Source organism: Lepidochelys kempii, chromosome 19, assembly GCF_965140285.1.
Source record: "Lepidochelys kempii isolate rLepKem1 chromosome 19, rLepKem1.hap1, whole genome shotgun sequence".
Lineage (NCBI taxonomy): Eukaryota > Metazoa > Chordata > Testudines > Cheloniidae > Lepidochelys > Lepidochelys kempii.
Genome location: NC_136398.1, coordinates 7,938,149 through 8,006,555, shown reverse-complemented (window position 1 = coordinate 8,006,555; position 68,407 = coordinate 7,938,149). Strand labels below are relative to the sequence as shown.

General features: G+C 49.5%; 5 protein-coding genes across 12 annotated transcripts in view; 2 read left to right on the top strand and 3 right to left on the bottom strand.

Annotated features, from left to right (window-relative positions):
• Positions 1-1,454: 1,454 nt before the first annotated feature.
• LOC140900324 (elongation factor 1-alpha, somatic form) lies at positions 1,455-4,958 on the top strand. Its single transcript, XM_073317454.1, has 7 exons — positions 1,455-1,598; positions 2,060-2,239; positions 2,602-2,898; positions 3,377-3,527; positions 3,899-4,155; positions 4,267-4,501; positions 4,837-4,958. The coding sequence occupies exons 1-7, from the start codon at positions 1,455-1,457 to the stop codon at positions 4,956-4,958; spliced, it is 1,386 nt and encodes a 461-aa protein (XP_073173555.1).
• Positions 4,959-9,142: 4,184 nt separating this feature from the next.
• Positions 9,143-24,379, bottom strand: LOC140900532 (sialin). Of its 3 annotated transcripts, none has more exons than XM_073317965.2 (12): positions 23,503-24,379; positions 21,888-21,966; positions 17,061-17,272; positions 15,742-15,975; positions 15,384-15,471; positions 13,867-13,953; positions 12,870-12,988; positions 11,542-11,703; positions 11,032-11,164; positions 10,797-10,944; positions 10,333-10,423; positions 9,143-9,724 (listed from the first exon to the last, which is right to left on the bottom strand). In XM_073317965.2, exons 3-12 carry the CDS (start codon positions 17,100-17,102, stop codon positions 9,593-9,595), a joined length of 1,236 nt encoding a protein of 411 aa, XP_073174066.2. In that variant the 5' UTR covers positions 17,103-17,272; positions 21,888-21,966; positions 23,503-24,379; the 3' UTR covers positions 9,143-9,592. The 3 variants fall into 3 exon arrangements, with proteins under 3 accessions (XP_073174066.2, XP_073174068.2, XP_073174070.2); XM_073317967.2 differs by lacking the exon at positions 23,503-24,379 and adding an exon at positions 23,102-23,252; XM_073317969.2 differs by lacking the exons at positions 9,143-9,724; positions 10,333-10,423; positions 10,797-10,944; ... (5 more) ...; positions 15,742-15,975; positions 17,061-17,272 and adding exons at positions 19,687-20,224; positions 20,805-21,222; positions 21,319-21,416.
• On the top strand, positions 23,091-33,118 carry PPT1 (palmitoyl-protein thioesterase 1). Its single transcript, XM_073317970.1, has 9 exons — positions 23,091-23,237; positions 24,761-24,870; positions 26,398-26,525; positions 26,994-27,064; positions 27,572-27,674; positions 27,779-27,869; positions 28,277-28,375; positions 29,290-29,361; positions 31,529-33,118. The coding sequence occupies exons 1-9, from the start codon at positions 23,123-23,125 to the stop codon at positions 31,649-31,651; spliced, it is 912 nt and encodes a 303-aa protein (XP_073174071.1). The 5' UTR covers positions 23,091-23,122; the 3' UTR covers positions 31,652-33,118.
• Positions 33,119-33,404: 286 nt separating this feature from the next.
• CAP1 (cyclase associated actin cytoskeleton regulatory protein 1) lies at positions 33,405-50,837 on the bottom strand. Of its 3 annotated transcripts, none has more exons than XM_073317961.2 (13): positions 50,752-50,837; positions 43,940-44,052; positions 42,379-42,479; positions 41,557-41,634; positions 39,370-39,513; positions 39,201-39,286; positions 37,962-38,067; positions 37,663-37,840; positions 36,763-36,953; positions 36,402-36,525; positions 36,220-36,302; positions 35,549-35,692; positions 33,405-34,792 (listed from the first exon to the last, which is right to left on the bottom strand). In XM_073317961.2, exons 2-13 carry the CDS (start codon positions 44,040-44,042, stop codon positions 34,709-34,711), a joined length of 1,422 nt encoding a protein of 473 aa, XP_073174062.1. In that variant the 5' UTR covers positions 44,043-44,052; positions 50,752-50,837; the 3' UTR covers positions 33,405-34,708. The 3 variants fall into 3 exon arrangements, with proteins under 3 accessions (XP_073174062.1, XP_073174063.1, XP_073174064.1); XM_073317962.2 differs by having other exon boundaries at positions 43,940-44,065; positions 50,752-50,821; XM_073317963.2 differs by lacking the exon at positions 50,752-50,837 and adding an exon at positions 50,595-50,693.
• Positions 50,838-63,557: 12,720 nt separating this feature from the next.
• MFSD2A (MFSD2 lysolipid transporter A, lysophospholipid) overlaps positions 63,558-68,407 on the bottom strand; it is a 23,230-nt gene continuing 18,380 nt past the window's right edge. For 3 of the 4 annotated variants that reach the window (XM_073317657.1, XM_073317658.1, XM_073317660.2), the window contains 5 exons: positions 67,485-67,568; positions 66,849-66,961; positions 66,276-66,419; positions 65,232-65,408; positions 63,558-64,273 (listed from right to left, as the gene is read on the bottom strand). In XM_073317657.1, the coding sequence (XP_073173758.1) occupies positions 64,219-64,273; positions 65,232-65,408; positions 66,276-66,419; positions 66,849-66,961; positions 67,485-67,568 (573 nt within the window). In that variant the 3' untranslated portion in view covers positions 63,558-64,218. Of the gene's footprint in view, positions 64,274-65,231; positions 65,409-65,489; positions 65,824-66,275; positions 66,420-66,848; positions 66,962-67,484; positions 67,569-68,407 lie in introns of those variants that run through there. The other variant, XR_012155618.1, reaches the window with a different exon arrangement.

The window sequence follows — 68,407 nt, the reverse complement described above, 5'->3', positions numbered from 1 at the left end:
TGATTTCCTATCACTCAATTGTCCAAGTAAATGTTTCCCATTGACAGAGAGGTATTTTTTCTTGGGTTTCTTTCTACTAATGTGATTAGTGTTTTAATAACTCTGGCCCAGATCTTTCAAGGCATTTAAATTCCTATCTCCCCTTGAGCTCAATGGAGGCCCTGGGCCTCTGTCTTCCCATGAGAGCAGGGAGTACAGGTACAGAGATCTGTGTCTCTCTGAAGGATGGGGTTCAAATATTAATTTGATCATAAGTTACTTATGGTCTGAACACAGCTCCATGGCCAGGAGAGGGAAAGACGCTAACCCCAAACCACACAGTATAGCTAGGACTGGCTGTTGTGTTCAGCATTTGAATCCAGGCTTAGCACAGAGGGGAGTTGGGGGTGAGGAGGGGCACAGCTGTGCCTGGGGAAGCCCAAGGCTAAAAAAAAGCTGGGTCCAGGCCAGGTCTGGTCTGTGGAACTGGGGAGGCCTCGGCAAAGCCCAGAAGTGACCAGCAAGGGCCGGGGGCCTGCAGGTGGAGAGGAGCGTGCGTGGCAGAGCAGAGCGATGGGGAGCGGGAACTGGACGTGCAGTTGCTGGTGGGGGTCATCACTGGGGGAGCATTAGCTGTGACTGGGGGGTCCCCAAGAGCTGGACTAGCCAGAGATGGTTTAGGGCAGCAGAGGAAGGGCAGGGCTGACTCCGAAGCAGGGCTAGAGGGGCATTGCCAAGGCCAGACGGATGGGGGTGAAGTTTTCACACCGGCCAACCCTCCCCGTGTTTGGCTCTGCAGACGGGGGGGCGGGGGAAGGCCTGCAGCTCCCAGAGCCCGACTCCCCCAAAGCCTAGGAAGGGGGGTGCTGGGAAGGGGTCGGGTTCTGGCCCAAGCTCCAGGGCTAGCCTAGTGCGGGGAGGGGGGAACCCCTGCCTGTGTTGCCCCCCGTCATAGGGGGCCGGCCAGGTACTGGGGTCTAATTGAATTAACCCCTTTCAATGGGCGGGGCGGGGCCGCCTCAATGGGGCCGCTTGGCTCCTCCCCCGCGGGCTCTTTAAAAACCCCGGGCCGGGCGGTGGCTGCTGTTTGGAGACCGATTAGGGGAACGTGACTCGTGGTGAGCGGGGTTTTTTGGGGGCTCTCGGAGCTGGGGAGGGGGCGCACAGTCCGTACTGCTCGGAGGCAGCTCGCTGGAGGGTGGGCTGGGAGCGATCGCTCGATCCGAATTGGCTCGTGTGAATGTAGCGGGAGGGCTGGGCTCCGGTTCTAGCCCGGTTGCGGGGGATCGGAGTCCCTAACAGTGTGTCTGGCTGCAGGGCTTGCTCTGCTGTGTCCCGCCCTGTGTGACGCTGGCTTTTCACTCCGGAGTCACACCGGAGCGGCTCAGCGTCAACCGCTCCGCTCCCAGGGGCTCTGCTGTAACTCTGCCCCGGGGGTCTTCCCTGCAGGTCCCGCTCGCGCTCCCTCCGGCACCATGGGCAAGGAGAAAACCCACATCAACATCGTGGTCATCGGCCACGTAGACTCGGGGAAATCCACCACCACCGGGCACCTCATCTACAAGTGCGGGGGCATCGACAAGCGAACCATCGAGAAGTTCGAGAAGGAGGCAGCCGAGGTGGGGGCATTTCCGACTCACCTGCACCCCCCCTAACGGGCCCAGCGGCCTCTAAGGCCCCCCTCTGGCTCCTTAACCTCCCACAAGGTGTTGAGCCCTGTGGGGATTGGGGAATCGGGCCCTTTCCTGGCCTGCAGTGTAACCCTTTAATGCTATGGTGTTACAATGGGGTGGGGGTAAACACTGCCCCATGCCTGCCCCCCACCTCCCCTAGAGCAGGGACCATTCACCTACCTCTGGGTTCCCTGTACTTGCACCCTAGTATATGGCTCTGCAGTGACTAGGCACCGCTGGGGCAGGTGTCCCCTTCCAGGCAGGGGGAATCTGCTTAAAATATTGCACACGCACCCCCGCCCCGGCATTTAATGCCCCTTGTGGGGAGGGATTGTCCCTGGCTTGTGCCTGTTTCTCTGGTAGCATGCCTGCCCCGCTGTAACTGGTGTCTGTCTCCTTCCACACAGATGGGGAAGGGCTCCTTCAAATACGCCTGGGTGCTGGATAAGCTGAAGGCGGAGCGGGAGCGTGGGATCACCATTGACATCTCCCTGTGGAAGTTCGAGACCACCAAGTACTACATCACCATCATTGATGCCCCTGGCCACAGAGACTTCATCAAGAACATGATCACCGGCACCTCTCAGGTACAGGCTGGGGCAGCCGAATGCCTGTAAAGAGTTTGAGTATGTTGGGTTTGCGGCTATGTCTTGTGGCATCCCAATAAGGCCATAATTTAACTGCAAACTAGTCTTGTGACCTTAGCATTGCAAGGAATAACATTGCCACTAGATGCATTGGGCTCTAGGTGTGGGGTTGTGGTGCAGCTTTTAGGCCTTTACCAGGAAGGGCTGCCAGTCCCTCCTGAGAGAGACTGATTTTTTGTGGGGGGAGTGGAAGTGGGGGAAGAGGATCTCCTTTATCTGTAGGGTACCTAGGTCTGTCACATCCCTAATCGTCCCCTAGTTCCCAGTATGAACTTGTTCTCATGGCCTGTTTCCCTCCCCAGGCTGACTGTGCGGTGCTGATTGTGGCAGCCGGGGTGGGAGAGTTTGAAGCTGGCATCTCTAAGAACGGGCAGACCCGGGAGCATGCCCTGCTGGCCTACACGCTGGGGGTGAAGCAACTCATCATTGGGGTGAACAAGATGGACTCCACGGAGCCCCCTTACAGCGGCAAGCGCTACCAGGAGATCACCAAGGAAGTGAGCACCTACATCAAGAAGATTGGCTACAACCCAGCCTCTGTGGCATTCGTGCCCATCTCTGGCTGGCATGGGGACAACATGCTGGAGGCCAGTGCCAATGTGAGTAGCCTGCCTGTTTCTACATGGCCCCTCTAGTAGAGAGGTTTGGAGACATCTGGGGGGGTTGGGGCAGGCATTGGCTTACACATGGAGAGAGTGGGTGGTTTGTAAACTGATATGAGTTCAGCTTAAAGTTACTACTGCTGGGCTCCGTGTTGCAATAAGACACTGGCCCTCTGAGAGTCTCTAAATTGGACTGTCATTAGCTCACTGCCTTGAGCTAGGATTTCACTTAAAAGCACAGGCCTTCTCCATGGCTTGATGGAGGCTGAGCTTAAAGATATGTTTCTTGTTCATTCCCACAAATCTCAAGGAATGCACCTCTGCTTAGTTTAAACTTTTTTGGGGGGAGGAAAGGGAATCTTTTGGAGGTGGAATACTTGGGACCTGCTGACAAGTTCACCTGAGCTCTGCAGGTGACTCATGAGATGTCAATTACAATAATCTCCTCCTCTCCCCCTGCATACATACATTGCAGATGCCTTGGTTCAAAGGCTGGAGCATTACGAGGAAGGAAGGAAACGTTTCTGGTACAACACTGCTGGAAGCCCTGGATTCCATTATCCCTCCTTCCCGCCCCATCAACAAACCCCTCCGCCTGCCCCTGCAGGATGTCTACAAGATCGGCGGTGAGTGTGGGAGAAGCGTTTCCCAGCAGGGCTGGGACAGAAGAACTCTACCCTAAAAGGAACATGTAAAATGGTGGCTGCCATTTTAAGGTGGTGTAATTCCACCTAAACTGTAGCTCATGTTTACTGGGGACACTTCCCTATGGAGTGTCTGGGATGAAGACTCCGTCACACCCACCTCTTGGCAATGCTGGGCTGACAAGATTGCTGTATTTCCCCTTAATGCCCAAAAGACTGAATAGGGCCTCTGGACAGAGGATGCTGAAGCAAAGAGCTGGTGGTCTCTGCTTGTTGCATCTCCTATTCCTTCCTCTCCAAATAACCTTGTTTTAGCTCATGAACACCAAACTAACCAGTACGTGTCTCCCCAGGTATCGGAACAGTCCCTGTGGGCCGCGTGGAGACTGGCTTCATGAAGGCTGGCATGGTGGTGACTTTTGCCCCTGCCAATGTCACCACGGAGGTGAAGTCGGTGGAAATGCACCACGAGGCTCTGGCAGAGGCGCTGCCGGGTGACAATGTTGGGTTCAACGTGAAGAACGTGTCTGTGAAAGACATCCGGCGTGGGAACGTGACTGGAGACAGCAAGAACGACCCTCCCATGGAGGCTGGTAGCTTCACCTCCCAGGTTAGTGACTAGGGATCTGTAAAGTCCAATCCCCATTGCCGCCCACCAGTCTCCTTGAAATGTGACCAGTTGCTTGATTTTTAATTTTTTCCCCCTCTTCTTTCTCTGCAGGTCATCATCCTGAACCACCCTGGCCAGATTGCTGCTGGCTACTCCCCAGTGCTGGATTGCCACACAGCTCACATCGCCTGCAAGTTTGCAGAGCTGAAGGAGAAGATCGACCGCAGGTCTGGCAAGAAGCTGGAGGACAATCCCAAGGCCCTGAAGTCTGGAGATGCTGCCATTGTGCAGATGATTCCTGGCAAACCCATGTGTGTGGAGAGCTTCTCAGAGTACCCACCTCTTGGTAAGATTTCCTATTCCTTGTATTGGTCCACGTCTGGCTCTTGATGAGGGTCTGTTTGAACAGGTCTTAACATGGCAACTCTGGTTTAAGATGACTACTGCTAGGATCCAGCTTTTAGAAAGTCTCCTGCTCTCCATAGCAATGGGAGGTAAACGTAGACCTACCCCTTCACTAGCTTGAGTAATAAAATGCTTCTGCAAGGCATTAATCCACAAATTGCAGCTCTCCCATCCATAAACCAAACTCCAGGCATTAGCATAGAAACCCCTCCCAATATCCAGGAAGTCTCCTACTCGGTCCTTGTCTTCATCTAACGGGTGTTCCTTCTCCGGCAGGGCGCTTTGCTGTGCGTGACATGAGGCAGACGGTGGCTGTGGGGGTGATCAAGGCTGTTGAGAAGAAGGCTGGTGGATCTGCCAAGGTCACCAAGTCGGCAGTGAAGGCCAGTAAGAAGTGAATTCTCCTCCTCTGTCTCCGCATGCCAGTGTGCTCAGAGGCACCAACGGTGGATGCCCAGCCCCCTACAATCACAGATCCGTGTCTAGACTCGCTTATCCAGGACTGGCTCCTGAGCGGTAAAACACACTGGAAGAGCTTCTGAAGGAAAGGAAGATGATAGGACTCTTTTTTCCTAATTTTTTCTTTTGTATATTGGGCTGCACTTGTGGGGTTTTTTCCCCTCGACTTGCTCACTGGTGGTATGAATAAAAGATGATGATGATGATGATTTTGGTTTCAATGGTTTGGTCTAATTCAGCTGGGAGTTGCTCTCTGAATGTAGCATGTAATGTAAAGAGTAAGCACTGCACTTGTCTTCAAAGCAGCCTACCAAGCTGGTTCTGGTTGTCAGCCATGTGGCTGACACAACTGCTAGGGCTGCTTTGCAGTCTGATCTGTTCTAGTCCATTTTAAAGATTCAACACAATTAACAACCTGTTAAACAGGGAGACTGCAACTTGGACTGTAAACACTCTGGGACAGGGGCTGTCTACTCTGTTTGATCACTAACTGGCACAGGAGGGCCCCATTCTTGATTAGCCCTTAGCCACTAATCTAATAAACATTAAAGATGTGTGGCTAAACTGACAGATAGTGGGTGGCAGATGTCAAAACTCTTCAGTGAGATGCTAAGCGTGCCTGTTATTTCTCTTAGAACTAAGCTGTTTCTCCAACTCATACCTATTCCAAAGCCTCTCAAACATTATAAAAGCTCCTCTAACATCTTTCCTTTGAAGTTGTAAGCAGGTAAACTCTACCTCCCTCTTTTTCAGAGAGGGTTAGTCTTGGTCACTACTGTAGACTAACTGCCACAACTTAACTGTGATTCATTTCTCTGGGGAAGCTAGTCCATTATGAAGGAAAGAGTAAAGTTTTAGTGACTTACTCAGGAAATCTAAGCTACCACAATCCTTGTAAGTGAGCTCTACTAAGAGGTATAGTAAAATAGCTATAAAAAATACTCCAGCTTCAACTATACCTACTGGTGTCATGCCTAACATGGTGAATGGCAAATGCAGTGCTGTCTGTTATGTAAGTTTTTAGAGGTGGTAGTGGGCTGGGATACATACTCTTAGCTTCCCTCTTGGAAGGCCAGTCAGTTTGTTGGTATGGCAATGCATTGGCAGCAGCTTCTCCAACAGTGCTTCAGGTCAGTGGGGTGTGCTCTTTGAAGGTTAACTTTTGGGCTAAGATCCACAGAAGTGGTTGTGGGTGCCTCTGTCTTCTGAGTGCTTAAGTCCGCTCAAGTCAAAGGGGATGGACTTTCAGACTCCTTCCCTGTGTCTCGAGTAGGATACACAGCCTCTGGAGTCACTCTAACATCTTGGCCCTTGGCTTTATGCTATTTCCAGCTAAAAGTCCACATATGAGAGAGGATATTCCTCATGGGAGGGTTAACTGGCCAGCTGACTATTTCTGGTTTCAGAGTAGCAGCCGTGTTAATCTGTATCCATAAAAAGAAAAGGAGGACTTGTCACCTTAGACTAACAAATTTATTCGAGCATAAGCTTTCATGAGCTACAGCTCACTTCATGGGATGCATCCAGGGGAAAATATAGGGGGGAGATTTTATATACACCGAGAACATGAAGCAATGGGTGTTACCATACAGACTAACAAGAGTGACCAGGAAAGGTGAGCTATTACCAGCAGGGGTGGAGGGGACCTTTTGTAGTGATGATCAAGGTGGGCCATTTCCAGCACTTTACAAGAGCAGGAGGAGGGGAAATAGTTTGTTTATGTAATGACCCATCCACTCCCAGTCTTTATTCAAGCCTAAGTTAATTGTATCCAGTTTGCAAATTAATTCCAATTCAGCAGTCTCTCCTTGGAGTCTGTTTTGAAGTTCTTTTTCTGAAGAATTGCCACTTTTAGGTCTGCAATCGAGTGACGAGAGAGACTGAAGTGTTCTCTGACTGGTTTTTGAATGTTATAATTCTTGACATCTGATTTTTGAAGCAATCCCTTCATGCAGCAGCATGGTTGGTGGGGGAGGGATAGTGTCCCTCTGCACAGTACCTGATCTAGGAGTTGTAGATACCTAGACTCCCAGGCCTGAAGGGACGGTTGCTATCACCTAGTCTGACCTCCTGTGTACACAGGCCGGAGAATTCCACACAATTTTTTGCCTCAAGCCCATCATTTCTGAACAGGATTAACGGGGATTGTCTCACACCGCAACCTCTCTCCACAGCTGCCGTCTCTGTCTCCCATACCAGCAGGGCCTCTGTTGGCTTTTACAAATGCTTCCTGAAAACACAGGTGTTGCACAAAGTGCAGGGAGGTTGACCCCAGTGGCCCTGCCTGCAGTTTTTCTCTTCCAGCTGCTCTTAGAGGTCTGACTTGCCGGCTCTCCTGCCAAAGCCACGGACACGGAACTAGGATTGAGATAGCAGTAGGTGCTATAGGGTGGGATTGGAGGTGCAGGGGCAGAACACAGGAGGGGTCAGACTGCAATAGTAAAAGATGGTACAGATCAGGATAGGGGGGTATTGGAAAAGCTGGGAGGGCCAGAAATGAGTTGCCTAGCTGGCTGTGGGGCAGGAGTCTTTAGGTCAGGACTGGAGGGGTGTTGGCAGAACCAACTGAAAGAGGGGCTGGGGAGAAATTTGCACACCTACTCGTTTCCATTGTGCATAGAGATGGGCCAAGCCATGGAGTTCAGAGACTGCTCTGATCTCCTGCAGGGGGGAGAGCTGGGGGGTGGGAACTGGCCAGGCAGCCAGCTAGTAATATTACAAGAGGGACAAATATTTTTATACTGGCTGGGAATCAGGGCACTTACTCTATCAGGAATGGTTCAGTTCCATGTGACAGCCAGTCACCCTGGAGTGGGGGGGACTTCTGTACTGTTGTCCCCCCAACGTCACACCACAGCCATGGATTTACACATTTAACCCTTGCAGCCCTGTATGTGGAGCAAGCCCCTGCACTGGAGAAACACATTAGCTGGCTGTTTCAGGTGATCAGCCGAAAGAGTTAACTGTCAAAAGGGGGCTCTTTGCAGTCATGCCCCATTGAGGTGAATGGGGCAGTTCACTTCAATGGGGCGTGAACTCAAACCTCAACAGTGAAACGGTCTCTGCTGCCAGCAAACTCAGTTACAGGCTGAGGAGACCTTCACAGACCCAAGGGGGAGAAAATCCTTCTTTCCTCAATTAAACTTCAATTCTGCAAGCGACAAGGGGACCATAGAGCCCCACAGGGAGACCCCAAAACCTTAGACACTTCTATGCACAATGTCAATCTCCATTCCCAATTTATCCCATGATCCTAGGTCTGTTGTTGGTTTTATGGAGGCATCTAGAGGCCCTATCCAAGATCAGGGTCCCATCTCGCAAGGGGAAAGGGATTTAAAACAAACAAGGTGATCTTGATTTTTACTACTTGTTTACTTTGATTTATTTAAACATAAATGTGGTCCTCCCACACTGTGGGCCATGTACCCAATACATCCTACAACAACAACTAGATCCACTGTCCAAGCACCATCCTGATCGCATGAAGCCAATGGACTATTTGCACGAATAAAGATATGGAGCAGGTTCAGGTCCTCTCAAGGCAGGAGAGCAGGGAGGGCTGCATGCAGCCACTTCCCCATCTGGAGGATAGCACTGAAATATGAATTTAACCACAACTCGCTTGTGATGTGACTATAACTCCAAGTCTGGAGATGCTGCCATCGTTCCGATGATCCCTGGCAAACCCACGTGTGTGGAGAGTTTCTCAGAGTACCCACCTTTTGGTAAAATCTCTTGATTACTTTCTCTTTTTAAAAACTTTAATACTAGTATTTGGCTTTAGGAATGAAAAGATTTCCTGTTTATAGTGCAGGGGGAAGGTAACCAGTAAGGGATCATTTCTCCATCTACTTCTGCAAATAACTTTTCAGACAGCCCCCTCAAGCCTCAAAGTTTCCAGAGCATGGGTAGCAAAACACTTATTTCAAGCTTCAGAGTAGCAGCCGTGTTAGTCTGTATTCGCAAAAAGAAAAGGAGTACTTAGAGACCAACAAATTTATCTGAGCCTAAGCTTTCGTGAGCTACAGTTCACTTCATCAAACGCATTATCCACTGAATGCATCTGATGAAGTGAGCTGTAGCTCACGAAAGCTTAGGCTCAAATAAATTTGTTAGTCTCTAAGGTGCCACAAGTCCTCCTTTTCTTTTTACTGTAACAAGAGTGATCACTTAAAGTGAGCTATTACTAGCAGGATAGCGGGGCGGGGGGGGGCGAGGGGGAACCTTTTGTAGTGATAATCAAGGTTGGCCATTTCCAGCAGTTGACAAGAATGTCTGAGGAACAGTGGGCAGGAGAGGGGAATAAACATGGGGAAATAGTTTTACTTTGTGTAATGACCCATCCACTCCCAGTCTTTATTCAAGCCTAAGTTAATTGTATCCAGTTTGCAAATTAATTCCAATTCAACAGTCTCCCCTTGGAGTCTGTTTTTGAAGTTTTTTTATTGAAGAATTGCAACTTTTAGGTCTGTAATCGAGAGACCAAAGAGAGTGAAGTGTTCTCCAACTGTTTTTTGAATGTTATAATTCTTGACGTCTGATTTGTGTCCATTTATTCTTTTACGTAGAGCAGTTACTGGAGAGCAGTGTCCTCTCTAGCCCAGTCCTGGATAGTTCCACTGCCAAAGGTTACATAGAACAGACGGCCAAAGAGATTTAGGGCCGCTGACACACAGAAGACATTCCTCCAGCCAGTCAGGAGGTCCTGGGGATACCAAACAAAGGGTAATTAGTATCTCCATTCTCTCTTATGGCCACAGGAGAGCACCTGGGGCTTGAACCACAGGCTTTCATTCACCTAAAGACTTGCAATGCCAGTTCCCTGTCTAGCTGTAGATTTAACTCCTCAGATTCCGCTTTCCTGGGCTCCGATATCGTTGCACTGCAGCGTGCTTGGGAATTATTTGCTTGCTAGGCTGAATTCAAGCAGCTCTGTCATCACTGCTACCAAGCTTTCCCTATTGTCCTGTTTGACAGCAGTCTCCCCGCCCCCCATCTGTAAGTAGATCCAGGTTGGAAGCCCATGTTGGGAGGAGTCCCTACTTCTTGGATCATAAAAGCTTCTTCTCCATGACTTAGGTACTTGCTGGACACATTTGACAATGTTGCTGCCTAGCACATGTGGATTGTTAGTCCCCCCCTGAAGCCAGTCTCCTGGGGTTTCAAGAGCTTAGCCAGGGCTATGTTTTGATTCAGTGGACAGAGACTATTCTTTGGCTATTCTGCTCTATTCAACTCCACTTTTTTTTCTGAATATTTTTGCTTTAGGAGAAAAAGCCTCCAATAGGGCCATCCAGAGAAGCCCTGAATTACCTGGCTGGTGAGGAATCCAACTGCGGTGGGAGCAATTATTCCTGAGACTGTTCCGAGGGTGTTTGTGACTCCCAGCACAAACCCAGCGTATCTGGGGAGAAGGGAAGGGAAAATTTCCTGAGCAAGGCAAAGAGGGACTGGCAAGAAGAGAGAAAATTAGGTTTCAATTCCCTCTCTCCCAACCTCCTGGAGAGCTTCAAAGAGAACAAATGCCTCCTTAGCTTGCTCACTGCCTGCCCTGTTGACAGACAGTAAGAGCCTTTACCCACTGCTATAATTGGCTCTGAGCCTGCGCTTCTGTGCCTTGGTTTTGCCTGTCCGGCTTCAGATGCCACCAGCTGCAGAAGATCAGGGAGAGGAGAAGCAAAAGGCAGCTGAAGTAGCTGAGGGCTGAGATGATGGAGATGACATGGGCCAACGAACCAATTGGACCAGGAGATAGGAGGAAGGTCTGGTGGTCTCACCTGGGAGCAATGTCCATGTGCTTAGTGTAGAAACCGGCCCCGCACATGCTGATTACAGTCATGGACAATGTCAGAAAGACCACAGCTGCTGTGTAATCACAGCCGACGTAGGACACGGCCACCAGGGAGATGGCTGGGAGCATCATCCCTAGGGAGAGAAGGGGACGTGGGTTATGTGGCTGACCGGGTGAAGGTTTGTTGAAAGAACCTGGAGGCAGGAGTCACCTGTCCTTACCCAGCACCGAGAAGAGCTTCCGAACTGTTGCTATGCTGAACACTTGCTTGGACAGGAGGAAGTCTGCCAGCACCCCCGACACGATGGTACACAGCCAGTTCCCAATGTAAGGAAGTGCAGCGAGGAGACCATTCTGTAGCGAGAAGGGTGAGAGACTTGCGATTGTGCACAGAGCAGCGAGAGGGACCCCACCATCACCAGATCTGGCTGGATGTGCTCAGAGGGGCTGGAAATCTCAGGACCGTAGGGACTGCCAGACTGGATTGGACCTGAGGTTCATCTAGCCCCATATCCTGTCTCTGACAGCAGCTAGCACCAACCGGCTGCTTTGGAGGAAGGTGAAAGTAACCTCCCAACCCCTAGTAGTCAGAAACTGACCTAAGCCCTGAAGCATGAGGTTTAACAGCCCTTCCAGAATTGGTTAGCATCAACTTTTATCCCTCTGGATGTCCCCATTCAGGAGATAGACCGGCCTGGCTGTGAGCGATGGAGCCCCACGGCAGAGCTCACCTCTCTGATGTCAAAGCGGAGCACCTCATGCATGTACGTTGGCATTGACGCCAGCAGCTTGTAGATCAGCCACTCGCTGCAGAAACAGGGGACTGCAATGGCCCAAAGAGGCAGCGATTTAATCATGGCCAGGAGTGGAAGGGACCGTCCGTGAGAGATGCCCTTGAAGGAAACGCACCAGTTAGTGCCCCTTTCGCGGGCTCCTTTTCCTCCTGGCTCTGTCAATGTCCCATAGGCAGGTGTTCTATTCTTTCCCTGGCCTCGCCACCTCCTCCCAGAGTTTTAGCTGCCTGCTCTGTGTTGATTCCTGGATCCCCCTGTAACCCCTCAACTCTCCCAGTTGTGCAGTCTCATATCTGACATTTCCCTGACCTGCCAGACACCTCCAATCCAACAGGCCGAGCGCCAGGCTCACATAAGAGCGCTGGGCTCCTGGTGCAGTGTGTAGAGTTGTACAGGCTAAAGTCAGGGCTGAATTTGACTCAATCTGTCAAAAGTTCTCGTCCTTCCTCTTAGACCCATTCCCCTCCTATGACGGTCCATGATCCAACTCATCCCTTCACCTCCGGCTCCCTTGACCTGGTCTGCTCCCTTCTCCCCTCACATCCAGCCCCCTGATAAATCCTTGTGCCTTTCCCTCAAGAATGCAACCTTCCCTCTTCATCCCTGCAGCTGACACTCTATCCATGCCTTGGGCATCTCTCAGCTCACCTGTGCAGTCTCCCACTCTGGGGCACACTCTGACACTCAGTCCAAAACACCACGGCTTAGGGCACCTTTCTCTCCTACAGTTCTTACCATCACCCTCCTCAGACCCCTCTGCCACAAGTTCAAGCTCCTTGACCTCACTTCAGACTTCCCGCACAACCCAGTCCCGGCCTACATCTCCCGTTGTCTCTGACTCCTCCCACTGCTCCCTCTGTTTCTCCCAAGCTTCATCTCCTCCCACACGGCTTCCAGTCTCCCACCACATGGAGCTGCCTCCCCCAGTTCATATGCCAAGAGACCTCCTTTGGCTTCGACAAATTCCTCCTTAAATACACGTTTCATGAACCACAGGCAGACCGATCTCCTCTCTGGCCCTGACTTTGGCCCCTTCCCATTGATTTCCTCTCTGATGTATCTCTATACCTATATTTGAACTAATCTGTAAGCTCCTTGGGGCAGGGCCCTCTTCTGCCACAGACATTTGCACGGCTCTGTAAATAACACACCCAGTGGAACCCTGAAGAAGGGCTTACTTGGAGACGGTCCCATTGTCCCAAGCTCTGTTCAAAGGTGGGGACTACAAGGAAAACTAGGTCAGAGTTAAAAGGCTTTCAAAGAACCTGATTGGCCAGGGATGACACAATGTACTCCTTCTCTCCAGCACTAATATGAGGGTGACATGCAGGATCTTCATAGACGAGAAGGAACCAGAACCCACACCAAACGCAGCCAATGCCACCTATGGAGAAGGGGAACAGTTCAATGGCTCCTGTCTCGGATCTTACTGCAGCACAGGTGCGCAGACACCAGCAGAGATGGGCAGGCAAGACACGGCAGCTCTATGACAGACTGTCAGGTGTGAGGGTCTTGAAGGGAGGGGCAGGTTTGTTCTACTGACTCATGCTGGCAGACAGACCAGGTGGGGCTCTTTAGTGCCAATCCACGGTATAAAAGGGTGTGTGTCCCCCCTCTTAGGGGAAGGAGGAATTAGGCAGTTGAGGCAGGAGTTTTTGCCTTAACACCAAAGAGCTCAGGATGTGGTTCATGTCTGGCTTTCCTTGGTGTGAGAATGAAGGAAGTGCTGGAAAGGAGGTGAATCTAGGGCACTGCCCCTCTATATGTGTGTGCTGTGGTGAGAGGGGAGCGGGCAATCTGCCCAGTCACAGACCCCTCAATATGACAGCGATGGTGCATTGCAAACACCATAGACAGAGAGACAGAGAACACTGAGGTTCAAGGCAGATCGAGGGGCTCTGCCGACTAACACATTATTGTACCTTATTGACGCCTATACTCTTATATTTAAAATGAAAGGTGCCAGCCCGACAGCCCTGAGAGTAGACACAGCTCGGGCAGCAGCAACACGAGCCTCTTTCACACTGCCCAGCCAACAGACCTCCATCATGAGCTGAAGGAGAAAGAGGGAAGTCCAGCCCTTCTGGCCATAGATGCCGATTGCAATGGTGGCCTCCCTGAAGGGGGACATTTCTATATTAGGAACTGGATTGAGAGCCCAGACTCCTCGCATAGAGGCAACGAGAAGACCTTCATATGCTTCGCTCTTGTGTGGCTTAACTTGCCAGTGAATCTGCTACAGTGGAAACCACAGCTACTCACCGAAGATGTAGAAGACGTAAGGCCACCCCACGTACTGGCAGATGATTCCAGCTGCAGGGAAGGTGACGAAGGTCCCAAAAGTGCATCCTAAGGAGCAGATTAAGAGGAGTTCAGAGCGAGGGGGTGATAAAGTGGTGGCCACAGAAGATGACCTGGGCTTCCCAGTGCTCACCCCACACCATCCTATAGTAACTCTTCCAGCCTTATCAAGCCAGAACTGAGAAGACAGGGTGGAGGAGAAGGCAGAGGGGATAAAGGATGAAGAGAGTGGAATATTGTGTAGGAAAGGGAGAAACAGCAGTAGAGATGGATGTGCAGCCAACATTTCCTCATGAAGGACCTTCGGTCTAGACCAGGCCTGCACAACATGCGGCCCCCACGGGCTCACTGTGCGGCCCGCGGGGGGTGAGCAGGCAAGCTGCGGGGTCGTGAAGAGGCCAGTGGCTGGGGGCAGGTGAGCGGGTCGGGGGATGGCGAGCCGAGTGGACGGGTAGTGGTGGCAATACCGGATTTACCATGGCACCACTGGCACCGGTCCCACGGGTCCAAAGGGGCCCTGGCCCGGCCCGCTCTTCTCCGTCCCCCTGCTCTCTCCTGTGGGGGCAGAAGTTGGATGCTGCCAGCAGCTGGGGCTCCTCCCCCGCTGCTTCCCCCAGCTTGCTACTTTCCCTCCCCTCCTCCTCTCCCTGCCCCCCGCTTGCCAGCAGGAGGGAGGGGAAAGAGCGGAGCCTCCACTCGCTGCTGGGGTGGGGGGGGAGGAGGAGGAGGAGAGGAAGAAGCGTGGCCTTGGGGAAGGGACTGGAATCGGGGCATACCCCCTCCAGCCCCTGCTGTGAGCACCCCCATGACCCCAGCCCACACCCCCAGCCCTCTGCCCACCCTGACCCCTGCACCCCCCTCACACCTCCCCTGCCCCGACTCCTGCACCCCCTCACACCCCCTACGCCTCCCCAGCCCAGTGTCCTGACTCCTGAACCCCTCTCATATACCCCCAGCCCCCTGCCCTGACCCCTGCACCCCCTCACACCCCCAGCCCCCTGCACCTCCCACACCTCCCCGGTCTCCTGCCCTGACTCCTGTATCCCACCTCATGCTCCCCCCAGCCCCTGCCCTGACTCCTGAACCCCCCTCACACACACCCAGCCCCCTGCCCTGATCCCTTCCCCAATGGCCCCCGCCCCCAACCTTCCTTTCGGCCCACAGCTGTTTCGGTGGGGTGGCGCTGGGGAAGGAGGGTTTGTTTCCGCGGGGCAGGCTGTGCTGGGGGGGAGTGTTTCGGTGGGGTCGGGGGGTTTTGACCCTCAGCTGTTTTCTTAGGAGTAAAATGGCCCACGCCGCTTTACGAGTTGTGCAGGCCTGGTCTAGAACCTGAAGGTTTCTGCAACTCGTAGCCGCTTGTCTGGAGTGTGGCGCAGGGAAAGCAGGCATCAGGAGAGCTCTCCTTTACACAGGCGGGCGGGGGGGCTGGAACTACAGAAAAACTTGGTTTGGAAGCAAAGAGAGTCGCTCTCTCTTACCAGCAACAGTGAGCTGTATGAGCCTGCTGCGTTCCAAGGGGAGAGCCCATTTTGCCAAAAGCATGTATTGGGCTGGAAATATCACCCCCTGCCAAGGAAAACACAGGAGTGTGTGAGCACAGGGGGGAGTGGGAGCGATACCTGGTGGAAAGCATTAGCAGACCTCATGATCTTTCACTGCTATGACCCTTGCTCCCCCCTACCTCCACTTTGGTTTGTCATCAGCCCTTGCTTGTAAGCTCATTGGGGCGGAGACCTGACTAGTTAACTTCTTCTGCAATGTCATACATACAGATGGTGCTGCATACATAAACCCACAAGCCACTGAAAGTCAAGAGCTCGAAAGGGAAGGCCCTACCTCTGCCATGCCCAGCAGTGCCTGCAGCCCAATGAGGTACACGGCTCCCAGGCCAGCTGCCAGTGGCACGAGGAGCATGAGAGCCGAGGTAGAGAGCAGCCCATAGCCCAACACTAGTTTCCCTCCGAACTGTCCCGACCAGTATCCGCCAAGGAGCTGGGTGAAGAGGTAGCCATAGAACAAGGCACTGAGGATGACGCCCTGGGTCTCAGCGCGCCAGTCGTACACGGGGGCCTGGAGGAGACAAAATTTGCTTGTGTCAAAAGGGGGAGACAAAACCGAGGACTGTCCCTTGAGGGGACATTGCAGCAGCTTTAAAACCTAGGCCCAAGGGAGAACTATTTTCACAGGCCTGGACTCCACTAGGAAGGGGTAAGTGGCTTGTATGAACAGACCTGTCACCAGTCAGGTGATCAGCGCTTTCCTAATTACACAGGCTCCTTTGTTTACACACGTGCAATGGATACAGCCCCAAAGCTCCTCTCTAAACAGTGCCTCGTTGCTGCCGAGTTGGTCCATAGTGCAAAGCCAAGGGGTAGAGCCAAGAGGCTGGTGAAAGGATCTGGCCCTGCCTGTACACTTACTCCTTGGGTGAATGCTCGGTGGGAGCCATTGGGCTGAGCGTGGGAGCAATTGGGACACACGTCTGTGGAGCTATTGGTCAGGCTGCCCGGGTTGGTGCCGTTCGTCATGGCTATGATGGTGATACTGAGATTGACCCGGAGCAAATACATCATGAAGAGGGAGAAGTGCAGGATGAGAACCAGGCTGTAGCGAGCTGAGCAGAGGCTTGGGGTGGAGAACAACCACAACAAGCCGGAGACGGTCAGTTAGGCTGCAGACTAACCCTGGAGGTGCCTCCTCACCCCTGGCTGTGAGGGATCTCCAGGCATTGGTGCTGGAACAGTTTTTGGAGTGGGGGTGCTGAGCTGCACCCCTCTTACCCTTGTCCGTGCCCCTCACCGCCCCCTAGAGCTGGGGCTGGGAGCTGGGTTGTGGCACTGAGCTGGCATCTCTGGTGTCCCGACTTTACCTACCCAGCTCCTGAAGAAACCCAAGAGCAGCTCAGGAAGGAGCACACACTTTCCTGAGCACAAAGGACTAATAACCCACTTTACCAGCACTAATCAATCCTCCCAAGCCCCTGGGGAGGGTGCTGAGTTTCACCATCCCCCTTCTACAGGGGGAAACTGAGGCACAGAGAGGGGACGTGACTTGCCCAAGAGCCAGAGCCAGAATTAGAACCTGGACGTTCCTGGGTCCCAGTCCCATGTTCGGAGCACTACATCACACCTCTCATTACCCTCAGGTAGATTTACCTTTCCCAAGTGACAACTGCTGGTTGAGCAGAGGGGCAGCATCTTCCTGATCTGACTCTGGACGGTCCTCAGTGCTTTGCTGCATTCTCTCCTGTAATCAAAGCTGATGCCCAGTCCTCCTCCCGGCAGTGTCTCCACAACTTCTGGAATAGACACCAGTGAACCGAAGGCACTGGGACCATCTCCTCTCTACCGACCTCCTGCAGTTCTTCCTACAATGCAATAAGTCCCATTGTGGGAATGCTGCAGGATTGTGGAATATGGATGCTATCCATCTAGTGCAAATGGGACACGTTTTAAGAACAATGTGATTTACAATGATATAAAACAACTTCTAGGTCCAGTCTTGTGTGGTCCTTCCTATTTTTGTCTTTGATCGTCACAGCCTCATAGTGGGATAGAGAGCTCTATTTTCAGCATAGGTGAAGGCTATTCCCTACTGCAGATATTCCTCCCTACTCAGAGAATAGCCTCCCTCCGCACCCACAACCTACCCTCACTCTGTATACTGTAAAATAATCCTTGTTCCAGAGGGCAGCTGCCAAGCCGAAACATTCTTTGACACTGAGAGACTGATGCATAGAGCTAAGCAGAGATCCTAGAAATCCGTTTGCCACAGAAAAAAACATGGAATTTGTGTTTTAACAGAGAATCTTTTTACATTTTGTGAAAAAATAAAAACATATACTGTGGGAACGCCGATTAACCGATCTAATTGAGCCTGGGGCAAAATCGGGTAATCAAAAAAATTGGATAATCAGGAGAGCAGGCAGGGCTCCGGCTGTCAGCCCTGGGCAGTGAGGCTCAGTCTGTTAGCTATCAAATTGTACATATATCAATAAAACATTGCGATCCACTGATACCTATATATTGGGGTGGCCAGCCTGAGCCTGAGAAGGAACCAGAATTTACCAATATGCATTGCCAAAGAGCCACAGGAACACATCAGCAGCCCCCTGTCAGCTTCAGCCAACCCCTTTGTTGATTTTAGCTCCCTGAAGCCAACCCTGTAAGCCATGTCATCAGTCGCCCCTCCCTCCGTCAGAGCAACGGCAGACAATCGTTCCACGCCTTTTTTCTGTGCGGACGCCATACCAAGGCAAGCATGGAGGCCGCTCAGCTCACTTTGGCAATTAGGAGCACATTCAACACCACACGCATTATCCAGCAGTATATGCAGCACCAGAACCTGGCAAAGCGATACCAGGCGAGGAGGCGACGTCAGCACGGTCACGTGAGTGATCAGGACATGGACACAGATTTCTCTGAAAGCATGGGCCCTGCCAATGCATGCATCATGATGCTAATGGGGCAGGTTCATGCTGTGGAACGCCGATTCTGGGCTCGGGAAACAAGCACAGACTGGTGGGACCGCATAGTGTTGCAGGTCTGGGACGATTCCCAGTGGCTGCGAAACTTTCGCATGCGTAAGGGCACTTTCATGGAACTTTGTGACTTGCTTTCCCCTGCCCTGAAGCGCATGAATACCAAGATGAGAGCAGCCCTCACAGTTGAGAAGCGAGTGGCGATAGCCCTGTGGAAGCTTGCAACGCCAGACAGCTACTGGTCAGTTGGGAATCAATTTGGAGTGGGCAAATCTACTGTTGGGGCTGCTGTGATGCAAGTAGCCCACGCAATCAAAGATCTGCTGATATCAAGGGTAGTGACCCTGGGAAATGTGCAGGTCATAGTGGATGGCTTTGCTGCAATGGGATTCCCTAACTGTGGTGGGGCCATAGACGGAACCCATATCCCTATCTTGGCACTGGAGCACCAAGCCGGCGAGTACATAAACTGCAAGGGGTACTTTTCAATAGTGCTGCAAGCTCTGGTGGATCACAAGGGACGTTTCACCAACATCAATGTGGGATGGCCGGGAAAGGTACATGACGCTCGCATCTTCAGGAACTCTGGTCTGTTTCAAAAGCTGCAGGAAGGGACTTTATTCCCAGACCAGAAAATAACTGTTGGGGATGTTGAAATGCCTATATGTATCCTTGGGGACCCAGCCTACTCCTTAATGCCATGGCTCATGAAGCCGTACACAGGCAGCCTGGACAGTAGTCAGGAGCTGTTCAACTACAGGCTGAGCAAGTGCAGAATGGTGGTAGAATGTGCATTTGGATGTTTAAAGGCGCGCTGGCGCAGTTTACTGACTCACTTAGACCTCAGCGAAACCAATATTCCCACTGTCATTACTGCTTGCTGTGTGCTCCACAATATCTGTGAGAGTAAGGGGGAGACGTTTATGGCGGGGTGGGAGGTTGAGGCAAATCGCCTGGCTGCTGGTTACGCACAGCCAGACACCAGGGCGGTTAGAAGAGCACAGGAGGGCGCGGTACGCATCAGAGAAGCTTTGAAAACCAGTTTCATGACTGGCCAGGCTACGGTGTGAAAGTTCTGTTTGTTTCTCCTTGATGAAACCCCCAGCCCCTTGGTTCACTCTACTTCCCTGTGAGCTAACCACCCTCCCCTCCTCCCTTCGATCACCGCTTGCAGAGGCAATAAAGTCATTGTTGCTTCACATTCATGCATTCTTTATTCATTCATCACACAAATAGGGGGATGACTACCAAGGTAGCCCAGGAGGGGTGGTGGAGAAGGGAAGGAAAATGCCACACAGCACTTTAAAAGTTTACAACTTTAAAATTTATTGAATGCCAGCCTTCTTTTTTTTGGGTAATCCTCTGTGGCGGAGTGGCTGGTTGGCCGGTGGCCCCCCCACTGCGTTCTTGGGCGTCTGGGTGTGGAGGCTATGGAACTTGGGGAGGAGCGTGGTTGGTTACACAGGGGCTGTAGTGGCAGTCTGTGCTTCAGCTGCCTTTGCTGCAGCTCAACCATACACTGGAGCATACTGGTTTGGTTCTCCAGCAGCCTCAGCCTTGAATCCTGCCTCCTCTCATCACGCTGCCGCCACATTTGAGCTTCAGCCCTGTCTTCAGCCCGCCACTTACTCTCTTCAGCCCGCCACCTCTCCTCCCGGTCATTTTGTGCTTTCCTGCACTCTGACATTATTTGCCTCCATGCATTCGTCTGTGCTCTGTCAGTGCGGGAGGACAGCATGAGCTCGGAGAACATTTCATCTCGAGTGCGTTTTTTTTTCTTTCTAATCTTCACTAGCCTCTGGGAAGGAGAAGATCCTGTGATCATTGAAACACATGCAGCTGATGGAGAAAAAAAAAAGGTATTTAAAAAGACATTTTATAAAACAGTGGCTACACTCTTTCAGGGTAAACCTTGCTGTTAACATTACATACATAGCACATGTGCTTTCGTTACAAGGTTGCATTTTGCCTCCCCCCCACCACGTGGCTACCCCCTCAACCCTCCCCCCTCCCCGTGGCTAACAGCGGGGAACATTTCTGTTTAGCCACAGGCAAACAGCCCAGCAGGAACGGGCTCCTCTGAGTGTCCCCTGAAGAAAAGCACTCTATTTCAACCAGGTGACCATGAATTATATCTCACTCTCCTGAGGATAACACAGAGAGATAAAGAACAGATGTTGTTTGAACGCCAGCAAACATACACTGCAATGCTTTGTTGTACAATGATTCCTGAGTACGTGTTACTGGCCTGGAGTGGTAAAGTGTCCTACCATGAAGGACGCAATAAGGCTGCCCTCCCCAGAAACCTTTTGCAAAGGCTTTGGGAGTACATCTAGGAGAGCCGCGAATGCCAGGGCAAAGTAATCCTTTCACATGCTTGCTTTTAAACCATGTATAGTATTTTAAAAGGTTCACTCACCGGAGGTCCCTTCTCCGCCTGCCGGGTCCAGGAAGCAGCCTTGGGTGGGTTCAGGGGGTACTGGCTCCAGGTCCAAGGTGAGAAACAGTTCCTGGCTGTCGGGAAAACCGGTTTCTCCGCTTGCTTGCTGTGAGCTATCTACAACCTCATCATCATCATCATCATCATTATCTTCTTCGTCCCCAAAACCTGCTTCCGTGTTGCCTCCATATCCATTGAAGGAGTCAAATAACACGGCTGGGGTAGTGGTGGCTGAACCCCCTAAAATGGCATGCAGCTCATCATAGAAGCGGCATGTTTGGGGCTCTGACCCAGAGCGGCCGTTCGCCTCTCTGGTTTTCTGGTAGGCTTGCCTCAGCTCCTTAAGTTTCACGCAGCACTGCTTCGGATCCCTGTTATGGCCTCTGTCCTTCATGCCCTGGGAGATTTTGACAAAGGTTTTGGCATTTCGAAAACTGGAACGGAGTTCTGATAGCACAGATTCCTCTCCCCAAACAGCGATCAGATCCTGTACCTCCTGTTCGGTCCATGCTGGAGCTCTTTTGCGACTCTGGGACTCCATCATGTCACCTCTGCTGATGAGCTCTGCATGGTCACCTGCAGCTTGCCAAGCTGGCCAGACAGGAAATGTGATTCAAAAGTTCGCGGTTCTTTTCCTGTCTACCTGGCCAGTGCATCTGAGTTGAGAGTGCTGTCCAGAGCAGTCACAATGGAGCACTCTGGGATAGCTCCCGGAGGCCAATACCGTCGAATTGTGTCCACAGTACCCCAAATTCGAGCTGGCAAGGCCGATTTAAGCGCTAATCCACTTGTCAGGGGTGGAGTAAGGAAATCGATTTTAAGAGCCCTTTAAGTCGAAATAAAGGGCTTCATCGTGTGGATGGGTGCAGGTTTACATCGATTTAACGCTGCTAAATTCGACCTAAAGTCCTAGTGTAGACCAGGGCTAAATCAATAGGTGATTCAGACTTTTACAGAAGTGGAAATAGCGTTGGGGTTGGGCAGGGTCACGCAATGGGATGGGGGGCCTGGTCTGTATTAGGGCTGGAATCCCAGCAATCCCTCAACGGCCTTTTTACTCACCTGTAGGTGCCCTCCCTTGGCCAGGGGCTGAATTCACCCTGGTACTGACCTGCCCATCTTCTCCTGGTGATACATTACTCTGAAATCAAAAGGCACTTTCTCTTATCTTGCTGTCAAATCACAGTGAGGACACCCCCTGCCCCCATGGTCACTGCAGCCCCCTCTCCCCATGGCTCTATCATCCCCCATCTCCCCTCACCATCCCCTGTGACTTCTGCAGCCCCCTCCCCCCATGGCTCTATCATCCCCGTCTCCCCTCATCACCTCCTCTGACCCCTGCAGCCCCCTCTCCCCATGGCTCTACCATCCCGCATAGCTCCATCACCTCCTCTGACCTCCACAGCCCCCTCCCCCATGGCTCTATCATCCCCTGTCTCCCCTCATCAGCCCCTGTGACTTCGGCAGCCCCCTCTCCCCATGGCTCTATCACCCCACTGGCTCCCACTGCCTCATCAACCCCTGTGACCCCTGCAGCCTCCTCTCCCCATGGCTGTATCATCTCCCCATTGCTCCCATCACCTCCTCTGACCTCTGCAGCCCCCTCCCCCCATGGCTCTATCATCTCCTCATTGCTCCCATCACCTCCTCTGACCTCTGCAGCCCCCTCCCCCCATGGCTCTATCACCCCACTGCCCCATCAATCCCTGTGACCCCTACAGCCCCCTCCCCCCATGGCTCTATCACCCCACTGCCCCATCAATCCCTGTGACCCCTACAGCCTCCTCTCCCCATGGCTGTATCATCTCCCCATTGCTCCCATCACCTCCTCTGACCTCTGCAGCCCCCTCTCCCCATGGCTCTATCATCTCCCCATTGCTCCCATCACCTCCTCTGACCTCTGCAGCCCCTCCCCCCATGGCTCTATCATCTCCTCATTGCTCCCATCACCTCCTCTGACCTCTGCAGCCCCTCCCCCCATGGCTCTATCATCTCCTCATTGCTCCCATCACCTCCTCTGACCTCTGCAGCCCCCTCCCCCCATGGCTCTATCACCCCACTGCCCCATCAATCCCTGTGACCCCTACAGCCCCCTCCCCCCATGGCTCTAATACCCTCTGACCCCCATTGCCCCTACAGCCCCTCCCCCATGGCTCCATCATCTCCCCTTTCCTCCCATGATCCTCTGTGACCCCTCCCCCACGGCTCTATCATCTCCCCCGCCCCAGGCCAGGGCGCGCCTCCACAACCCGCCTCCTCCCAGCTGCCCCGCCCACCGGGTCATGTGACAATCCAAGATGGCGGCGCTCAGGTTCCTGCCGGCGGCGCTGCTGCTCGCCTGCCTGCTGCTCGGCGGGCGCTGCTCGGGGCGGCGCGCGGGCCCGGTGCCCCTGGTCATGTGGCACGGGATGGGTGAGCGCTGGGGCGGGGCCGCCGCGGGGCTGGTGGTCCCGTCCCCCCCCCCCCCCCCGCGAGCTGCAATCGGGGGCGCTGCGGGGCCGGGTTGTGGGTCTGTTGCTGCCCCGCCAAGGGCGGGGTGTCAGCCCCAGGGCTGCAAAGGGAGCGGCTGGGGGCCCTTGTCTGACCAGCCTCCCCGCTCTTATTCCCCCTCCCGCGGGAGCGGTGTTTCCCCGCCCCAAGAGCCTCCCGGGCCGCCTTTCTCTGCTTCCTCTCTCACTTCTCTAATGCCCGCTGCTGGTTTAGCTGCCGGTGCGCAGAGCCTGCTTGCCTTGGGAGATCATGGGATCTCCGCTCTCACAGGGCGAGGGTGGAAAGCAGGTTATTAGCCAGTGTGCCCACAGGTTCAAACCAGCAGCTCCGCTCCCTGCCCTAGGGACTTCACTCTTGGCCACGTTTCAGATTGTCTGTAATAAAAGAAAACAACCACCCACATTCATCAGGGGATTCTCATTGGACCGCCAGGAGGGTGATACCGCAGTGCAGGGAACACCCTTTCCTTGTGAAATGGGGGATGGAAGAAAGCGAAGTAGTGATAGATGTGTGGGAAGTTGGACTGCGAATGAAGGATCAAGGTGGCTTCTAAAGCGTTAAACTACCCTGATGCCCAGCGTCCTTTGGGAGAGTTCCCTACTCAGTTATCTTCTATCTGAGGCCCTGTCTACATTATGAATCACATTTAAACATGGTTGTGATCCAAGAATGTTCTTTTTGCCTGCTATTGCACCACAACATGTTTCACAAACCAGTTTGAACATGGTTATGTTTTGTAGCCCTGGCAGGATTTTAAATAAACACTTCGATAGCTCGTTTACAAATATCGTTATCCCCGCTTTTCAGATGGCGAAACTGAGACAGAGAGATCACAGAATCATAGAATATCAGGGTTGGAAGGGACCTCAGGAGGTCATCTTGTCCAACCCCCTGCTCAAAGCAGGACCAATCCCCAATTTTTGCCCCTGATCCCTAAATGGCCCCCTCAAGGATTGAAAGCTTGGACCACTAGACTATGCCTCTGGAAGTGTCTGGGCCAAAGATACCACAAAAAGATATTCCTGTGGGAGCAGGGTCCTGAACTTTCTAGCTTCGTGTATAGACTGTTTTGTATTCAAATGATTATTCAGTCAAAATGAAAAGCATTGGCAGCAAAGAATTTCCCTAAGGATGGGAATAAGGGAAAGGCATGGAAGGCTGGGTGAGAATTCAGTGTCCATGCTGGCTTTAATATTTTGGTAGTCAGTCAATGTCATGAACTTGTTATAAGCAAGAAAGTGAAAGGCGGCTGAAACCAGGAAGTGCATTCAAATGGTTCATTTACAGAGGCTTTGTGCAATGAGTGTGAACATTTGCTGCTCTGACACTTGAAAAAATGCATGCTGCTTGCCCGGGTGAGGTTGGAAGTTTGGTATTCAGAACCTCAGCCATCCAGTGTGCGATGGTTTTATATTTGATGAAAATTTCCCTTATCCTTTTTGCAGGAGACAGCTGCTGTAACCCTGGAAGCATGGGATACATTAAAAAAATAGTGGAAAACAAAATACCAGGAATTTACGTTCTGTCGCTACAGATTGGAAACAACTTGGTAGAGGTAAAGTCACAGTTATCCGATGTAAAGCTTCTGCTTTCATTGAGTATTACTGGTTAGTGATCACTGTGCAGACTCTTAAAGGTGCTGTAAATAATTTACAGTCTCTGCTTTTGACGTAGATCCCTAAAGACACAGGCAGAGCTTTCACTATTCCCTTTTGACTGTATCAAACATTTTTGTCTTGGAGAAACTGACTAAGTCTAGTTAATCACATGTTGAGGAAAACTTGGGATGTGACAAATCCCTGATTCAAACTGGATTCATACCCAAATCCACTGATAAGTGTTTTGAAACCTCTACAGCACGGGTGGGCAAACTACGGTCTGTGGGCCGCATCCGGCCCGCCAGATGTTTTAATCCAGCCCTTGAGAGCCTGCTGGGGAGTGCAGTCTGGGACTTGCCCCTCTCCTGCGCTCCAGCTGCGGAACAGGGTCGGGGGCCGCTCCACGTGGCTCCCAGAAACAGCGGCATGTGCTCCCTCCAACGCCTGTGCATAGAGGCAGCCAGGGGACTCCGCTCCACATGTGCCGCCCACACAGCTCCCATTGGCCAGGAACCATGGCCAATGGGAGCTGCAGGGGCGGCACCTGCAGACAGGGCAATGTGCAGCAGAGCTGCCTGGCTATGCCTCTGCGTAAGAGCCGGAGGGCAGGACATGCTGCTGCTTCTGGGAGCTGCTTGAGGTAAGTGCCACCTGCAACCCTGAGCCACCCCTCCACATCCCAACCCCCTGCCCCAGCCCTCATTCCCCCTCCTGCCCTCCAAACCCCTCTGTCCCAGCCCAGAGCACCCTCCTGCACCCCAAACCCCACATCCCCAGTCCCACAGCCGCTGCCCCATCCTGGAGCCCCTTCCTACACCTTGAACTCCTCATTTCTGGCCCCACCCTGGAGCCCACATCCCTAGCCAGAGCCCCAACCCCACTTTCATGAGCATTCATGGCCTGCCATACAATTTCTATACCCAGATGTGGCCCTTGGCCAAAAAGTTTGCCCACCCCTACTCTACAGATATTAGCTATGTGATGAGGTCCCATGCTTTTTAAGGGAGATATTTGTCCCTTCCTGTTTATTAAGCTAAGTGCATGTTCTTATTTAAACTCATTTTATATTGCATTTTACTTGTATAACATAGATATAGCCTGGCTCCTGCACACCTGTATTGTTGACTGTGTGCTATATGGCCAAGAGGTGTACATTACTAGCTGCGTATTAGAGGATAGTTCTAGTAATAGCTATCACAATAATGGGTGACATGTCTTGTTACCTGGATTCATAGAGGGTGCAGGTAAACCTTGACTTTGTGGAAGTCCAGGGAGGATCCAAATTTTAATAAAGGCAGGAGAAATAGGATGGCTTACAGTTGGGCTGGGAGTTCACAAAGGGAGTCTTATAAAATTGGGGCCTACCTATAACTCATGGAATTTGAGAAATCTTAGTCCCTATTGAAGAACTAGAAGATTAAAATTAACCTGTTAGCTCATTGTAAAGATAATTTGCCCATCTGTTCCTCTGGCTTATTCCCCAGGATATGGAGAACAGCTACTTCATGAATGTGAACAAACAGGTGACGCTGGTTTGTGACAAACTCGCTAAGGACCCTCACTTGCAAGGAGGCTACAATTCTATGGGATTCTCCCAGGGAGGCCAGTTCCTGTACGTTTACAGTTGGATTTTATTTATTTATTTATTTATTTATGGGCAAATGTTTTAGGTTACAGGAGTTCAGGTGGGAATCTCCCTCTCTCCCCAGCACCTCCCATAGGGTTCAAAATAAAATGTAAATAAGTGTTCTCTGGGCTCGAGGGTGACATTTGTTTTAAAATGCTTTATTCTTATGAGTCTTTCTAAGAACTGTACAATTATAAACTAATCCTCACAACACCTTTGTTACACAGATAAGATTTCTTCAGAGGGGGAAACCAAGGCACAGAGCGGTTCAGGGTAATATTTTCAAAAGCGCTTAAGTCCCATTGATGGGACTTCGGATAACATTTTAAAAGTCCCTAACTATTTTAAAGCTGGTCGCAGACAGAGCTTGAATATGGTTATTTAAAGTGCTATATACAAATAGCCTAGGATCTGTATAGGAGGGGGAAGCTAAACTCTTTCTCTTTTCCCCAGGAGGGCAGTGGCACAGAGATGTCCTTCTCCTCCAATGTTCAATTTGATTTCCATTGGGGGGCAGCACCAAGGTAACTCCCTCTTTGGTTTCTAGAGTCCTCCAAGTCATCCCTGCTTCCTAAACGCTCATGTAGTGAATGGAGGGGGAGCTTCTGGTGGGATAAAACAACCCCTCTTTCCCTGCCACCAAAAGCCCCCCACAGAAAGCCTCTTTTTGACCTACTTTCATTTGAAATAAAGTGACTGGATGCTTTTGCCTGTCTCCTTTTTCCTGATTGGATTTGATCACTAAGTGAGTGCTTGTTGTGTTCTGGAGGCCTTTCCTTTTATCTGAATGACCATCTTCTCCATAATGATGCCCCCTGCTGGTCAGCTAAAGAACATTCTCAGTTCTCTCTCCATGTAATAGTGCCTTGGGGGCAGGCTGTCTGTAATGGGATTATAGGATTAGAGACCTCTGGATTCCTTGGAGTAATTCCAGTTGCTGTGTCAGGAGGAGGTGGTTCTTCATTTGTGGTTCCAGTTCAATGGCTTTCAGTGCTGACCACTGAATGGAGATGCACATCTTGTTGCCCCAGGTGTGTTTGGCTTTCCACGCTGTCCTGGGGAGAAGTCCCGCATCTGTGACTGGCTCCGAAAGCTGCTGGACCTTGGCGTCTACACGAAGATGGTTCAGGAGCGGTGAGTATGTTCAGCGGGGGACTACGCAGACTGCAAAGGCTGAGGCGAGATGCCCCTTTGGCCTGTGTGTTTCCAGTGTGAGCTTTATTCTCTCTCTCATCCAGCCTAGTGCAGGCAGAATACTGGCATGACCCCATGAAGGAGGAAGAGTACCAGAAAAACAGCATCTTCCTGGCTGACATCAATCAGGAGAAGGTAAGGACGGATTCCATGCTTACAGCTCTGAGCCTAGCTTGGTATTTGGGATGGCTATACAATGGGGATAAGTGACATCAGCATAGGACGTTGATGTCGGTGTTGGGATTAGGATGTGGGGGTTCCTGATTCCCAATCATGCATTCCTAGCATCATCTTGTGCATCTGCCCTGACTAGCCCTAGACCAAGTGAGATCATAGGCTGTCCTTTCCCCGATGGGGAGGGAAGTAGGCACTGTGGTGGCTGGGTCAGCAGCCTGGCGTGCTGAGAGCAACAGCCCAGCTTCAATGTGTAACAAGTGTGCCACCTGTCTGACAAAGTTTGCGGCTGCCCCCATCTCAGTGAGGCTCCAAGCTGCCTTATTACTGAGAAGATTCTATTGTTTTTGTTCGGGCATCTTTCCCAGGGCAACAACGAGACCTACAAGAAAAACTTGATGGCTTTGAAAAAGTTTGTGATGGTGAAATTTCTCAATGACACGATGGTAGACCCTCCAGCTTCAGAGGTGAGGAACTCCTCCAGGTGCTTGGGATAAGGAGACTGGAGCTTTCATTTGCTAATGTCTTTGTCTAGTTTTATGAATGGTGCCCAACTTTGAATACAAATCCAGGATGCTGGAACCAAAATTGGATCCACTAATGTAGGTCCAGCCAGTTTCGCAAATAAATTGGGGAAAAGAAAATCAGAAAAGGGAAGGGAAAATGGTCTCAGTGCGGTCAGGATGCTCCAAACTTTGTAGGTGGCTGTAGAAGATCTCTGGCAGACCTCCTCAGGGAGAGAAATTCTTCAGACGGGATCTTTGCACCAAAAAGTCCCTGTGATGATCCAGATCTGTTAGAACCACTGTGTGGAGATCAGACAACCTGACTGGTGATAACTGCCTTGGATAGCTATGGTGGGAGGAGAGTTGCTCAAATACATCATGATCTAGATTAAGACTGCCTTATATTAGATTAAGCACAGATGAGGGTTGCAGTGAACTGTCTTCTAGCACCTTTAACTTCACCCTACCATGACTCTGAAAGAATACTGTTCGTTTAGGGGTCAGACACAAGGTGGTGGTGTTGGAATGTACAGTACCTGATCTTTTATGTAAGTCTAAGGATGAGCATTTCATGCTCTGAAGAGTTGCAGTTATCTATGAGATGCTAGGTAAGGACAGTATTGGCACTCAAACTTCAACTGGTTTTGGAAATCAAGGGTTTTTCAGATGTTCAAGTTTCTGTCCTGTCCTTTGATAGGGCTCTCTGGGGTTTATTCAATCTGAAGAAGTCATTGGTGGATTCAAGTGGGGGCAAGGACCTCCAGCCAGAGCTCCATCTCTTCCTCAGTCAGAGGAACAGTCTGCCCAGCAATAGGCCTCAGTAATAAGATGCAGAATAAGCTCATTTCTACAACAGCTCTGTTTTTCTTCTATAGTGGTTTGGATATTATAGAAGTGGGCAAGCCAAGGAGACCATCCCCCTGCAGGAGACCTCGCTGTACAAAGAGGTAAATAGCTTGATCTTCTATGGAAGAATCTGCTGTCTCCATATGGTTGCAAATTTTGGTTGGACACTCCTGGAGGTTTCATCACATGACATCACATTTTTAATTAAAGATTAATCTTTAATTCCTGGAGTCTCGGCAACTCTGTCTCCACTGTAAGTAGCTTAAACTCTCCCCAGGAATCTTGGCAGGGTTCCACCATCTAGCTTCTCCCTCTCGTTAGAGAGATCGCATTTTGTATGTGAACTTAGTTCCCATGAAAGGAAAAGGCTGGATCTGCTGATTAACCACGAGAAAGATGCGCTTATTCTCCCAACAAGCACTATTTTCCCTGTTGAACAGATAGTGAACTGAGGAGCCTCAATACCTCAGGGTCCCACAGAAATCTGTGCCAGGGCAGAGAATTGAACTTGGGTCTCCTGAATTATAGGCCAACACACTGACCTAGCCTCTCTCCTCCAGTCTCTGCTGGAGATAACTTAGCTAAAAAGTACTTCTACAGAGCAAAGTTAGGCCTTTGGAATGAGCCAGGCTGCACCAGATGAGGGTTTGTTTATTTATTTAAGAGAGTCCCTGGTGTTCATACTTCACTTTGTATGGCCTGCACAATTTCTTCATCCTACACCATGTTAAAACTGCTAGCTACCCCCCGTATGCAGTGTGCTTAATGCTGATCTTGTTTACACTGCTTTATATCAGGAGTAACTCCATTGAAGCTAAAAACCTATCTAAAAGTGGAACAAACACTATCAGCCCATTACAGCCTCATGCACACATTGGCCTACTGGGTTGCCTCTCCCTTTGGGTGTGAGATCCTTTGTAAGTGGGGGAAATGCATGAATGCTTCACTGCAGCAACCCATGAACCTGGCCCATGGCCTTTGCAACAGGATGCGGGGGACTGTTGTGAGAGCCCTTGATAAAACATGGCGCTGCACCCTCAGCCTAGCAGGTAGTTTTGAGGAGGGGAAGACCTGTTTCCTGGGGCCTGTCCTAGTCCAGCTTTCATTGCACTTATATAGTTCCCTTCTTTTTACATACGCTGTTGAAAGCTCGTGCTTCTCACAGGAGCATGTGCACTATTTTCCTAGCCAGGCAGTTGGATTGTGCTGTGAAATTCCCCCATGCAAAGGGAAGGGTTATTTCCATACAGCCTACACTCCAAGGGCTGTTGTAACTGACCCACGCTTATTCTCCAACAAAACATTGGTCTGTTCTATTGCCGAATAGAGTAAAGGGCTCCCCTGCCTGGTAATGATGATGAGGGGGAGGGGACAGCACTTGAATTCCAGAAAGAGACAAGGGGAACTTTTGTAAATAACTGATGGCCGAAAGTGAGAAAATAGAGTGGATCCTAATGGAAGATACGGGGGGATCCACGCTAGTTGTAGACAGTGGTGGTGGTGTTAGAATTAAAGGGTCAAGAACAGGAGGGCCTGGGTCTGTTATTAGCTATTACTCTTGTACAGGGGTGGCCAAACCATGGTTTGTGAGACACATGTGACTCTTTTACAGTTAAAGAGTGACTTGCAGAGCCCCCCATTCTCTACCTACCAGACTGGGGCAGGGGGAGCTCGGGACCTCTGCCTTGCAACAGGGTGGTGGGATAGGGGCTTCTGTCCCATCGGTGCACCTGCCAGAGCTCAGGGCTTCAGCAGGAGAGAGTCTGAAGCCCTGAGCTCTGGCAGGTGTGCCCCCGGCTCTCAAACTTCTGAAGATTGTTGTATGCAGCTCAGAGGATCAGTACGTTTGGCCAGCCCTGCTCTTTTATTTCTGTATCACTTAATCTTTTCTTCCAAAAGTTAAATGGGAGGCACCCTAGCTACACTGAACCAATCTGAACTTAAGTCCCCATCAGAGAGAGACGGTGGATGAAGTAATATCTTTTACTGGACCAACTTCTGCTGATGAAAGAGAGAAGCTTTTGAGCTACACGTAGAACTGAAGGAGAACTCTGCGTAGCTCAAAAGCTTCTCTCTTTCATCAGCAGAAGCTGTTCCACTAAAATATCATTTCATCCATCTTGTCTTTAATATCCTGGGACCAACATGGCTACAATACTGCAAACCACCACTTAAGTCCCCATGAAAGTCAATGGCACTAAGGCGCTTTGGAAAGTTATTTAAGCATCATAGGTAGCCTACTTTCATGCTGGTTGTCTTCTCTTGTAGGATCAGCTGGGGCTGCAGCAGATGGACAAGGCAGGAAAGCTGGTATTCCTGTCTGTGGCAGGAGATCACCTTCACTTTTCTGAAGAGTGGTTCTATACAAACATCATCCCCTTGCTAAACTGAAGCCGATGTGTGTCAGCAGCCTGACAAGAGAAGGTGACTTCGTCAGACCAAGCTCCTGATACAAGGCTGAGGAAGTCACCCTGTCAAGTTCTAACTTGGATCCACTTGCTGTAGCTAACAAACTAAGCTGCCACTTACTGTGTAGCAGCACATTCTCCATACAAACCTGCTGCAGCATCGTATCAGAGCTAACCAAGTATTTAAGGGCATATTAGTCTGCTGGTTGTTGCCAGAGAGTATATGAGAAGTGGCACGGATTAAATTTAAATCTACTAAAATTTAATATGCTATTATGGTATAGCATATGGTCCCAACCCAGACTAGGTTTTGGTGTTAGCAAGTTTTGTATGGTTTTCAAACAAGCTAATGTAATTGCACCAGTTGCTTGCTGGAGCATAGTTCAGTAGTTTTCAAACTTTTTTTTTCTGATGACCCAGTTGAAGAAAATTGTTGATGCCTGTGATGCAATTGAGCTGGGGATGAGGGGTTTGGGGAGTGGGAAGGGGCTCAAGGCTGGGGCAGAGGGTTGGAGTGGGGGAGGTGAGGGCTGTGATGTGGGGCCAGGAATGAGGGGCTCTGGGCTGGGGCAGGGGCAGGGAGTTCAGGGTGCAGGAGGGGGTCAGGACTCTGGGCTAGGGTCCAGTCTCTGGCATGGGGATGAGGGGTTTTGGGGGGCTGGGGCAGGAGATTGGGTTGTGGGCTTACCTCTGGTGGCTCCCTGTCAGTGGCACAGCTGGGGTGCAGAGGCAGGTCTCCTGCCTGTCCTGGCACCATGGACTGTGCTGCACCCTGAAAGTGGCCGGCAGCAGGTCTGGCTCTTAAAGGCATGCAAGCAGCTCCACACAGCTCTTGCTTGCAGGCACCAGCTCCCATTGGCCTGGAACCAGCCAATGGGAGTGCAGAACTGGTGCTCAGGGTGGGGCAGCATACAGAGGCCTGTGGCCCCCCCCAGCCTAGGAACTGGACCTGCCACTGGCCACAGCACCATGGCAGACTCAGAACAGGTAGGGACTACGAGTTTTTACTGGCTGGCCACCAGGGTCCCTGGGTGCTGAGCCAGGTGCCCCAGTACTGGGTCATGACCCAAAGTTTGAAAACCACTGGCATAGTTTAACAGCTGAGCCATTTGAGACTGGGTAGTCTCAGTTTTAACAGAGCTATGTTCTAACCACATTTCCTGACCCTCTGGCAGGATACTTAGGTTAATACTAATAAGCATAATTAGTTTAGATAAGGTCCACAGAGTGAGGACGACCACCACTTAGATTTAAGGATGTTTGTAGGGATAGGGGAGAAGACAAGGTTACAGCTGGGGGAAGGGGTGCTGGCTCCTGGGAGGGAGTGGGTTATGGATTAAGTTTTCAAGGGTTATTAAAAGCTTTTTGATAGTTGTCAGCTGACTAGCTACTGTTTTGCACTGATTCAATGTCGATTCTCTTTATTAAAGAATGTTTTACAGCTGTCTAATGAGCTAAAGGATAACCTCTCTTACTGCCATACCCATGACAGATTCCCTTCCTCAGCAAGGGTGCTGGCAGCATGAATTTGAAAAAAAAGGAGTGTTGGTGCTTCTCACTTAGTGTCTGGTCCTGCAATAAGCTTTGCACCCACACACAATTCTAATCTAGTCAATAACATAGAGCCCCTTGAGCAGCAGGGGGTGGTGGTGGGGGGTGTCAATCTGCATTCTCAGCAAGAAGTTTCCTAGCTGCACTCCAATATTTCCCTTCTGAACAGCAAACAAGGGCTCGTGTAAGGAGCAGGTTGGCATGAACTTTATTCTATCTTTTGTATAATTTTAAGTACATAAGAAAGGTTTTTTCCACAAGCCTCAGGAGAAGATGAGTACAAGTTACAGGACAATCTCAAAATAAAAAAAAAATTGCATATTTTGTGAGTTTCATCCTAGAGAAAAAACCATTGACAATGTACAGAGGAAATGCAGTCAGATCTGCTGATGCCACCAGAGACAGGGAAACACAAAGGTAAAGCATATGCAGCTCCCTTTACAGGTCAATGCAGGCCCTGGAAAAGAGGCTGCAAGCCTCCAGTAGAGCATAGAGCCAAGCAACAGGGGAAGGGGAGAGGCTGAGAACAGTGTCACATTCAATAGTAACTCAGCATGAGTGAGGATGAACGATGGAACTGACTTAGTCGAACTCTTGTTTACAAAACAAATACTGAATTTTGAATGAAGAAGCATCCCTCACTGGGAAGGAGAGATATGTTCAGAAGAACTGTCTTGGAAGACTGAACTTGAGTTCAGCTGCTTAGAAGGACCCCCTTGGGTGAAGATCCCTTTTGGAGAAGGGCTCATAAGGAAGTGGAAACTTCAGCTTCTAACCTTGGACAGACAGCAGAGTGGATCATTTACTCCAATGCAGTCTTCCGTGGCCCCTGTTTACTGCAAAGCTCCCCATCATGGCACAAAGAGAATTACACAGAGCAAATAGGAGTGTTGAAAGGGAAACTCAAGGTGGAATGCTACACACCCAGTCCTCAGCCTTTGGTCCAGCAAAGCCATTCCCCATATCTTGTTATGCCACTGACTGATTAGTACACATTGCTGGAGTTAGTAGCAGCTCCCAGTACCTTCTTGAAACACACCTGCCAGCTCAACTTACCAAGCTGGGAACTATGGACCCTGATAAGGACACCATTATGTCAATTCACAGGGGGACAACATTCCTTTCTCACATGAACAATTTGTCTGAAGATAACACAATACAAACCCATGGAACAATCTGAAGGCCAACCACCAATCCTGGCTCTGAAGTTCGCCAGGAGTCAGACGTAATTGATTGGTGTGGTTAAATCTGACAAGAGGGGGATGATGCACCTTCCTGCTGATAGATGCAGATGATCAACTGACCAGCCACCCTACACCAAATCCCAGCCCGAGGTATTTCAGTGAAGGCAGGTAGCTGTGTCTCTCAGGTAGAAGACAGAGAAGCAGTTTGAGAGCAGAAAGGTACAGGAAATCTAAGAGAATCATCTGAAAGCAGATTTGTCCCACAGCCAGGGCAAGGGGAGGCACAAGTCCCAATGCCATTCTGCTTAGCCAGCAATTTCCGTCACACTGGTAACCAGCTTCTGCCCATTCCACAGGGACTTGAACTGTTCAGGGATAGGGAACTCGTTCTGGAGGGTGAAAGAAATCTGTTGTGAAACGTCTAGTCTTTCATATAAATCAGAGACTATTCCTGTCCTGCCTAGCCTGACAAACCTAGTGGCAGACAAAGAATCATTTTCACTGCGCTAGGAAGTTACTACCCTCTTTCTGTATTGCTCTTTAGTGTTTTGAGCACTACAGACATGTTGTTTGGGACACAGGCAAAAAGAATGGACAAAATTTGATTTAAAATCCAAATAAAGACCAAAAACTGGTTTGGGAAGTAGATGCTACATTTAGCAAGTCACAGCTTTTTTTAGAAGATTAAACTGAACAAGTCTAAAGTTAATATCACACTGTGTTACCATAGCCACATTTCATTCCTCACGGGACCTAGGAGGGTCGAGGGTTACTTCCAACAACAGTGTCTTCATAGAAAGTGCCATCTGGTTAGGAGCTAGCGAATTTGGCTTCAGAGAAGACAGATCAAGGGAAGACACCTACGTCTTAAGTTTGATGGGTTTCAAGAATCCACCATGTAAGGGGTGGAATCTGGGGCAGTATCTAGATACCAGAGAAGGGCTCTATTGACAGGTCATTCAATGAACATCCTTCGCTGGGAGGGGTTAGTTTTTGTCTCAGTAAGACAATGGAACAAGATGTGACCTGACACGATGCCATACTGCTTAATCGCTCTGATTCCTGCTGTTGATCAAGGCCCGCCCCTCTGTTCACTCCGCCCCTTACAGCTCTCTCCACTCATTTCAGGAAGAGGAAACACTTACAAAGTCACCACTCTCGGTGGGTATGAGGACGTTCATCTCTGAAGACTTGGCACTGACAATCTCACAGTCTAGGGAGCTCTTGCTCAGGTACACGTGGCATCCATCTGTCTTGTTGATGGAAATTGTTGGCACTTTACCCATTACCTAGTGAGGAAAACAGCAGGGAGGTGGTTACAGTAGCATCTGCTTATCCCAGGGAACCACTATAGTTCACTGTTTTATATTATCCTCCAGGGATTAAGTCTTCTACACTGAACTCTACCATATCTCTGGAGGGAAGCAAGTATTAACTTGGTTCCATGGAAGGCTAATGGAAGTTGAGCAACTTGCCCATCACCACAAATGGAATGCTGGGATAGAAATTAGAACAGACTCCTACCCTCAGCCCCTTGCTTTAGCTACTAGATTACACTGCCTTCCTTAGGGTGGATAATCCATCCAAAATCTATCCTCAGTATGAGGAGTTTGTTTTCCATTCTGCAAGCCTGTTTAGACAGCTTGATTCAGCGCTGTTTGAAAACCCCTACATAGAGGGAGTTCGATGTGTTTTCTCAAGAGGCTTCATTAGCTTGTCCCCTGCAAAGCGAACCGCCAGATCTGTTAAGGCACCACAACATAATGCAGGGCAGAGTTCTATACAGTCAGTCACAAGGAGGGTTGTGGGTAATTACCTGAACTTTAATGTCCCTGCAGTTTATGATCTCCACGATGCCCACCACATCATCAAACACCAGACCTAGCTTCTTACAGTTATCTGCAGGGGAGAAAGAAAAGAGCTCATAGTACTACAACTCCCACTCCACAGCCCTCTGATGTGCCAGCATGCACAGCCCATTTGGACCACAGCTCTTACCCACTGTGATGGAGTTGATTTTGCCCTTGATTTGGAGTGTACTGTTTGTGCAGTTGTATATATATGCTACCTGCTTCAGCTCTGTGTCACTGATCACCAGGTTGGAGGCTTTATCCTGGTTTTCCTGAAAAGGGGTGACAAATACCAGTTACTCTCGTTTCCCTAAAGAGCTACAGAGTGAAGCCTGGAGGTGTCATGTCACCTGCTCTCTTCTGAAGAATTCACAAGGCTTCAGAGAGGACTTGTTCCTTCAAGCTGACACCTTCGAGTTATTTCAAATGAAAGATGTTTGTGGGCCATCTTCTGCTATTGAATTCCCATCACTCTAGCAGCCGGTCTGGGCTGTCACATGGACACTCACCACTCTCCACTTCTTGCCCTCCAGCTCTAGCATCGCCGGTTCCTTCTTTGGGGACGATTTTTTGGGTGGGTTAGCTGCACAGGCGGGTTTTGGAGCGGTGAATGGTTTGGGTCCTGTTCGGACAGGGCCACCTTGATTCTTCAGCCCTGGGTTCTTGTGAGTCTTCATATCATCTGGAACATGTTTCAAGGCTACAAGAGAAACCACTGTTACTCCAGGCATCATTTGGTTGGATAATGCTAAGTTACTAGGTGTGCAAGATCCAAGTTTAACAAACACCAGAAGTCAGCAGCTATTATAATAGCAGTCTGCTGAATTCTGAGGACCCATAAAACAAGTTCTCTTCCTCAAGAGTTTATGATCTACATTGAACTGGGCAACATGAAAGATTGCTATGAAGAAAGGGACCTGGAGGAAAGGTAAGTGCTTTTAGCATTTAATGATATGAGATTGAGAGCTAGATTTTAAGAGTTATGTTTAGAACTAGAGCCAGAATTCCACAGCTGTTTCACTCTTTGTAGGGAATATACAAATCTAGGACCAAGTTTTCATGAGCTTTGTTTCACCCACATTTCACTGGGTCATTGAACGTGCAAATGGTAATTTGTGTACAGGTTTGCACATGCAAAATTCTCCTCCCCTACCTCCCAGCTCGTTTTTAAACTACAATATCCTAACCATGCTCTTTTGTGTATCTGATGTTCTAAGCAGCCCAAGCCCATTCATCCTGGCAACGCTATTGAGTAAGAGAACTCTTCCTGCATCCCAGAGGTAGCTTTTTAGGGTTTGCAGATAAGTGGCCCAGAACCCCATGCAGACTTAACCTAGAACGTTTTCTTTTGTTGACCTACTCGCCAAATGGCTGCCCACCACCAGCCTTCAGTTGCCCAGTTTTCTTACCAGAGGTAATGCCTTCTCCCTGATTGATCTGGGCAAACAGTGCTGAGCGGGAAACAGAGTCATCTGAGCCAGAGTTTGTGGGGCCTGGAGCAGGAGGGGGGGGAGGACCAGGTGGTGGAGGAGCAGCACCAGTTGGGGGTGCTGCAGGTGCATTGCCCATCTCTTTTGCTATAGGACCCTGTAAAAGATGCCCGAGAGGGAGTTAAACCTGAGTGATCACTACTTGCTGCAACAGTCCCCGTAACATTAGATTCCCTAGGTTATGAAGTATTGATTGCCAACATACAGTCAGCACTCACCATTTTGCTCCAGGTCAGTCCAGTGGTGTGATACTCTTTGATGTATGCCTGCAGCTCTGCCCAGATACTCAGATAAGCTTTCACCCAGTCCACATGTTTCTTATCTCTAAGGGGACAAAGATAAACACAAGCTAAGTAGTGCAAGTTATTATCTAGGAAAGATCTGAAGCCATGTGGCTGTAACTGGATCCTTAAATTTCCCTGTCCCCTAGTTGGCAAAGATTATTTGGAGTTGAGTAGCAATACCAATGCAAGGAGAGAGCAAACGGCTACAATCCCCAGCCCTGATGGCTACCGTGAGCAATTAGACAGTGGGGCGTTCGGGTCAGTAAGCCAGCCACTGTTGAATGCTAGCCCTCCGCACCTAGTCAAAGGTCCACAGACTGCAGAACAAAAACACCTGCAACAAACTAAACCCTACTGGGTGATGCTCAGTTGGCATAACATATTGGAAAGATGTCTTACTGCGTAGGGGAAAAAAGCTAAGAGGGTTTTTGGATGGAGTGAACACACGAGGGATGCCAATGGAATTGCTACCATCGATTTGCCCAATAGCATAAAACTAAGAAAACCTGTCACAGTCTATACATTTTTGGGAACGTAGCTGTTTCCGAAGCTGAGGTGTATTAAACACACCCTGCCACTACTAAAGGAAAGGAGTGGTATTACGTTTACTAGGCAAGGCTTCAGGGATGTCTTGGAGGGGTCATCTTTCTTGATGGTTCAGCTTGCATTAGGGCTTTGTTCACAGCTGTTTGATTTCCACACTCTGGAGATCAATTAAGGAGATAGGGCACTAGCTAGGACTTGGGAGACCCAGCTTCAATTCACTGCTCTGCTGCAGACCTCTGGCAAGTCACTTACTCTCTGTGTCTCAGTTCCCCATCTGTACAATAGGGATAACAGCACTGCCTCACAGGAGCATTGGGAGGATAACTACATTAAAGACTGTGAAACACTTTGTGGTCTACTGATGAAAGGCTTGTACATAAGAGCTCGGTATTGTTTAACTTTAAGTGACTTGGCTGAAGCAGGCAAGGTTCTGTCAGGTTAAATGGTGCATTACCAGACCAGCACTGCAGATGCTGATCTCTGGAACCAAAGTATTTTATTATCTTAATCCTTCAGGACTGCATGCTAGGAGGGCCACATGCACCTCCACAGTTAGATCAAGGGACTGAAATTTCAGTATTCAGCTGTCTGCATCCCTCCCGCTTTGCAGAGTGAAGCTGAACCTACACATCTTTGTAGTCCTTGAGGACCCGGTTGGTGTAAAACATGGCTGCATCCGTCATTTCCTTCACATAGGGGCCAGGCTTTGGGGCCTAGAGAAGATACAACATATTAGAACCAGGGGCTGTTGCAGCAGCAATCCCGGGCTCCCCCCACAACCCACTGTAGTCCTTACCATAGCCACCCAGCCCAGTGCCGGGATGCTCTCACTGACAGCTGATAGGTGATTGAACAGTTTGCTGCCACGATTTTTCTCCCGGAAGTTCTGCACCACCTGGATTTGCTCTGAAATGGGTTTCAGTAGCGTTGAGAAGTTATTCTGCAACACAGAAGGGGATGGATGGCAAACAGAGACAGCCATTCTTAGATGGATTCCAATTGGCACAAGCCTAAGCTACAGCTCTTGTACAAGCTTTGTATTGCCAGTATTCCAGTTACAGCCCCCGCCCCCCACGCTCCTCCTGTAGAGAAGTGAGAGTTTTGTGTTGGACTAGTGCTATGGAAGTAAGCCAGAAATTGTGACTAATGCGAAGCCAAGAGGCACTTTGAGACAAGTCTCATCAATAATGAAGACAGAAATATCCTTTTAGAGGTTCTGTAGTATTCAGATGCTTTTCAAATTGCTTTGCTGTCTTGGTTTACAGGTTCATTAAAACCCAAGTTGCTCCGCTATCTAAACTTGATAGGGTAAGTTAAAGAGAAAAAGAGTTGGACTTTCAATCAAGTTACTTCTGTGAATTCAATTCAGACCCTTAATTTTTTTTTTTTATGCTTAAATATTCACAAAGCATCTTGCTCGGCGGTGTCTATTCAGAGATTTGGACATAGGAAATCAGTTGCTCAGAAGCAGCTTTCCCAGGTCATTTGGTTGGTCTGCTCTACTATAGGACAAACTTTAATAGCTTGAACTATATCAGAGATGGTCTTGTAGTAGTAGGATTTTATGTTTGTGCGGACAACCTCCTTTCCATCATACGTTGTGATCATACATCTCACTGTGTCAGCAGCAATACATATGGAGTATAGTATAGGCAGATTTTTTTTTTAAAAGTTCTTTAAGTGCAAAGAATGTTGTGTCTTTAAGAAGAGTCTGTTTGCGCTCTTCATTTCATTGTTCTTTCCTATCTGCTCAGGTGTAGACGGAAAGGAGGCCAGCTAGTTCTCTCGGACCACCAGCAAGTACTCCTGGCTACAGTTTGGGAAGCTCTGATCTAGAGCCAAGATCGGGGAAGGGATGCTTGAGTAAACAAGCTTCAGGGAGTTCAAGTATTTGGCATACGAAACAAGGATGTGCCTGCTCCAGAACTGACTAGAGACCCACAAGACGTCATTTACAAAAAGCTATCTAGGAATTAAAGGCTACGAGTAAGCCACTCTAAACAAGGCTTCCTTGTCTCAGATCTGTTGAATTGGTAAATGGGTTCCTGCGCTGAAGGCCTTCTATGCAGACTTCTGTCCCCCAGGCAGTCTGGTTTAAGAGGGGAACAGAACCCTGAAGATGTATGGTGATACTGTACTTTGCAACGAAAGGGGAAGCAGCACAGAAATCCTGACACCCTGAAGTAGCATTAGCAGAAGTAGCAGTTGTCCCACTGGGACATTGCAAGGAAGGGCTAAGGTGCATATCACTAGATACGTCGAGGTATAAGCAGAAGAAAACCAATGCATGCAGGATCAGACTCCCCTCCCAGTCAGAGAAGCTGCAGCATGGGGGACATTGTTGATCTGCATACTAAGGAAAACTGACCCTATGACTCTAGCCTTTATTTGGGTATCACAGCATCGAGCCAGACGCCTATGCTACCTAGGTAAGAATCTTCGGTGTAGTGCTGTGAGGACTTACGAACACTGTATAATCTAAGTATCATCAACTCAATTCCCAGCGCTGTTCCCGTCTCACAGGTTCGGTTCTGTAATTCATGGCTTAACAAATAGGAACTGCATCTAGTATAGATGCCAAGTGAAATATGAGCCAAGTACAGGCTGGCAGGTATGAGAAGGAGCCACCTGTGCATTGTACAAGCTTAGGTAGTTATGGGAAATCCATAAAATACTCAGCATTTTCTACTAGTTTCAGTGAGTCTTGAGTCAGTTTCTGGAATTGGTTAGTCTCTAAGGTGCCACAAGTACTCCTTTTCTTTTTGTGAATACAGACTAACACGGCTGCTACTCTGAAACCTTTCTGGAACTAGACTCTGTGCAAGCTACTCTGATCAGAAGAGTGCTAACTCATTCCACTCCAGATAGGTTTCTTTAGGAGCAATTTTAAGGGCCCAGATTCCTCAGCTCTTGCTGTTTTCCTCCCAATTAGCCAAGACCTATGCAGCTCTGAGTGACCTACGTTAGGGTTCTCCAGACTTACGGCTGATGGCTGCTGACATTGCGATGAGGTCACCAGGAGAACCCTCTCAGTCATCAGGCCTGTATGGACCATTTCAGCCTTATGAGGAAGGGGAAAAAAAAAAATCAGTGATATATTGTTTACACAGACAAACAAGATGCTCCAGTGGTCAGTGTGCTAGCCTGGGACTCAGGAGATGCGGGTTCAATTCCCTGCTCATCACAGATGTTCTAAGTGACCTTGGGCAAGTCACTTGGCCTCTCACTGTTTCAGTTCCCTATTTGTAAAATGCGGATAATATTGTTTCCCTACCTAATGGGGCATTCTAAAGATAAATATAGAAGAGATTGTGAGGTGGTCAAATACTATGATAATGGGGGCCATAGAACATAGCTAGATAGAACAATGTAACTACACATAGATATCAGGAGTATTTACAGGGACCAGTTCATCTTTTTGGCCTCCCTTGCATGGTTTAGTCATGAAGACAGCTGATTCTGGGCCATCTGGTCTGGTTTTCAATTTATACAACAGCCCCTATTCTTGGAGAGAAGTTCAATAGAAATTGATGAGTCAGGACTGACAAGACAAAAATTTACCAACACTGAAATTGGGCAGTTCTGCTCCCACTTAGAGGGATACACAATAGAGAGGTAGATGGAGATCTCCCGTGGGTTATCAAGGGATCTACACCTGTGTTGAATCCTCCAATATTTGTACTTTGCTCTAGAGAATGGGGAAAGGGAGGCAAAGCTCAACGACTTCTCTTATTCAGCCCTTAAAAGTCTAGAGCAGCGGTCAGCCATATATTTACAACATGGGAAAAGAAAGCTAAATCCTTACATGTTTCTGAACGTCGCCACCAATGTCTTTGCTGATCTTCATATATTCTGCTACTGGACCAGCCAGAAGAGTGTCGAAAGCTTGAACGTACTTAGCTATTCCTGCGGAAACAGAACAGTGCGCAGTGTTAAGTGGCAGCAGATGGACTCAGACTGGAAGTATCCAGGAGTATTTTCAGCAAATGCTGCTACCCTCCTTACGCTGAAGTTTTGCGGAGCACTTTGTGAGTAGCATTGTGCAAGTCAGAGTGTACAGGAATCCCTCACTTAACATCCTCCCGGTTAACATTGTTACGTTGCTGATCAATTAGAGAACTTGCTCGTTTAAAGTTGCGCAATGCTCCTTTATAACGTTGTTTGGCAGTCGCCTGCTTTGGCCACTGCTTGCAGAAAGAGCAGCCCGTTGGAGCTAGCTGGTGGGGAATCAGGGAGGGTCAGCAGCCCCCCCCCACCCCCTTGCACCCCCATCAGCCCCAGCTCCTCTAAATTCCCTGTGCAGCCGCCGCCCTAGGGCTATCAATTGCCAGGCAGTTCAGCTGTGCCTCCCCCCACTGCCATGTGCTGCTCCTGCCCTCTGCCTTGGAGCTGCTCTTGCTGGGCAGGCGGAGGGGGGAAGAGGGGTGCTAATGTCAGGGTGTCCCCCTCTGCTCCTGTACCCCCATCTCCACAGCGCGGAGGGTATGGGACAGGACAGGGCTCAGGACGGAGGGAACTTGCTGGCAGCAGCTGCTGTCTCAACTTGCTGATCTACTTAAAAAGGCAGTGTACTTAAGAGTAGGGTCAGCGTACTTAAAGGGGCAATGCGCATCTCACACACAAGGGTGTGTCTGTCTCCCTCTGCCATCCTGTCTCCCCTCCCTCCATTCGTGCTGCCTTGTAGAGTGTGAAGATACATTAACAACAATGGGAGTGCTAGTTCGTCATTTAGCAGCAAGGCATTCCCTGGGAAATATCCCACCCTCTTCCACACTCTGACTTCACCACCTCAACCAAGCTTCACAATCATCATTGCTGTGTACAGTATTAAATTATTTAAAACTTATACTGTGTGTGTGTATGTCTTTTCTAGCGAAAAAATGTCCCTGGAACCTACCCCTGCGTTTACATTAATTCTTATGGGGAAACTGGATTAGCTTAACATGGTTTCACTTAAAGTAGCATTTTTCAGGAACATAACTACAGCATTAAGCGAGGAATTACTGTATATGTGGCACTGCTGCTAATCCTCAAGCATGCCGATGGATGCTGGTCTAAACGCACTTTTGCTTAAGAAAGAAGCAGCTTGGCTGTAAGGAGACAAGGGAAGTACTGCACCCACAGGAAGTTCTTGTTTTAACAGTACAATAACCACAGGCCCCCCCTGCATTTGAGTGTATGTCGGCATGTTATCTGTGTGAAACTCACTTCCCCTCCTGGTACAGCTATTCAGGCTTACCCAACATCAGCTTGCACGCTCTGCAGAGCATCTTCCAGAATCGGTACTTTCAATGTATAGTACAATCAACATCAACCGTACAATGTGTTCAGTATTGATACAGGGATTTGCAGCAGAGGGTCCCTACCTTTGGAAGAGTCATCTCCATACATGCCAGGGCTTTGGGACACAGCTTCCAAGCGACCCACAGCCTTCTCCAACCGCTCAACCAGGCTTTGCATATCTGTCATTGCTCACCACCTGCAGAGACAGACTACTCACAATTAGCTCCTCACGCACATCATCAGAATGCTCAATATTCTGATGGGCTTACTTAGCATTCTGAATGTTAGTCATTCCCCAGTCAGAGGGGGAATCTTATTCTAGCCTCACATCACCCAGTTTAGGCATTTTAGACTATGTAGCACGCTTACCCATTGTTCAGATAACTCTTTTGATAGCCCAGCTGTCAGAACCCATCAGAGGGCTCCATTGGCCAATCCATAATGACCAAATAGTGTCTACTGCATGGTAATTCATAGCATATCCATATTAGACTGACAAGGAGAACGTTCAGATATTTTGGTGTAAGTGCTCAGATACCATGGCGGTAGGTGAGGTATAAGACTCTGCATACAGAATACAGGAAAATGGACCACAGCTCTGATTATGACCATAACTGACTTGTAGTATGATTGCTATCAAAGGGCTGGTTCTTTTTCTACATGTGTAACGGCTTCGCTAGAAGAGATAATTGCAGATAAGTTTCAGTGGTTTTGATTCTGCAAACACAGTTGAGGTGGCCACACCCACCCCTGAATTCCAAGACTCCAGCAATGTCTCAACCCACAGAATTAGCATGCTAAACCAAGACATTTCTGGCACAAGCCAAGACAAGCAGCTGCACAGGAGCAGAATGCGAAGCTGCTTCTGAAACAATGCGTCCCCTGTTAATACTTTCTATCTATCCTGGGGGAACTAGTCTCCCAGCGATGGACCAGGGTGATTTAAGCACATTAGTCATTTAAGCTTCTCATTTGGAGAAGTAAAATAAAACTTTCTATTAGCTCCTGCCTTGCTCAGCACCAGAGAGCTTCAGAGTTCACCCTCTGAACACTAACCCAAAGGGAATGCAGGGAAGGGTCAGCAAGCAGCCAGTCACACGCTTCCATCTTATCACCAGACATTAAGACATTTTGAAGCATGAATCACGATTGCAGCCTGAACACACAACTTCCTTTTATTGCAGACGGCCTCCAGAGCTCAGAACCTTAACAGGAAGAATTTCATCTTCAGTCACTGGCTCTAACATACTCAAAAAGGAAATTAGATTTGTTTGGCTCTATTTAAAAAGCTGAGAATAGATCTGCCTTGTAAATCAAACTTAACTAGTTTTAACTAGTTTTGCTTTTTGTTTGCAAGCCTCCCAAATCGTGCTATAAAATGTTTATTTTCCCCTATCCCATGGAGGATCCAGCATTAGTCACAAGGAACACTGATGTCACTAGGAAAAACAAGGTCACTTTCATCACTCTCTTCATATGAAGAACCAGCAAAAGAGCCACTGAAACACGGAAGAAAGGAGGATGGGATGGGGGTGGAATAGGGGGAGAGGGATCTGATGCAATGTTCTACCCCAGCATATTTACTCAACTTCAGAGAGGAAGAGAGCAATTTCCTCCTTGGAACAGCCTCTCCTCTAGTTCACTATAGAAAGGTGATCAGCAGCTACTAGACAAGTTACAGCAAGAAAGAGTTTAGAGAAGTTTGAGGTGCGTGTGTGATGTTAATCACTAATGTAGGCAACATGATCAACTCTCGTCTATTTCCTAGGGTGCAGGATACCAAGCACAGGATCTCAGTGCTCTACCTCAGCAGGAGACCCCAGGTACACATGAATCCCACTCTGTACAACAAAGATGACGACGTAGCTCTTGACTCCTCCTGTCCCACCCTGTATTCCAGAAGGAACCAAAAAAAAAAAAAAAAAAAAACCAAACCCCAAACCTGCCATCAGTTGTAGGTGCTGCACTCCAGAAACTCAGGGAAGTGAGTTCCATACATGTTTTAATGAAGCATGTTTCCAAAAGGATCTCAGGTTTACAGAACAGTGAGCAGACAAAGCTGCCATTCTGCACCACTGATCCCTACTCCAGTCCATATGGGGCTCTAATCTGATCAGATCATGTTACCCTGAGTGTCTGTCTGCATTTCAGATAGGGATTATGAATAACATGAAAGAACCCAGATGGAGGACAGTTTCCAGCCCAGAGGAATTCAACATGTTGCAGGCCTGTACACAGCGGAATGCACAACACCCCTCCCAGGCAAGCTGCTGAAACCAGAGTAATGTTACTAAAGATCCCGCAGAACTTCAGATGGACTCCCTCATTCCCACCACTGATCTGTCAGAATCTTCTTGGGCAGCTTGTAGCCTGTGCCAGGAAAACCCTACATGCATGGCATTTGCGGTCACTTCTGTGAACCTAGCACCACATGAAGATGAAATTAATTCACCATCTGTTTAGTTGAGACAGACACCCTCTGCATTAGGACGGAGCTTATAAAGTAATCACTTTGATTCTGCTGCCACTGCACCAAGTGACAATTGCTGGTGATGTGAACTCTGGAAGGAGTCTGCCACACTTCAGCCAGCCTTCACCAGAACAACATAGCATAGTTCACACTACTTGCTGTGCTCTCTCTTCTACCCTCCAGATGTAAATAGCATCAAGGTGCTATTTAAATAAAGAGACATCTCATTATACAGACAAGAATCATACTGATATTGATAAGAATAGAATCTGCAAACCAGAATCTAGAATTTTGTGAGGAAAAAAGATCGTACTATTGCACTGGTTGAGCAGTCATCTAATATAACGTGAAATGCTGAAACAAAATGTAATAAAATTATAGAATCCACGATTTATAGATTAATTTGGTTCTCTGAAGTTCTTTACTGCAATGAGATACAAACAAAACTGAGATTCCACTTTCTGTAACGGGGGGGTGATACAGATTGCAGTGGACAAAAATTATCTGTCTCAGTGTGTGTCCTGGATAACTTCAAAGTCTTTCTGAACTGAAATCTTAATTCAAACATCAGGGCTAGCCCTTCGGATAACCAAGAGTTTGAGGTTCAGAGGAGACTACAACATTGGAGTTATATTCCAGAATTTAGGTTTAGGTCTTGTTTATATGGGAAGTTTTTCAGATGTTGTTGTTCTGTTAATAGTTACAAGTCAAGTCTTCAAGAACCAACTATAACTAGTTTCAGCTCTGTTAGCAGGCCAGTTAAGAACTCATGTTGAACCTCCACGCTTTTCACTCTGGCTGAGAGATCAATCCACCTCCAGAGTATCTGAAAATATTTTTGGTTTTAAGCTACTTGCCAACATTAAGATAATTTTCTCCGGCCCTGAAGGTAAACACACCCTGGCACAGACATAGGCCTTCCAACTATACCTAGCAATCTGCCCTGTACAGGACTCAAAACAATAAGAGGTATAACTGCTAATTAATCCAAGAAAAACAATACTGCACCGGAGGGAGTTTTCTATTTTGGGGAGTGTCAGTCAGGGATTGACAGTCTTTCCAATAACCAGACCAAGTCCAGTGCTTAGTAAAATGAACAGGTCCGGATATAATCTATATTGGTTTGGGGAAGTACTTCTAGCTTGGCAGATCAAGATACGAGATTTTAATGTTGTTGTCATCTGGTTTAATCATTTTTCAGTATAACTGAATGTTAGTTTTATAACCTCTCAATAGTCCCCCACATCTTAGATTTAGATGTGCACCTCTGCTCAGATTCACTTTTTGCAAAGTATGAGCAGTAGTGAGCCTCATGTTGCCAACAGCATTAAGAGTTCTTCCTGTTTCCACAGTCCTGAGGAGCTAAGATGGGACAATTTCTCAATTAAGATGAGAAAATAAAAGACTAAGTTGACACTCTCAGCTGACCTCCTGGGAGGTTTCATACTACTTCCGAGATCTGTATCTTCTAAAAGCTTAAGAATCTGTTTCTAACTAGCTGTTCAGTACACCATTTGAATCAGGCTTTACTTGAAGGAGAGCAAGACAGTAATCAGAGTGACTGATTTAGGGTCTGATGCATCTTGGGAGTTGCCAGGCCTAGCAGTGAATACACTGCTACTGCTAGTCCCTGATTGCTGCCAAGACACAAGGTTCTCTAGTCTAAATACTTTTTGACATTGGTCCTGAAATTAAGATATTTAGGGCCAATATCTCAGAATTACAACTTTTTATTTCGGATTTAGAAAGTTATCCCATACTGATATTCTGTTAGATAAGAGAGATAAAGTCAACCATCTATTTGGATCCTATTCAGCACTCCTGAGTAACAACTTCCACCGAAGTCACTAGAAGTTTTACCTGAATAAAAAGTGCCAAACAAACTTCTTAGAAAGAAGTTGTGTTAATAGAGTGAAGTGACTCTGAAGGAATCTTTGTTCACTAGAATTACCTGGAATACAAGATTTGCACTTGTCGAGTATCTTGCTACGTTTCCTGTCAGGGTGAATAGTCTAGCACAGATTCCCTCTTTTTAAAATCGGAGTACGTAACCTACACCTAATCTTACAAATAATTTGGAACCTCAACATTTAAGCTAGTTTGACACTGTACTAAATTTTGCGTCACGGATCCAGGACCGAAGGAGTTCTGAATATGCTTCCTTGGGTAGAGATTGCTTTGTTTAAAGCTGATAAACCATGGACACAAAAGGCTCCTTAGAAGTTGAGAAGTATTCTAGAGTCCTCAAAATCACAAAACATCCATTTTAACTTTTCTCCCGTTTGATTTTCTGAGAGAAGAATGTTAACTTTTGTTACAACAGGACAGAGTGCTTTTCCCAGGTTAATTTCCTACAATCCAATCCTTCATTCCCATGTGTATCTAATCCAGATGTTGGCAACTTCTAGCATGGTACCAGAAGCTGGCATGACAAATCCTGAGTTTTAGCACAGAAGAGCCACTGCTCCAATTTTATGTGACAGTGGAGCAGCATAGTGAAGACATGATGATCAGTTGCATTTTGATCATGAAACTGAGATATCAATTTCACTGTGAAATGGAAGGGTGAGAGGAGAAAACAGCAGTACAGAGAACAAGAGAAAGGGAACATCAGAGTGACATGTAGAGAGGCACCAGTGGTTTGATGTAGCTGGCCTGTTCTTATTAAAGGAAAATTCTTCCGGCACTGCAGTACTAAGACATATGCAGTACTGTAGTTCGAATTTGGACACAGTGCCCAAGTTCACCTCTCATGTCTGAATGAGTCATTGAGAGACACCAATCTCTTTAGTCTACACCTCTGGTTTGCTTTCTAATATGTCAATCTATCACACTACACATCTGCAGAAAGATGAATAGGCATGTGAAATGCCCAGCTTTCAGTTTAATGACTATAGGTCAACAGGTTTCAGAGTAACAGCCGTGTTAGTCTGTATTCGCAAAAAGAAAAGGAGTACTTGTGGCACCGATGAAGTGAGCTGTAGCTCACGAAAGCTCATGCTCAAATAAATTGGTTAGTCTCTAAGGTGCCACAAGTCCTCCTTTTCTTTTTATACGTCAACAGTGAAGAACTGGCATTCAGAAGAACTAAAGACAGGTTTCAGAGTAGCAGCTGTGTTAGTCTGTATTCGCAAAAGAAAAGGAGTGCTTGTGGCACCTTAGAGACTAACAAATTTATTTGAGCATAAGCTTTCATGAGCTGCAGCTCACTTCATCGGATGCATTCAGTGGAAAATACAGTGGGGAAATTTATATACATAGAGAACACGAAAAGAACTAAAGTGAAATCGAGCAGGGCAGAATGGGATCACCGCTTTCTAGATTTTGAGCCAGATTTCACACAAGGTTTTCACTAGAGGATTTTTTCACCATTATTTATATTTACTCCTACTTCAATTCACAGAACAGTGCTAAATGGAGGAAATCAGACCTACACTGTTAGAGCTCTACAGCACTTTACACTGGTATAGTAAGCCTTCCACCTGAGGACTGAAAAATGCTTTATGAATACACACAAATTTAGCAACTCCCCTGCAAAGTACTTGGATCTACTTATTTCAGTAACAGTCAAAAGGATGCACTCTTCCTGTTAAGCTCAGATTGACAACAGAAGTGTTGCTTACTGCCAACCGTAAGGGCAGGAAGTTGTCAGAGAAGCCCAAACCTCTTTTCCTGACTTAACGGATGACATCTGTAAGAGTCTTTATTAAACTGACCATAGCAAGAGAAGCACACTTATGAATATTTGTTACTTATTGAATAGTTAAGTGACCCTGTTTAACTTTGTTTTGTTTCTAGAGTAGCAGATTCACACACACAACCACCCTCCCACTTCCATGCAAGCCCCTTTAGTCAGAGAAAGCAGCTCATATGACGACTAAACAGAAGTATTTCCCTAAAATGATATTCCCAATGAAGTTTCATCAATTCTTAATGTGTGACCAGAGAAGCACCTTAGCTATAGTTATTTGGTTTGGGACAGAAAGTCCTGATCTCCTTGTCTCCCCCCCGCCGCCATGGACCTGGGGGCGGGCCCTGCTCCCCCACCCCCTCAGGCACCGTCCCCCCCCAATGGACCTGGGGGCGGCCCCTGCTCCCCCACCCCCTCAGGCACCTTCCGCCCCCCCCATGGACCTGGGGGCGGCCCCTGCTCCCCCACCCCCTCAGGCACCTTCCGCCCCCCCCATGGACCTGGGGGCGGGCCCTGCTCCCCCACCCACACTCAGGCACCCCTCACCCCGGCGCACCCCTGCCCCCCGGCTGCTCACGCTGCCCCAGCTCCAGGAGACCCGAGTCCGGCCCCTGCCTGAGCCAAGGCAGCCGAGTGCCCCAGGCTGGGGTGGGGGGGAGGGGGGCTCTGACCCGCGGCCCCCGCGCCCTGCCCGGGCGGGGCCCCCCAGCCCTGCCGCTCCCTCCCTCACTCACCTCTGCTCCGCTCGCTGCTCCCTCCGCTTCCGCCTGCAGCCCCCGCCCAGCAGCCCCCACGCCGCACGCCACTTCCGGCCTCCGGCCGCACCGGAACTACGCGCCGGGGGCGGGCCGGAGGAGGACCACGCCCCTCTCCGGGAAGGCGGCTCGGGATTGGCCAATGAGATGGGGCGTGGTCGGTGGGGGGGGTTACCGCTCCAGTTCCAGAGGAGGGGGTGGCGTTTATAGACTAAGCCCCCGGGGGGTGGGGTCTGAGCTGGCGGGGCTACAGGCTTTCTCCCTCCCGCGGGTGGGGTCTGAGGTGGGTGGGGGCTACAGGCTGGGCCCCCCCAGGGGGTGTGGTCTGAGCTGGGGGGGGCTATAGCATGGGACCCACCCGGGGGGTGGGGTCTGAGGTGGGTGGGGGCTACAGGCTGGGCCCCCCCAGGGGGTGTGGTCTGAGCTGGGGGGGGCTATAGCATGGGACCCCCCCGGGGGGTGGGGTCTGAGGTGGGTGGGGGCTACAGGCTGGGCCCCCCCCGGGATGGGATCTGAGGTGGGTGGGGGCTACAGGCTGGGCCCCCCCAGGGGGGTGGGGTCTGAGCTGCGGGGGGCTATAGCATGGGACCCCCCCGGGGGGTGGGGTCTGAGGTGGGTGGGGGCTACAGGCTGGGGCCCCCCCGGGATGGGATCTGAGGTGGGTGGGGGCTACAGGCTGGGCCCCCCAGGGGGGGGGTGGGGGTCTGAGCTGGGGGGGGGCTATACCATGGGACCCCCCCCGGGGGGTGGGGTCTGAGGTGGGTGGGGGCTACAGGCTGGGCCCCCCTGGGATGGGATCTGAGGTGGGTGGGGGCTATAGCATGGGACCCCCACAGGGGTGTGGTCTGAGCTGGGGGGGCTATAGCATGGGACCTTCCAGGGGGTGGGGTCTGAGCTGTGATCTACAGGGAAATGCCTAGAAAGACTCTTGATGATAATGACAAAAGGTGTTCCCCTAACCACCTGTGCCTGGGGAAGGAAATCATTTCCTAACCCATCTCAGGCCAAAAGCAGCAAGTCATATTACAGATGGAACTCAGGGAAGTAGGCAAGTAAAACGTCACCCGGTGAGCTGGGCTTAGTCTGAAGCAAATTCAGGGACAGTGATAGGAAACCCAGAGAAGCTCTTTTTTATTACCATATGTGTTACCTTAACGATCCTCTGCTCCCCCATATTGGTGGTGCAGGGAGAGCATGGGGGTTTGCTTGCCCCTGGGGTTCATTCCCCTTCTCTTGGTGCAGCTAAATCTTCCCTTTTATTGCTTGCTCATAATTATACTTCTGATGAGCAAATACTTTTGGCCTTTGGAATGCACTGCATTACACCAAATGTCTGGTAACGGAGAAATATTTTCCAGAGGGAGGCAGCCCCTGTACTCCCGACAAGTCTCTTTTATTCTTGTAGCTGTAAAGTGCTATGCATGCTACTGGCACTGTTGTAACTCATCACACATGGAACTTATAGAACACCTTTCAGCTGAGGATCTCCAAGGAGGATAAATAGTTATCCCCGCTTTATAGATGGGGGAAACTGAGTCAGAGAGGTCAAGTGAAATCACATAGTGAGTCAGGAATACAACAGGGGAGTTTACCCTGTTCATACCCTGCAAATTGCTCTGTCTGAGCATTGCCCTTCTGTGATACATTCCCAGCTGCTTCTTCAAGTCAAGGCTTTAGAGGAGGAGATGGAACTGTTTTTTAAGCCTCATTCTTGTGCACGAGGGGAAAAATATCCAGCATCGACAACACCACGGGGACACATTGGTGGAAGGGAGGGGAAGGAGGAGAAAAAACAGTGAGATCTGCTGACTTTACCACAGCTTCCTGTCCTCTGCTCTTTGTTACCATAGATGGTAATGTCTGGTGTAGTAGCCTCCCAGCAGAGTGGAAACTGTAAAGGAGCCACTGTATTGCTCCCTCAGAGCTCCTAAATTGGACTGGACATCAGGGCTCGGCCTCCAGGACGCTTGAGTGGTGGTGGGGGAAGCAAGGGGGTTAGATTTGTTTTATTCCTAGGAATTAAGGGATTGACAGTATGTGTGTCCTGTCAATGTGATTATACTGACATCTAGTGATGTATTTCATACCTGACTTCCTGAATTGATAATCCTGGGGAGTGATAATGAGGATCAGAGCCTTTCTCTAGGTTGCCAGTTTACATCTAGCCCAGCTCAGTGGAGACCAAAACCTGTTTCTGTTTGGCAGCCACGTGAAATGAGTTGGGGGAGGGACTCAGTCCAGATCCTAGTGGGACAGCGATTCATATTCCACTTGGCCCCATCACATCTGGCACGTCTGGGTCCCCTTGTTGGCAGTCTCAGCAGAAAGTCTGAAGACTGATCGGGACATGAAATTTGACTCCCCCTCTCATCCCTAGAGGTCTTTCTTTGCAGTCAGAGTTGAGGTCCGTGGGGAAGTTTTCAGTGCAGCTGCCCACGCTGTACCTGTCTGATGAATAAAGGGAGGTGTTCATTTCTCCAGAGCTGTCACGCGAGCCACCTTGCACCACTTACTTCACACAAAAAGAAAAGGAGTACTTGTGGCACCTTAGAGACTAACCAATTTATTTGAGCATGAGCCTTTCGTGAGCTACAGCTCACTTCATCGGATGCATGCCGTGGAGAAACTGCAGCAGACTTTATTTATACACAGAGAATATGAAAAAATACCTCCTCCCACCCCCACTGTCCTGCTGGTAATAGCGTATCTAAAGTGATCATCAGGTGGGCCATTTCCAGCACAAATCCAGGTTTTCTCACCCTCCACCCCACCCCCACAAATTCACTCTCCTGCTGGTGATAGCCCATCCAAAGTGACAACTCTTTACACAATGTGCATGATAATAAAGTTGGGCCATTTCCTGCACAAATCCAGGTTCTCTCACCCCCTCACCCCCCCTCCAAAAACCACACACACAAACTCACTATCCTGCTGGTAATAGCTCATCCAAAGTGACCATTCTCCCTACAATGTGCATAATTAAGGTGGGCCATTTCCAGCACAAATCAGGATTTCTCACATCCCCCCCACCCCCATACACACACAAACTCACTCTCCTGCTGGTAATAGCTCATCCAAACTGACCACTCTCCAAGTTTAAATCCAAGTTAAACCAGAACATCTGGGGGGGGGGGTAGGAAAAAACAAGAGGAAATAGGCTACCTTGCATAATGACTTAGCCACTCCCAGTCTCTATTTAAGCCTAAATTAATAGTATCCAATTTGCAAATGAATTCCAATTCAGCAGTTTCTCCTCGCTGGAGTCTGGATTTGAAGTTTTTTTGTTTAAGATAGCGACCTTCATGTCTGTGATTGCGTGACCAGAGAGATTGAAGTGTTCTCCGACTGGTTTATGAATGTTATAAATCTTGATTTCCATCCCACCACCAACCTCAGCCTGGTCCAGTCCACACAAGAGATCCACTTCCTGGACACTACTGTGCTAATAAACAATGGTCGCATAAACACCACCCTATACCGGAAACCTACTGACCGCTATTCCTACCTGCATGCCTCCAGCTTTCACCCTGACCACACCACACGATCCATTGTCTACAGCCAAGCTCTGCGATACAACCGCATTTGCTCCAACCCCTCAGACAGAGACAAACACCTACAAGATCTCTGTCAAGCTTTCTTACAACTACAATACCCACCTGCTGAAGTAAAGAAACAGATTGATAGAGCCAGAAGAGTTCCCAGAAGTTACCTACTACAGGACAGGCCTAACAAAGAAAATAACAGAACACCACTAGCCATCACCTTCAGCCCCCAACTAAAACCCCTCCAACGCATTATTAAGGATCTACAACCTATCCTAAAGGATGACCCAACACTCTCACAAGTCTTGGGAGACAGGCCAGTCCTTGCCTACAGACAGCCCCGCAACCTGAAGCAAATACTCACCAACAACCACATACCACACAACAGAACCACTAACCCAGGAACTTATCCTTGCAACAAAGCCCGTTGCCAATTGTGCCCACATATCTATTCAGGGGACACCATCACAGGGCCTAATAACATCAGCCACACTATCAGAGGCTCGTTCACCTGCACATCCACCAATGTGATATATGCCATCATGTGCCAGCAATGCCCCTCTGCCATGTACATTGGTCAAACTGGACAGTCTCTACGTAAAAGAATAAATGGACACAAATCAGATGTCAAGAATTATAACATTCATAAACCAGTCGGAGAACACTTCAATCTCTCTGGTCATGCAATCACAGACATGAAGGTCGCTATCTTAAAACAAAAAAACTTCAAATCCAGACTCCAGCGAGGAGAAACTGCTGAATTGGAATTCATTTGCAAATTGGATACTATTAATTTAGGCTTAAATAGAGACTGGGAGTGGCTAAGTCATTATGCAAGGTAGCCTATTTCCTCTTGTTTTTTCCTACCCCCCCCCCCCAGATGTTCTGGTTTAACTTGGATTTAAACTTGGAGAGTGGTCAGTTTGGATGAGCTATTACCAGCAGGAGAGTGAGTTTGTGTGTGTATGGGGGTGGGGGGGATGTGAGAAATCCTGGATTTGTGCTGGAAATGGCCCACCTTAATTATGCACATTGTAGGGAGAATGGTCACTTTGGATGAGCTATTACCAGCAGGATAGTGAGTTTGTGTGTGTGGTTTTTGGGAGGGGGGGTGAGAGAACCTGGATTTGTGCAGGAAATGGCCCAACTTTATTATCATGCACATTGTGTAAAGAGTTGTCACTTTGGATGGGCTATCACCAGCAGGAGAGTGAATTTGTGTGGGGGGGTGGAGGGTGAGAAAACCTGGATTTGTGCTGGAAATGGCCCACCTGATGATCACTTTAGATAAGCTATTACCAGCAGGACAGTGGGGTGGGAGGAGGTATTTTTTCATATTCTCTGTGTATAAATAAAGTCTGCTGCAGTTTCCACGGCATGCATCCGATGAAGTGAGCTGTAGCTCACGAAAGCTCATGCTCAAATAAATTGGTTAGTCTCTAAGGTGCCACAAGTCCTCCTTTTCTTTTTGCGAATACAGACTAACAGGGCTGTTACTTCACACACTGTGTTTAAAAAAGCCTTCTACACGGGGATGACCCTGCTGCTGTCTGATGCATTTTCTCTACTTCTCTTCCCCCACCTTTACTGACTGAAGATGTTTGCACTAAAACCTTATCTTTGTTTATCTGCTCCTTGCTGCTTGTCACTCCTCTGTCTGCCGAGTGGTAAGGCATTTCCATAGGGGACCAATTAGCCTGACACAAATAGGAATTGGAAGCTGAGCTTCCAATAATAATAATTAATAATAACTTACATTTCCGTATGGCTTCTCTTTTCAAAGCATTTTACAAATTATACAGCTAGGAATCCTTCCCTCCTAGCACTGATGTGCCGTCACTTCTAGAGTTGAGCAGGGTGATTAGTCACAGCAGCAAAGGATAGAAGAAAATTTTAGCTAAGGGGCAGCCAGGCTTCTGATGTGAAGACAGAGGAAATTGGCCTGACAGCACAGATCCCCTACCATCCAAGAAAGCTGCTCTTGTAGGAGAAGCACTGGGGATGGGAAAGAAAGGAACTGGAAAAGAGGAGCCAGGTAAGGCATGTAGAGCAAGGAGAGAGGGTATGAGAGGAAATGGGGAGCTGGCTTTCAGGTACTTTGGAGTGAATGGACACTAGATGATTGCTGCAGATTGGTGTTAATGTCTTGCAGTAACTTTTGCTTGTGACTGGTGGGTCCGGTGACGCCGGTTCACTTGGTGCAGCCACCCAAGAATTGCTACCACCATTGAACAATAAGGGTGGAACAAAGGCTAGTTTCTACCTGGTAAATCTTAGCCTTTTAATAGCTCCCTGGCTGTTCCCTAAAAGCAGGAGTTGCCACCTATTCACCACCCATATTTGTCTGTCTGTCTAACTGGTTGGATCTAAACCCATTCATCCCTCACCAGAGTATCTCAGTGCCAACAGACAAGACCAATAGTCCATGTAGTGCAATATCCTATCTCCAGCACTGGCTAATGCCCAAAGTTTTGGAGACAGTGAATCCCCTCCCCAGTAATGCAGCTGGCTAGTTGTTGCATTATCCCTATTCTATCCCATTTTGGGGATGAGGAGATTTCTTCCTGAGCATAGCTGGTTATCATCACATGTCCTGAAGCATCAGGGTAGATGCTCATTGTAGCTACTGCTCTTATCCATACCCTTTTCTAAGCCTGGCTAAAATCAATAATGTCCTGCAGAGCAAGATTCAAAGCCTCTCTCATCTGGCAGCCCCTCCCCCATGCCTCCAATCATTGTAATTGCTCTTCTCCGCACCTCTTCTATTTCTGCTCTGTCCTTTCTGCCTTGACTACTATCTTGGCTAACTATCCATTGCTCCTTTGTCTTGGAAAAACCTAGTTGTTAGGTGACACCAAGTCTAAAGCTCTGCTCATACTGGGGGCAGAACTGGGCCTGACAGATCATTTCCCAATATAATTGTAACTAGCTTGAGTTCATTGTGGATGGGGCCTTGCTAAAGCAATAGCCCTTATCACACCTTCAAAGCACTTTATTGTCTTGTATTAAGTGCAGTATTCCATTACATCTTCATCCTCAGAGCACTTCACAAACAGGAACTAATCCTCTCAACAGGCACTGAAGTAGGCCGCACATATGCAGATAGGGAAAATGCCCCAGGGTGATTGACTTACCCAAAGTGCCCCATTGGGTAAGAGCTGGACCTAGAACTCGGGAATGCATTACTCCAAGTCACCTGCCGCGGTCATTTGACCATGGTTTGCTCATAGGGGCCTCCCAGCCCAGGTAGAGAGAAGGTGGTGGCTCTGCTCCACCTAATGCACTAAAAATAGCTGTCTGGATGCAGGCTGGGAGGCATGCTGCATTGTAGATCTACTCTAAGAAACCTTTTCAAACATATGTATGACCACATCATGGTCAAATGGCCCAAGCACGTGTCTGTCCACCCAGGTCCCACGCTGGGAGGTGCGCTCCCCGCTGCAGTGTAGCCATACCCTTATTGACATGGTCTGATGTGCTAACAGGCCTGACTCTCACTCCAACCAGCCAAAGGTTAATAAGGATTTTATTCTGAGCTGCATCCGAAACAGATTGTCTTCTACCTCCAGGCACCACCCCAGACTATCATATCAGAGGCACCTCCATTTACATCCCAGTGCTTCTTTTTCGTTAGCAATGACTGGAGACTGCCAAGCCGTGGCATGTGGCTACAGCTAACATCATGACCACTCTTGATTTCGATATCATTTTAGGATTTCGGGGGTGGGGGGATGGAAACCTTCCCCAGATGGATTTTTGCTTTGAGATTTGTAACCACTTTAATGGTTCCAGATGGACAGTCCTGGAGCCTACAGCTAAACCTACGGGCTGTACGGCACATGGGCAGTGCCGGTGCCCGTTTCCTTGCCTTGCCAATGTGTGCCTCAACCATCAGGGACGGCTCCTGGAGGTGAAGGGAGAGCACAGCCTCTTTACTGAGACTGCCAGCAAGGGTGCTAATTAGTGCCAGTTGGGATGGCAGTGTCTGTGACATCGACCCTTGAATCATAGAATCATAGAATATCAGGGTTGGAAGGGACCTCAGAAGGTCATCTAACTGGACTGAGCCCTTGCCATTGACTCCTTTCACTACAGCCACTGGTCACCCACTAGGCAGTAACTTCTCTTCCGTACTGGTCCTTATACTGCCCTCATCACTAGTATCTGAGGCTCACATCCTCTGACTCCCATTGATGGGCATTAGGCACCTAAATACCATTGAGGAAATGGGCCTAAGCCTAATAGTGGATTAAGCAACATGGCTGACGTGTCATGTGAAGTTGGTTCTCTCTTATCCTCTCCCCAGGGTCACCACTGAGCTAGACTAGACTCAACCGCCCGGCAGCCTAGAAGTGAATGGCTTGCGCTCCCCTCCAAGGCCTCCTAAGCTACTCTCCTCCCCAGTCCACCGGCGTTCCGGAGGGCACCTTCGGGTTTCACTGCAGATCGCCCGCCCGATGAGGCCTTCTCCCCGTTTACTACGTCACTATCAGTAAGGTAAGAAAAGCGCGCAAGCAGGAAGTGTCCTCTGAAATGGCCTTGTCAGGCTGGCAAGGTGGGGGAGGTAATAGCTGTCACTGGACCACTTTCTGTTGGTGAAAGAGACAGGCTTTCATGCTACATGGAGGCCCAAAGAAGAGCTCGAAAGCTTCTTTCTCTCACCAAAGGAAGTTGATCCAGTAAAAGCTATTACCTCCCCCACCTTGCCTCTCGAATATCCTGGGACCAACGTGGCTACAACACCACAGCAAACCACTCATACCGTGATTTTCCACTGGCAGCTTGGACAGAGAGTCCAGGACAGTAGACAGCTCAAGCCCATGTTCTAGTTAATTTTACATGGGGCTTTGCAACACACATACACTCACCGCGGCCGTTATAGATGCCATTTCCTGTTGCTCCAGTAGGTGGTACAATTTCTTTAATAGTTGAACTTGTCGTTTTTTAACTGAATAAGAGGCTTTTGCTCTCTGGGGCTTGTTTGGGTTTGGTTTGGATTTTTTTAAACTCACCGTTAATTGAATTGTTTCTCCACCTGCGAGATGCTGTTGGAAGTTTTGGTATCTGTTTAGACTCATCCAAAACCAGGCCAGCCCTTGCAACCGGGAGATCATTGCGGGCGTGGCTGAGACGGACAATTGCACAGAGCAGTCAAAGGAGTGTCGAGCATTTTAATTCTCGGTAGCCTTCCCTATGGTCAGCCTTTAAAAAAATAAAAGGCTGCAGATTGGGCAGTGAAAAGCCCTGTAGGACAGGTACAATAAAGGCAGCAGAAGGGCAGGCTTCCCCACAGCGCCTTGTCAATGAGTCTCGGCTGTGATCTAGGGTGAGGGGAGGTTAGTTCAGTCTCCAAGGTCTGTACGGTTCTGGGCCGCTGCTGAGTCGACAAGTGGGCTAGGTAAGTGCTGATCATGGTGATGGGTTGTGCATTGTGGGCTTCTCTCACCTGGTTTAAATCATCTGGCTTCTAACCAGCCCTTGTAGGAGCTTGGCTACCATTCATATTAAGGCACCTTGCAAATCTTAGGGACACCCTGGCACTTTCATCTTCTTTCTCCTCTTTCTGTGGCTTTCCCTACGCTAGCAGACTCCGCAGCTGCCGTTCGTTGCGGTAGGGTTAGACAACACAGTGGTTAAACACAAACAGCCTGACTACACTACACTTCCCCCCACCCTTGCGACTGATGATGGCGTGACACTAGTGATGAGCTACAGCAATGGACTAAGCTAGCACTGATGCAATCTGAGATCTGCCTGTCACCACCTCCAGATCGCTGTCAGAACTCACTCTTCTGCTGAGAAAAAACACCAATTACCATCAATCAGAAAAAGGCATGCTTATTCCAGAACACGTGTCCACAGGGGGAACTATTCTGGTTCCTTTCCCCAAGTAGGCAAACCTTCATTTAAGCTTCAACTTGTTTCTGTCTCAGTCCCCACTTTTGGGATGAGTCATTCCCCCTTGCCCTTTCAACAAGATAGAACAGTCTTCACCTCCAATCTTAAAGTCTTAAATTGATATTTGGTGCTTTTCTTAAAGCCCCAGCTCCTGGAGGCATGCAAGAATCTCAGCTTTCATTTAAAAAAAATAAAAAGATTTCTGTCCCTCTTGGTTGCAGATAACAGCTTGAAAACATGGCTTGAGTATGACCCTAATGGCTCAGAAACCAGAAAACAAAGAAAAAGGCTCCCAAACTATGATTTAAAAAAAAACAACCACCACCACCATCTGAGGAGAGTCTTTAAAAAAATCTCATGCTTTTTGAGCCAATCTTGTGATTTTTGAATGCTTGGGGTTGGCAATGCTGTTAAAGTGTTCCACCCCAGATATGGTTGCACTTTGGTGCTGGGTGAAGTAATCCCTAATTAACCTAGCGCGAAGGGGTGCTGTGGGGCTTGACGATTGTTTGAAAAGTTCTTGAGTGGCCACTGACCTTCTGCTGCGAGATAACCTATCAAGCTTATCAGTGTTGCTTTGGATTTCCCCATTAGCACGTTGCGTATTACTATAGATAACGAGCATCTTGCCAGGCTTCGGACTCGCGACAAAGAAAGGGGCTCTGTAGGGTCAGTCCCAAACACCCTGTTCTCTTTCTCTGCCCTGCCCATCCTTTCTAGGGTGTGTGGGGGAGCCACATGGGCTTGGGCAGGGAACTGTCTGTTACTATGAACCCCTTCAGACTAGGGGCAAAGAGTCCTGTGGCACCTTATAGACTAAACAGACGTATTGGAGCATAAGCTTTCGTGGGTGAATACCCACTTCGTCGGAGGCATGTAGTAGAAATTTCCAGAGGCAGGTATAAATATGCAAGCAAGACTCAGACTAGGGATAACGAGGTGCCCCATGGGTGATTGAGCCATGACTTCTGTTATGTGCCATATGGGGCCCCAGATGTGATGCTCCGGGGGCTAAGCAGATGGGGCACTGCTAAGCTCTTTCTCAACAGTAAGTTGGGTGTAAACTCAGACATCATTAAACGCTTGTTCTTTTTCCTTGGGAGCCATTGGGAACCAGCAGCCCATGGCCTGGCAGTTGTTGGGAGACTGCCTGTAAGGAAACTGGGTGGGGGGTTTCTAAGAAGGAAAGGTGCGGGGGAAATATCCAGCTTCTATTTGACATCTTAGTACAGCAAATAACTCCCTGGCCTGGGAGAAGCCTCAGAACCACAGAGCAGGGGGTGCGACAGAATTTGTGCTTTATCCTACGTTCAGAGCAGGGCGAGAAAGTGGCCAGTTATTAAAGTGAAAGCCTGGGAGTGAAATCATACCTCAGCCAAGCTGGGCGGGGAGAGGAGATGAGATCAGGGGGTCCCTGCCACTGTGAAGACAGGCTCCAAGGGGAGCAGGATGGTAGATCACTGAGAACTGCCTGGCTATCTTCCTCAACAATTGCTCTCCCCCAGCTCTTCTAGGCCCCAAGGCCATGTTGAAGGCTGCCTTTGATAGCTGTTGCTCCTGGTTAGGGTAAAAAAAATCAGGACAGGGGGGTAATAGGCATCTATATGAGAAAAAGTCCCAAATATGAGGGCTGTCCCTAAAAAATTGGGACATCTGGTCACCCTACTCCTGGTCATTGGGCTGGGCCTAAAGTCATTTCTCCTGAGTCCCTTACGGCCCGTCCCTTTCTGAGCCCATTCCCTACCCTGCTGCTCTCAGAACAAACACGCTCGCCCCTTCTCCAGCTCTGCTTGTCTCCTGTAAGCAGCTCTCTTCTAATGAATGGCAAAGCCCCATTTTGCTTAGTAGCCCCGAGGTTCTTATCAGCCTCTGGCTGCAAAACAAGGCAGCATTCCCCAGCGCTGCCCCCCAGCCTCAGTTGCAGCCTCGGTCTGGAATTGCACACACAGCACCTCCTCAGCTGTCATCTTATCAGCCCCCAATTCTCAATAGGTGTCATGTGATCAGCCCCCGTGTCCTGATCTGCAGCCTTGGGGCTGCTCCTTGACTGAGAAAAGCCCCTGCTCCGGCTGCTCTATTCTGCTAGCGGTTTTGTTTTTACTCACCCGCATTCTTGGCCTAACGGGGGCCTGTAAGCATTCCCCTTGAAGACATAATCCCCTTTTTCTATTTATAAACCCAGTCCTCATTACAGCACTTCACTTTGTTCTATATTTGAGGGCAGGAGTCATTTACCCCTTCCTACCACTCCGATCCCTCTGGATTCGGTCTCTCCCCATTTCTGGCACTGTATGAATGGGGCACAGATGGCAAGAAATGTGCACAGTCCTTACCGAAAAGAGAAGACAGTCCCTGCCCTGAAGAGCTCTTGCCCCATGACATGGGGCATGGAACAGCAAAAGTTCGGCCTCCCTCTCTCAGGTCCCTTCATTCCCACTTGCTTTGCAGGCACTAGCCCATGCTGAATTCCGGCTCCTGCCCCCACTGTACCAGCTGTTATCGCTTCTCCTTGGAGGAGCTGAATCGCATTCCTTTGCCTTGACTGCAGGTCACCTGGCTTGTCCCTCATTAGGAGCCTGCATCTTTATCAGGCCCAAGGCTTCCAGCTTTATTGCTGCTCATTCAGATCCTACCCCACGGCCTTGGGAGAGGCACAGACCCCTCCCTGGCTCTCACTTTCCCCTCTCTAAACCAAGGCTGTATAAACCTCACCTGCTTGGTGGGGGTTCTAGCAAGGATTAAACACTTACACGGCCCTTGCCTGGCCTACCTACCTGTTAAGTGTCACGGAACAGTGGTGTTGGTTTTTTTTTGTTCATCCCCAGCCACCTCTCCCCTTTCCAGCCCGATGCTGAGAATCTCGGCAACCGGTTCCTTTATTTCATCCCCTATCCACCCAATTGATTTTTAGAGGAAAAGAACAGGAGCTTTGTTGGGTTCTTCCAGTGTGGGTGTTGAACAGAGAGGAGGCAAAGGGTTAAGTGTATGTACCGCACATTCAAAGTGCCAGGGATTAAGGCATTCCAGTGCCTTGGGTCTGAGAGAAGTCAGTCCTACAGGGTTGACTAGAGAGGAACTCAGGCTTGTGGAATTGGGAATCTAAAGGACTCTAGTTCTGCCGGGAGGGAACTGGGAATTCATCCAGTTCACTGACATTTCTGCCCTGAAATCAGCGTTCCATCTAGACAGGAAGGGTGCCAACGTGCCCTGCATGGAAAGCAGAGCTGGTACTCTCTGACTCTCAGCTCCCTTGCCCCATTTGTCCTGGCAAGGACGATAGCCACTGGGTGGGGGAGCGGGGAGAAAGAGAAAAAAAAAAACACCACCACACTAATCCAGGTAACATTTCCCCACTTTTATGTAAATTAATATTAACAGTTCCAGTTTGAATTCCATACAGACATATACAAATAGGAAAAAAAAATGCTATTTACATCATTAAGTTATTTAATTAATTAGACTTTATAAAAAAAACATCTCTTTCTACATTAGTGTCCTTCTTTTACAGATAGTTCAGGTGAGTTAATCCTCAGCTCATTCACATTAACAGTGTAATGTACACTACCAGCACCACATGGGTCCACGGGTGAGCCAGAGTCAGTACTGCAAGGATCTGTGCTATACTTGGTGCCCGCAGTACCAGGCAAATCAGTGTGCGAGAGGCAGACAGTACACACAAGTCTCCCATGTGTTATGAGCAATAGCTTCCTGGCTCAGGCTGCTGGGCTCTGCAGACAGTGCTGCGGGGGCCAGGCTGGTGTAGTGTTTGTTCGTTAAGAGGCACATTAGTGCAGTACTGAATAGAGCCCGTGTAATGTACACTACTGGCACCCTCTGGATCCCATGGATGGCACGAGACCACTGCCTGCAGATCCCATGTAACATTCACCACAGATGCTCCACAAAGCCCCGTGTAGCACGTCACCAGAATCTCCAGGTAACATGGTTACTCGTCCAGTTCCCGAAGACGCCCAGTGTGTAAACAGGAGATGGAGGGGAGCTGGGGTCACACGATGCTGGCAAGTTCCATGGAGTCTGAGTCGCTGCTGTTTTCCTCCTCCCTGGGAAGGGAAGGATTGGCGGGCATCAGACAGGAATGGCCCCCTTCTCTCCAGCCGGTGTCCCAAAGCGAGGGCCAGCGAGCCAGAGGGGGATTAGAGAGGGATAGTTACAAGGAAGAGAGCCCTCCTCTTAGATGGGAACAATGGGGGCCAGTTTCCCCCATGCGCCATTCGCTGCCAATGGCTCAGGAGTGACCAGCGCTGGGGCAGAGCGGACTGTACGTTCCCTCTCCAGCCCCATTCAGCCCCAACCTCTCTGCCCAGACTACCAGCAGGGTGACAGGAAAGCCATTTCTGCTAGGTGGACACTTTTCCCTCCACTAGGAACTGGATGGAGACCTGACCCCCTTGTAACAGAGGCCACCAGATGGTTGTGAAATGCTAGACAGCTTTTGGTCCCCCTGTTCTGGGGCAGATTGAAATAGGGGCCTTCAGGGAAAGGCTTCATTTCCCAGGCCCAGTTGTAACTCAGAGTTATTCTTTTACTTCTCTCAGGCTCCACCAAGTCAGTAAATGCAGCCCTGAGCTGGGTCTGGGGGAAGCAGCAGAGACCCCCCACCCCCGGCTCCCGCAGCTGGGGGAGTCCTGTTCCGCCTCTAGCGAACTGCTATGCACCTGGCATCTTACGATGCTGCAGCCCTAAGATGCTACCCGCTGGGTGGTACCACTGAGCGGCGCGGCAGGGTCTCTCAGCCACCCCTGTCAAAGGGCAGGTGGTGTGTTAGGGCTGCAGGTATTCTGAGGCTAGCTGGAAGTGCACAACCTCACGGGAGAGATTGTCAGCCCCCTACGGGCTGAAGGACTAGCCACCTCCCTCAGCCTGCCAGTGACCTGCAAAGCTAGGGCAGGTTCTCCCAGCACTACTGGGCCCTTCCCCATCACTCTCTGCTGGAACTTGCCCAACCCAGTGAGTGCAGTCCTTCCCCTGCAGCACAGAGAGGACCGTGCCAGCCCTTACCTTAAATCCTGCAGGGCCTTCTTGTTTTCCCTCCGCTTGTCCTCGTCGATGGGGTACAGCTTGAATAGGAGCAGGCCCAGCAGGATCAGCCCCACCGGGGCTGCTGACACCAGCATCTTCAGCGTGAATTTCACCTCCTCGGGCTGGGAGCAGCCCCGGGTCTTATATCCTGCAAAACTAAGGGAACAGAAACTGTCAAGCAAGGGAAACGCATGAGGCTATTACCAACCTCCTCTCTCCACACCAGCCCAGTCCTACCTCTCCAGAGGTACCTCTGAGGGGAAGAATGGCCATGAGACAGATCAAGATTCCCAGGGAATTACTGTTGGGCCAGCGTTTGCTGCTTTAGCATCACATCAACCTTCTTCCATCTAGCAAGGAGCATCACCTCCTTCAACCCCAAAGCCAATAGCCGCCAAGGTCTAGAAGCTCACAGCTATACTGTCCCATCTCTGTGATGGAGCAATGGAGGAAAGCCAGCTCAGCGATGAGGGTGTCAGCCTGGGGCTTAGGTTGATCTCCCTGCTCCACCACAGACATCTTGTGTGACCTTGAGCAAGTCACTTAGCCTGTCTGTGCTTCAGTTCCCCATCTATAAAGAGAGGGAAAATAGCATTGCCTTGCTTCATGGGGGTGTTGGGAAGAGAAATCAACCAGCGGCTGGGACGTGCTTAGGCCAAGGGGCGTGTATGTACCAAAGAGAGAGAGCAATGACCACAGGGGGCTGGCACAGCCTCAGTTCACTACCATGCTGGCTCCTCAGAGAAAGGCTGGTTTCTAAGATTTCTCCTTTTAGTGCTTATTAACTGTGAACTTGGAATGAGCCTCCCTCCTAGCACACAAGCTGTAGGGGAGATGCACCTGGAGCCACCTTCAGTGCCAGCCGCTGGATGTCTAATCCCAATCCCCTTCAGGGTTTTGTGGCTAAAAATGGAGACGCTCCAGACTGCAGGGTCTGAGAGAAGCCTTCCTTCTCTGGCCCAGCTACCAGCTCTCCTAACAAGCCCCCCCTGCCTCCAGGCTCGGTGTGCTGAAAGGACTCACTCTAAGCTGAGTGTGGAGATCCCCAGAGACACCCCGGAGGTGAACTTGGTGAAGAAGACGTAAAAGGAGAAGAAAATAGCCTCATGGCCATGGGCGTCTGGGTGCTGGAGGTTGAAGTCGTCTATGACATCTGGCAGCATGGACCTGAAACGAGAGAGGAGAGCGTGTGAGCCTCAGATCGAGGCTAATGAGAATGAGACCCACAAGTCTTCAGTGGAGCCCACACTTCCCCTTTCAAAGCAGAGACATGGGAGGTCCCCACCCCCGAAATTACAGACTTCCAATTATTTCCCTTCCAATAACGGTACAGAATTCTCCTGGGGCAGAGATTTGGGAAAGGGCCACCGATTGTGGGTCCACCTTCGTACTGAAAAGACCCACAATGCCCTGCATACTGACAGGAGGAGGCTCAAGACCTCAGGAATCTCCTCATCCTGGATCCGACCCCCAGCACTAGAAACATCAACCCAGATGCCACAGCTGTGCATCAGCAGGTGTCTACCAGTCTAGCAGCGATAGAGAACGTGGGAGCATAATTCTGTGGTTGCCTGAGCCCGGAGGCCTCACACTCACCATGGTAAGAGGAAGGCAGCAGCGACACTGATCCCAGCTGCAATGGCCACAACGTAGGTGACGATCAAGTTACTCTCCAGAACAACCACCATGATGAGGAAGGGGATGGCAGACTGCGGAGCCGGGAAAGAACAGAGGTGTCACCTCACCCGCCGGGCAGTGGATAATCAAGATGGACCTGATGAGCCAATTGGCCTTTTCCCCTCCCCGCCCCATCTTCCCTCTTATGTGAGTTTCAGCACTTGGAGGTGCTGGCTGATATGCTGTGGGTAGATCCTACCCTAGGCAGCAGGAACACAACCTTTCTAATGCTGGGCCCTCTAGGGCAGGGTGTTGGTGGGGCATGTCCTAGGCTCAGAGGAGAATTCACGGTGGAGAGGCCAAGGACTGACAGGGCCATGGAGACGGACTACCACGAAGTGCCCTTTGTGACACCACTAAGAAGTGGAGAGAGGCCAGTGAATGAACGTCAGGTGATGGTGGGAGCTTCTGCTCGCTCCTGACCCCATTTTGGAACCGCTGCCTAGAGGGGTGGGGTTTAGATCCCCGGCTCTGGTCTTGCCCCACCTCCACTTGCTAGGGTTCCCTACGAGGGGCACAGCAACAACCCGCTCTCTGCCCAGGAGACTTACTCACCGAGATCCCAACATACACAGCCGTTTTCTTCCCAAAGCGCATGAGGAACCATTGCCAGAGGGGGATAGTCAAGGTGGCAGAGAGCTGCGAGAGGGAGAGAGGTGGGGGGGAAGGACATGTGACTCAGGCCAACCCATCTCCATAGATGCATTGCCCACTGGCCATGTGTTAACCTCTAATGCTGCAGGAAAGGAGTTGGTTGGGGTGTCAGCCTGAGGTCAGGCCTGGATGCATGATGATGATTTTGGACTCTCTTCTGCCTGTGGTTTGGAGCCCCCCTTGGGTCTTTCACTCATCCACACAAGGCTTGAGCCACAGGATCATCCTGGCTCTAAAGGACCTTCTCGAAGCCCACCTAGACGCGCTCCAGCACCTTTACAGAAGCAGTCTTGCAAAGCCCCATCGGCTCGTCCTCAGAGGGCAAGTGTTGGAAGAGAGTCTGAGTCTATTCTGGACCAGGTCTGGTGAACGTTCGTGACGCCTTTGCCAGGCTGCTCTGAAGCAAAGCGGCCCCTGCCTTGCAGGAAGCCAGCCAAGAACAGAAGAGACCCAACGGGCTGCAGACAGACACATGACCAACATCCTGGGCAGACCAGGCACCAGGTCTTTGTGAGGCCGGGGCGGGGCATTCGGCTATGGGATTGGTCTCCACTGCTTTCGAGCCCTTGCATTTTCTTAGAGCCAGGGGCGGGTTTTCTTTCTTTCACTGCCTTTCTGGCAGGGCAAAGTGTTTCACGCCACAATGCTCCCCCGGCCCCCTCCCCCACTCTCTCTATCTATCAACGTGCAAAGGGTTCCCAGACAATCCGCTCTGTTCCCTCCATTCAGCGCCTCCCTGCAATCACCACTCAGGGCTCTCTTTTTCCCCCCCTCATGGAAAGAAAGAAAGAAAAAAAAGAAAAGGGCAGGGTTTGGACAAAGGG

What these genes read in the sequence shown, in the direction of transcription:
- CAP1 (XM_073317961.2), bottom strand. Translation starts at nt 44,042, where the DNA reads ATGACAGATATGCAAAGCCTGGTTGAGCGGTTGGAGAAGGCTGTGGGT. An exon ending in GTGGCGACGTTCAGAAACAT is followed by an intron (nt 41,635 to 42,378) that starts GTAAGGATTTAG and finishes CTTCCTCATAAG; the next exon opens with GCTGAAATGGTCCATACAGG. An exon ending in GACTGACCTGGAGCAAAATG is followed by an intron (nt 37,841 to 37,961) that starts GTGAGTGCTGAC and finishes CATCTTTTACAG; the next exon opens with GGTCCTATAGCAAAAGAGAT.
- PPT1 (XM_073317970.1), top strand. Translation starts at nt 23,123, where the DNA reads ATGGCGGCGCTCAGGTTCCTGCCGGCGGCGCTGCTGCTCGCCTGCCTG. An exon ending in ACGAAGATGGTTCAGGAGCG is followed by an intron (nt 27,675 to 27,778) that starts GTGAGTATGTTC and finishes TCTCTCATCCAG; the next exon opens with CCTAGTGCAGGCAGAATACT. An exon ending in CTGACATCAATCAGGAGAAG is followed by an intron (nt 27,870 to 28,276) that starts GTAAGGACGGAT and finishes CATCTTTCCCAG; the next exon opens with GGCAACAACGAGACCTACAA.
- LOC140900324 (XM_073317454.1), top strand. Translation starts at nt 1,455, where the DNA reads ATGGGCAAGGAGAAAACCCACATCAACATCGTGGTCATCGGCCACGTA. An exon ending in TGATCACCGGCACCTCTCAG is followed by an intron (nt 2,240 to 2,601) that starts GTACAGGCTGGG and finishes TTCCCTCCCCAG; the next exon opens with GCTGACTGTGCGGTGCTGAT. An exon ending in TGCTGGAGGCCAGTGCCAAT is followed by an intron (nt 2,899 to 3,376) that starts GTGAGTAGCCTG and finishes CATACATTGCAG; the next exon opens with ATGCCTTGGTTCAAAGGCTG.
- LOC140900532 (XM_073317965.2), bottom strand. Translation starts at nt 17,102, where the DNA reads ATGCTGCCCCTCTGCTCAACCAGCAGTTGTCACTTGGGAAAG. An exon ending in CACTGCTGGGCATGGCAGAG is followed by an intron (nt 15,472 to 15,741) that starts GTAGGGCCTTCC and finishes TTTCCTTGGCAG; the next exon opens with GGGGTGATATTTCCAGCCCA. An exon ending in TGTCATCCCTGGCCAATCAG is followed by an intron (nt 11,704 to 12,869) that starts GTTCTTTGAAAG and finishes GTTTCCTTCAAG; the next exon opens with GGCATCTCTCACGGACGGTC.